This window comes from Nicotiana tabacum, chromosome 23, assembly GCF_000715075.1.
Source record: "Nicotiana tabacum cultivar K326 chromosome 23, ASM71507v2, whole genome shotgun sequence".
Taxonomy (NCBI): Eukaryota; Viridiplantae; Streptophyta; class Magnoliopsida; order Solanales; family Solanaceae; genus Nicotiana; species Nicotiana tabacum.
Window position 1 is genome coordinate 109686126 of NC_134102.1, and position 56344 is coordinate 109742469.

Genomic DNA, 56344 nt, shown 5'->3' on the forward strand with positions numbered 1-56344 from the left:
CTTATTTTGTAATATTTGAATTATTTAAACCCATGTTGCTAGCTTAATTTATTAAAGTTATAAATGAAATTGATTTGGAAATAAATATAAGTATACTAGGCCAAGCCTTAACACTTTGAGTTGTGGGTGAGTTATTTGAGAAACGGTAAACATTATATTCATTTTGTACCCATGTACGGTATTGTAAATACGTGCCTCGTAATTTGGTAACTTCCTTCCTTTTCTTGTAGAGCAGGCCGAACGCTTCGGCAGTGTACACATTATTCTGGATCACGACGAACGACCTCGGCAGGAAATCGTGCGTTATAACGCTATTAGTCTGAATATTCACGAGATAAACTTTTCAATAATGCTCGGCGTTTTATATGGTAATCCTTATTTATTTGGTAATGGCACTTGACATTTTCTGAGCTGTTAAGGTAGAATACAAGATTTAGAAATTCATGATTTAAAAGAGGTAATTGGGAGATTATGTAACTTATAGATTCATCCCACCATTGTCGTATGCTTCTTCTGTTCATGTTTTATTACATTATTTTATTGGACCTTTAGTAAGTGTCGATGTCGACCCCTCATCACTATTTATTCGGGGTTAGGCTAGATACTTAATGGGTACGCGCTGATTTACGTACTCATGCTACACTTCTGCACTAAATGTGCAGGAACTGACAGGTTCATTGGATGATCATCTTGGCGCATAGGCGCATCTATTGAGGAGACTTTACGTGAGCTGCAACCCAGGCTACGCATCGCAGTCCACCGAGTCTCCATCATACTAATTATTTATTCCTGTCTTATTTATATTCTGGACAGATGTTGTACTGTTGTTGTGCTTCTTAGAAAAATGCTTATGCACTTGTGACACCGGGTTTTGGGGGTTCCTTCAGGTTATTCATTATTGTGGATCGTGTAAATATTTTTATTTACTCTGTAAATTCTCTTTTTTACTATTCAATTAAGGAAAATTATGATTTTAAAATACAAAAATGAGTAATTAAATTGGTAAATCGACGTTGGCTTGCCTGACGGCGGCGTTAGGCGCCATCACGACCTATAGTGGATTTTGGGTCGTGACACTTGGGGTCAAGGTGGTCGAAGCTAAGTGTGATTCCCTCCTTTTGGTAAATCAAGTCAATGGGGCTTTCGAAGTAAAAGAGGAACGAATGTGAAGGTATTTAGACAAGTTACAGAAAACGCTGCATCAATTCAAGGAATGGACCCTACAGCATGTGCCCCAAGATCAGAACAGTGAGGCCGATACTATGGCTAACTTGGGGTCCTCGGTTGATGACGATGAGTTCAGCTCGGGGACAGTAGTACAACTCATGAAGTCGGTAGTAGAAGAAGGTCACGCCGAAGTAAACTCCCCGTGTTTAACTTGGGATTGGAGGAACAAGTACATAGATTACTTGAAGACTGGAAAATTGCCCACTGGCCATATGCTTGGGGCCGAGAGATATCGAATATTTCTTGAGAGAAGTTCACGAAGGCACTTGCGGGAACCATTCGGGAGCAGAATCTTTGGTTCGAAAATTAATCAGGGCCGGCTACTACTGGATTGACATGGAGAAAGATATTGGCTCCGAACCGAGGGTTCAATTGAGGGCAAAACTATTGTCCAACCCAAGTTCTAGCTAGGCCATAGCATTACAACAGGTTTGATTATTCGTTTTATCTTTTATTTATTTATCTAACATCTTCAATTACTTGTATTGAATCAATCCATATATCCTTAAAATCGCGTATAAATTTAATTGTTATCCATTTTAAGGGTAAATACCGTCCAAAAATAGTACTTCCTTTTTTAGAAGAAAGTATAACATTACTTAATATAGATGTTTGCACATTAACAATTTACTAAATGTAAAGTGTAAACATCTGTACAAAAGAAAACTAGAAACATGTTATAAAAGAAAAACTGTAAAGTAAATAAACCGAAAACAACTATAGAGAGAGATTGATATATTATTCAACTTCAAACTGATCTATATAATGAACTGAAATCTCTTCTATTTATAGAAAAAAGGAAGCAGCTGCGAGGCTTTTCTTGAGCTACTTCTAAGCTGTCTGCATGAGCTGCTCGCACAATATACTGTTCAACAACAAGAAACTAACACGAGTCAAATAATTCCAAATAAGAGCAAGTCCACTAAGGCATAGGATATCTAAGCTTCTTTTAAGTTTGGACAATTACGGAAGAGATACAACCAATTCAAATAAAAGTGGGCAGCGAAAAAATCACCATAACCTCAATTAAGGGTGAACATTTACAAAAAGGGACAACTACAACTTCAAATAAAGATACGTAGTTAGGAAAAAGATAACATGGCAATGGAAGAGATAATAATTTCAATTAAGGTACATATGAATCAATTAAACAGTAAGAGTGGATCATGAAGCAATTGATTATAATTAAGCAGGTAAAGGTGAAACTAGTAATTAAAGAACGTAATCATAACAAGTACAACTGCATATTCAGTGAATACAAGGACCTAGGAACCCTAAAAGGCCAACTTCAACAAATAAGTCTGAGCACGTACTCGTCACCTCGCGGGCACGGACTACAATCAACATAGAAGTCTCAAATCCTAAGGGGGTAGTTCCCCCACACAAGGTAAGGCAAGATACTTACCTCAAAGAAGACAAACCGATACTCTAAAATGAACTTCTCGGGTAAAATGACCTCCGGACGGCTCAAATCTAACCAAAATAACTTCAAAGCACAAATAAAACTCATAAGAAACTATTCCGGATCATAAAGACTTAATCTTTATCAAAATCTAAAAATCGACCCAAAAGTCGACCCCCAGGCCCGCACCTCGGAACCCGACAAATTTCATAAAACTTGAACACACATTCCAATATGAGTTCAACCATACTAAAATTATCAAATTTCGATACCATTTCGTCCCTCAAATCATGATTTTTCATTTTGAAAACTTTCTTCAAACACCATAATTTTCCTCAACTCAAAACACAAATTAAATGATAAAAATAAATATAAAATCATGGAATATATTAAATTCTAGGTGAAGAACACTTACCTAATCGATTTGCTTGAAAAACCCACAAAGAATCGCTCAAAACTGAGCTCTACAAGTCAAAATATGATGAAAAATGGCATAACCCTCGATTTAGAAAACTTATATTCTGCCCAGGTCTGAAAGCATCGCGAACGCGGAGAAAGGCTCGCGTTCGCGAAGAAGGAAAGTAAGGCTATCCAGAAAAACCCTTCGCGAACGCGAGGGAAGGAGTGCGAATGCGAAGAACAAGGGACGGAACCTACGCGAACGCGAGACGGCGAACGCGAACGTGGAGAAGAAGTATGAGGCTGCTAGAAAGAGCTTCGCGAACGCGGGTGGCTAATCACGAACGCGATGAAGGGGAAAGGCAAACCTTCGCGAACGCGAGAGGTTGAACGCGAATGTGAAGAAGGATCTCGAGGTGGTCAGCAGTAACACTTCGCGAATGCGAAAAGGTGCTTCGCGATCGCGAAGAAGGACATCACAAAACAGGAACAGCAATTCAAAAATAGGGGAAAAGGATCCGTAGCCCACCCGAAACACACCCGAGGCCCCCGGGACCCAGTCTAAACCTACCAACAAGTCCCATAACTTAACACGGACTCGATCGAGATCTCAAATCTCATCAAACAACGTCGAAACTACGAATCGCACCATGAATTGAACTTATGAACTTTCAAATCTTCCAACTTCTAAAACTCGTGCCGAAACCTATCAAATCAACCCGGAATGACGTCAAATTTTGCAGGCAAGTCCCAAATGACATAACGGAGCTGTTCCAACTCTTGGAATCATATTTTGACCCTGATATCACCAAAGTCAACTATTGGTCAAACCTCTCCACTTTCCAAACTTTCACTTTTTCAACTTTCGCTGAAATGCTTCAAATCACCCTATGGACCTCCAAATCCAAATCTGGATGCACGCCTAAGTCCAAAATTACCATACAAAGCTGTTGAAATCATCCAAAACCCATTCCGGAGCCGTTTACACAAAAGTCAAATTTCCGGTCAACTCTTACCACTTAAGCTTCCAAAACATGAATCCTTCTTCCGGTTTGACTCTGAATCATCCGATAACTGAATTCAACCACGCACGGAAGTCAATACACATAATACGAAGCTGCTCAGGACCTTATGCTGCTGAACGAGACTTAAATTCTCAAAATGACCGGCCGGATCGATACAAAATGTTATGTCGTATCATGTTGATCGTTTGCTCCTATCCTTCTCAAGGATTGCTACATTTGGAACCGATTAGTCTACCATGCTTCATGCGTGCATTAAACTTTTTCCTTCAAGGACTTTAATTTTAATAAGAGCATTTGCAGCTGAAATATAATATTTAATTTTGGATCAACAAATGCTTATGCATTTGACTTGATGATCATACTATTTGCTAGCTGCTTATTACATCCCCTAATGTTAGAAAAACTAACATATATTCCCAATCTTCTTTGGGGAACCTATCTTTGTGCGTTGTGGTAGATAGTAAAAATATTTAATTTTTGATCCGGAACTAATTATGAGGAGAGGATTTATCATATCTTGTTGGTTTGATGCATACAAGTGTTAATGTATGCAATATAGAAAATATTAGACCAATACAGAAAACATTATTCTCGTAAGCAATAGTTTACTCATTAATAATAGGTATTCAATGCTAAACCGGCTTGGATATAAACCAGCTTTATCAAGATGAACTGTCTTGATTACATAATCCAAAAATTATGCTCTTAATTGAGAAAAACAATTTCAAATGCCAAATTGCAGATTGACAATAAACATACATGTAACCATCTTATATATGCATCTATAAGTGGTTCACATGATAGGTGAATGTGCCCACATTCACCTTTTATATCTTCCAGAATTCAAGGGATTGTCCCAACTTTAGCTGGTATAATCAATTTATTATAAGAACAAGCAACCCAAGAGAATTTTTGAAGAATATTCTAGTTCTTCAATATATGCTTATCATAATTCTCAATTAGCTCATCACACTTAAATCGGCTGGCAATATCGGTTATACCGACTAATAACTTATTTGCACTTGAAAACTTCAAGTTGAGCATGGCATGTGCTATATTTTAGTAAGCTTCTGGTTTACTGTAGCTACTTTTGCCTCAGTAAAACTTCTAGTTTACTGTGACTGCTTTTGCATTAGTAAACTTCTGATTTACTGTGACACGTGATGTAGTACAAATTGAAGAATAAGGCGGGTAACTTCTCACATACATATTATTTTAACTCCTATGATTGTGGAAATATGAAGATGTTCAATCTTTCAATCATTTGTAGTCTCAGTATGATAATCATTTGTATTAGTAAACTTCGGATTTACTACAACATATGCTTTGACCACAATCATATAATATGAATGACATATTTGTATATAAGCTCTTCGAGAGCTTTCATTTATTATCAACAATTTAACATTATTCAGACACTACTAGTGTCATGTGTCTTTTAAAAAAATAGTTAGCTCTTAAGAACTTTTTGATATATTTTGTACTATTCAATATTGTTCATACACTTCTAGTATCATGAGAGAAAATATAATCAAATGAACAATATAAAGACAATTCTAAATTTATAAATGACCAAAATTAAGAATTTCAGCATTTTTACCGCCAACTTTGTGACAGATGTCTCCTTAAATCAAATATAAGCAAAAAGCTCAAATTACTTTACACAAATTTGGCCACTCCAAACGTAAGTGATATCTACATTACTATTGTCAAGAAGAAAAGCGCACCACTTCAAGGATATAATCTACCTTGCGATACTTGGAATAAACAAGATCTAACCACGAACATAAGAGTGTCGCCTTACATCAAAGGTGGACACTGAAATAGAAATTAAATTCGAAGTAAGTGCTCAAAATGTGTCACGACCCAAAATCCAACTAGTCGTGATGGAACCTAACCCAACCCGCTAGGTAAGCCAACTTTGAACTATCCAATTCCAATAACAATTATTAAAGCAATTTAGGTAAATAAAGATCTTAATCTTATACAATCCACAAGAACTGGTAGTACAAATCATGAGCTTCTAAGAATAGAGTATACAAAGAGGAAATGAAATAATTACATAGTCTATTTGAATAATACATAAACAAAGCTTTTATAAATCTAAGGCTACCATGAACAAGAGGCAGCTACAACAGGAACGCAGGTACATCTTCAAATCCCGCAACCATCGAGCACAGCAGCCAACATCTGCACGCAATGTGCAGAAGTGTAGTATCAGTACAACCGACCCCATGTACTAAGTAAGTAACAAACCTAGCCTTAGGTTGAAAGTAGTGACGAGCTTCTACCAAGGTTGGGTCCAAACCCACTAGTCAACAACAGTCCATAACAACATAAAGCAAATAATACCAGAAGTAACTCAGAGATAAAATGCTCAGCCAAATCATGATTTCAAAAATAATAGTTCTTCCTTTCAAGTACATCAGTGAAAACCCAAATCGTTTGCCGAAGTTGTCAAAAAAATTAATAAGTTTGAAAACAAAAAAATTTCCCAAAAATCCTTTCAATAATAAATGAGATGTTTCATTTTCCTTCCAGATAACCCGTGTAAAAACAAATGCATCACTATTCCCATCTATCAAAATGTGTGAGAAATCATGAAAGATGTGATGTTGTACAGCATGAGGAAAATACATCTATATGCATGTATGTCATGTGTGCATACTAATGCGATGCAACTCAGTGATAAAATCATAAGCAGCCCCTCGGGCTTACCTCATAATCACTCGTAAACAGCCCTTTGGGCATACGTCATAATCACTCGTAAACAGCCCCTCGGGCATACCTCACAATCACTCGTAAATAGCCCATCAAGCATACCTCACAACCACCCATGCCTCCCAGTCACTCAACACTCGAAACACGCACTCCGTAGGTACCTGCGCTCACTGGAGTTGTGTACAGACTCCGAATGGGGTCCTACAGCCCAAGCGCTATAATCTGCACGAAAAACTCACGTGCTGCACAGACAACTCACGTGCAATAATATCATATCGGAATCCGCACGGACAACTCACGTGCCATAATAAGCCATTAAGGCCTGCTGCAGGCGAGCAGCCCCGATCCATATAATAGTAATAATATATATATAAAGCCAACATGGTCTGTTGCGGCGTGCAGCTCGATCCCAAAAATATCCTCACAATCAGGCCCTCGGCCTCCCACAGTCATCAATCTCTCCAGTCTCTCTCTCATGGGCTCACAATGTCATGAGAATAGCCCAAAAATGATGATATGGTGTATCAATAAATAACAACAGAGACTGAAATATGATATGCAATGAAATGAATATGACTGATTTTGAATTTTCAATTAAAACAAATAATTCACAGTAATATGACCTTCGTGGGTCCCAATAATACTGGCACATAGCCTCAACATGATTTTTAATATGTTTTTCATCTCAATTTCTTTAACACATAAAACTGCATGGAAAATGCCAAGATTATTGAACTACAAAATTCCACAGAAACAATTATGTCACAATTTTTATAGTGCATGTCCACACGCCCGTCACCTAGCATGTGCGTCACCTCCCAACGATTTACATAATATATATATTCAGGGTTCATACCCTCAGCTCCAAGATTAGAAGAGTTACTTACCTCGAACAAGCCGAATCCAATGTCGAGCAAGCTAAACAATGCTCCAGAAATTCCATTCTGCCCGTAACAACTTCCGAACCGCTCGAATCTAGTCACAATTAATTTGATTCAGTCAACCCAAATTATAGGAATTTATTCCATATCAAAATACTAATTTTTCCACAAAATCCGAAATTACACTCAAAAATCGCCCGTGGGGCCCATATCTTGGAACCCGATAAAAGTTACAAAATATGAACGCCCATTCAACCACGAGTCCAACCATACAAATTTTACTCAAATCTGACATCAACTCGACCCTCAAATCTCCAAATTAAACCAAGAGGTTTTCACAATTTTTCAACTTAATTCACCAATTAAATATTAAAAACAACCATGGATTCGGGTAATTTAACTAATATTGAGTTAAGAATACTTACCCCGTTATTTTCTCTGAAAATCTCCCAAAAATTGCCTCTTCCCGAGCTCCAATCCGTCAAAAATGAAAAATGGGACGAAGTCCCATTTTCAGAACTTAAACTCTTTGCCTAGTCATTTGCTTTACGCGATCGCGAACATCCCCACACGATCGCAAAGAATAGTTTTCCACTGACCAGATTTTTTTAATCGCGATCGCGGAAATGACCTCGCGATCGTGAAGCACAAAGTAAACTGTCCATACATTTTACCCTACGCGAACGCGAAATCACTCACACGATCGCGGATCACTGCCTCTCAAGCCTACGCAAACACGTTCAGCCATATGCGATCGCGTAGAGCAATTGCCTCCCTTCATCTACTGATCAAATCCTTCTACGCGAACGCGACCTCATCCACGCGTTCGTGAAGCACAACTTAATACACTTACGCGATCGCGTTCCTTTCTCTGCGACCGCATAGAACAAAAATACCCCTGCTCCAAATAAGCTTACGCGATCGCATCCCAATCTTCGCGATCACAAAGAAAGTTTGGAACACCAGAAATCAGCAGCTACCAGCAGTGCAAAAATGAAGGAAAAATAATCCGAATACCATCTGAAACACGCCCAAGCCCCTCAGGACCTCAACCAAATATACCAACAAGTCTTAAAACATCATATAAACTTAGTCGAGTCTTCAAATCACATCCAACAACACTAAAAATATGAATCATACCCCAATTCAAGCCTAATGAACTTTGAAATTTCAAGTTTCCCCAAACAACGCCGAAACCTATCAAATCACATCCGATTGGCCTCAAATTTTGCACACAAGTCATAAATTACATAACATACCTATTAAAATGTTCAAAATTGAATTTCGACCCTGATATCAAAAAGTCAACTCCCCGGTCAAACTGTCCAAAAATTCAACTTTCGTCATTTCAAGCCTAATTCTACTATGGACCTCCAAATAATTTTTCGGACATGCTCCTAAGTCCAAAATCACCATACGGAGCTATTGGAATCATCAAAATTAAATTCCGAGGTCGTTTACACATAAGTGAATATCCGGTCAACTTTTTCAACTTAAGTTTTCAGTTATGAGACTGTCTCATTTCACTCCGAAATTCTTCCGGGCCCAAACCAAACCTAATAAGTTATAAATCAATTGTAAGGAATAAATTGAGCAGTAAATGGGGAAAACGGGGTTGTGATATGCATAACGACCGGGCGGGTCGTTACATTCTTCCCCACTCAAACATACGTTTGTCCTCGAATGTGCCAAGAGTTGTTCTTAACCTTCAAAACCTTCAAATCTCTATTCCATCTTACCACACACGTACCCGGGGGTGAACCCATGTCACCCTATTCCATATGAGCTTGACAACTCAATACAACTGAAATCATTGATTTAACTTTAGCCCATAAACCTTAGAATTTAATTTCCAACCTTAAGAATTTTGTTGAAGACACGAATCTTACATTTACACCCTGTATGTGTTTGAACAAGTTGTATCAAGCCATAACCATAACCATAACCACAGACATAATCACCTAACATATTACACAACTCGCATGCTCATAGCACCATTCCTGACCACAGTGACTACTCCAAAACTAACCAAATACTAGTATTAAACCCATATCGAACCAAACCTCATCCCAAAACCTTCTTACACTGTTGATAATAAAAGAAACATGCAAAATTTCATGACCACTTACCAGATCAACAAGTCACGGAGCTCTCTCGCCCCAACCAGAACCATAATCACTTTCTGAGCCGACTCTCAATATTATACTCCTGAATATACCGAAATCAAACCTGATACTACCCATTCTAGGTCCAATGACCTTATATTACTAAACACAATTGTTCCATAGACATGTCGCACCAATATAACATCAGAGCCACAACTCGTGCTATCCGTGCACTAATACGCAGCAATTCAAATGTACCTAGTCATGGAAAATGACTCAAATGAGAGAACTGCCCCGCCATATTAACAAGTACCGCCACAACAAAATGCTGAAAATTCATCATACATTGTGGAACCATCACCCGATTCTAACACAAGGTTCATACCTTAACATAACTCCGCTGCAATGCGTGACCCCATCCAAACGCTGGTCCATAATATATACCTCGAGCCACCCCACTCAAAATCAATAACCACAGAGAGACAAATGACAAAAAATACCACACAAAACTTGAAAGAACATAACCATTACGCAATCGATCATGCAATACCCAAATACTCATCACGCTCAAATTCCGCTATAAAGCTCAAATAGAACCGCACCATCTGTGCACATAACCAATGAATCACAACTCCTTGTAGCATAAAGGAGTAACTCACAGATCATTTCAGAACACGAATAAGTTCAACATCAACCGAATGACACATCCCTCAACAATAGCAGTATGGAGCCAACCATTCCGGCTCGGTGTAGAATACACATCTTAATTGGGCCTACCAATGGACCCCCAAATCAACTTGGGTTACCCAAAAATAGATAAAAAAAATCCCTCCGAAAATCCATAATGATTGAATCATAACACATTCTATCATCTGGTTAGCTCCGGCCACAACTTCACAGTCCAAAACCATAAAACAATCTGCTCCTGAGAACTCCCAATCTCCAAATCCATAAAACACACGAATCACCATATTGGATTCTATCTCCACTGCCCGAATGCCTAACACCTCTCTCATACACGATCATCCCACGAGAAATACTTTAAAAGTTCTTTCATGCCACTTGGAAAAATTTGAATATCAGCAGTCTATCAACCATGTGAGTACCGTAATACTAATTAAACATCCGTAAGTCAAAATACAATGTGCCTTCTGAAATATGCACCCTTCTCATACAACACCAAGTAGTAATCGTATTCATCTAGTCATTTGGAACTGCCCATGTTGTCTAAGAATTCATGACCATTCAGTCCAGACTTCGTTACCTTCCTTCAAGACTGAACTGCCACGTTGTACATGTAAATCTAACTCCCGCACAACACATAACATCTATCTTACCATCATGTAAAAAGCACAAGAATCTCATTATCAACTCTGGTCACCGGCAAATTACATATCCGGTTAGTTAGAAACCTTCCTCTTGCTTCCTTTCAGGAGGAAATCACAATACACAACACGTTTCCCACACTATTAGAAAATATCTGGTTCGAACCATGGTAGAAACCATCAAAACATCTTTAGAGTCTCACCACATCATAATTACCCATATAAATACCACAACCGAAACACTCACTTTAAGAATACCTTATTTGAGTCTAAGGCCGTTTCATTCACCTTCCTGATACCATAATATAAAATCCATAATGATATACATAAATGACACAAGTTTCGACACCATCCAACTTAAATCTCAAATTTTAGCCGCAAACAAATCCGCCAAAAATTCTCAATTGTTACATATAAATCTCGAATCCATTAGAACTTTCTCGAGAATCACCCCCTTTGTTCACATCCACATTACACCGCCCAAATGGGCCAAATGACATGTGCCCCATTAGCACAATAACTCTCAAAGAAGTAACTCTACTTTAATACCAACTATCAAATTCATACTCCGTGCGCACTACATCATTCACAAATAATAACTCACTCATCCCACGATTTTCATATATTCATAAGTGAAATACAACCCGTATCCAGGAATTTCCTTATTCGAGTCATCATCGATCTCAACTTTTGCAAGTCATAACTAACCTACCAGTATGTCTCAGCCCAAAACTAAACCTTTACATATAATCATGAAATTGAATTATCAATAGCAGGCTCCCCCACTTGGCTCAAAGCCATAGATTAAAATATTCCATAACTCACAATAACAATACTCTAATACTGCCATAATGCCACAGTCAGTTCAACGAAACTTCTTCTCAAACTTGTGCAATGCCAACAATAAAAATACCCCAAATCAGTCGTTAAGCTCGCAATCATTCTCTTGACACTCAAGTCAACTTCCTCAGCCAGATTCAAATTCAAATCTCCACACATACGCCGTGTTGGCAGAAAAGAAACCCTTCATTCACGTTACAAGGAACACACCTACGTAGATTACTCTCCAGGAGATAACCCACCTCCCTAGCCTCCAATTGGCATCTTGTTATATCTTTTCGCAGCCACAATTTCTACGCAATCACTAAATCTTTCTGAGTTCAAACTCATTAACTAGACATAAGAGTTTAATTTGTCCCAAAATTTAAACACGTGAAAGATCTTTCAAAACATTCACATTCGAGACTGTACGTCACATCAAAACAAAAATCAAGCACCCAATGGCCTTTCCTTTACATTTCACAGAAACACTTCTGGTCACATTCAAATCGTCTTAACACATCCCGTAGTTACATCGTACTCATCACAAGGCCATTCCACTACTCATCGAGCCACAAATTCCACTCATAGGGACATTACCGGACATACGAGTCCAAATGTACAAGTTCTCACAACAGAAACTACCGAGCCTAAGCTACGGTCTAACCCCGGCCTCAAGTCCTCCAGACTGACCAATCACCAAAACACAGAATACTCATCTCGAACTTCATTCATGGAATCACAAGCCGGCGATGCACAGCTGATACCGAGCGCTCATGTGCGCATACGAATACATGAAAGGAATTCAAAGAGTTATGTCCCAAGCCGAATCAATCTCGCACGATAAGGAAAGAAAGATGGGAAGTATATATCCTAAATGCCATGTAGCCTCTCGAAGATAAGTATGGACGTCATCATACCGATCCGCAAGACTCTACTAGACACTTGCTCATGACTTATAGAACCTATGAACCTAGAGCTCTGATACCACCTTGTCACGACCCAAAATCTAACTAGTCGTGATGGCACCTAACCCAACCTGCTAGGTAAGCCAATTTTCAACTATCCAATTCCAATAACAATTATTAAAGCAATTTAAGTAAATAAAGATCTTAATCTTATACAATCCCCAAGAACTGGTAGTACAAATCACGAGCTTCTAAGAATAGAGTATACAAAGCGAAATGAAATAATTACATAGTCTGTTTGAATAATACATAAACAGAGCTTTTATAAATCTAAGGCTACCATGAACAAGAGGCAGCTACAACGGGAACACAGGTACATCTTCAAATCCCGCAACCATCGAGCACATCAGCCAATATCTGCACGCAATGTGCAGAAGTGTAGTATCAGTACAACCGACCCCATGTACTGAGTAAATAACAAACCTAGCCTTAGGTTGAAAGTAGTGACGAGCTTCTACCAAGGTCGGGTCCAAACCCACTAGTCCACAACAGTCCATAACAACATAAAGCAAATAATACCAGAAGTAACTCAGAGATAAAATGCTCAGCCAAATCATGATTTCAAAACAAATAGTTTTTCCTTTCAAGTACATCAGTGAAAACCCAAATCGTTTGCCAAAGTTGTCGAAAAAATGAATAAGTTTGAAAACAATAATTTTTCCCAAAATTCCATTCAATAATAAATGAGATGTTTCATTTTCCTTCCAGATAACACGTGTAAAAACAAATGCATCACTATGCCCATCTGTCAAAATGTGTGAGAAATCATGAATGATGTGATGCTGTACAGCATGAGGAAAATACATCTTTATGCATGTATATCATGTGTGCATGCCAATGCGATGCAACTCAGTGATAAAATCATAAACAGCCCCTCGAGCTTACCTCACAATCACTCGTAAATAGCCCCTCGAACACACCTCACAATCACTTGTAAACAGCCCCTCGGGCATACCTCACAATCACTCGTAAACAGCTTCTCGGGCATACCTCACAATCACTCATGCCTCCCAGTTACTCAGCACTCGGCACTCGACACTCGGCACTCGCACTCAGTAGGTACTTGCGCTCACTGGAGGTGTGTACAGACTCTGGAGGGGCTCCTACAGCCCAAGCACTATAATCTGCATGGGTAACTAACGTGCTGCACGGACAACTCACGTGCAATAATATCATATCAGAATCCGCACGGACAACTCACGTGCCATAATAAGCCATTAAGGCCTACTGCAGGCGAGCAACCCGGATCCATATAATAGTAATAATATATATAAAGCCAACATGGCCTGTTGCGGCATGTAGCCCGATCCCAAATATATCCTCACAATCAGGCCCTCGGCCTCCCTCAGTCATAAATCTCTATAGTCTCTCTCTCATGGGCTCACAATGTCATGAGAATAGCCCAAAAATGATGATATGATGTATCAATAAATAACAACAGAGACTGAGATATGATATGCAATGAAATGAATATGACTGAGTATGAATTTTCAATTTAAACAAATAATTCACAGCAATATGACCTTCGTGGGTTTCAATAATACTGGCACATAGCCTCAACATGATTTTTAATATGCTTTTCATCTCAATTTCTTTAACACATAAAACTGTATGGAAAATGCCAAGATTATTTAACTACAAAATTCCACAGAAACAATTATGTCACAATTTTTATAGTGTACGCCCACACGCCCGTCACCTAGCATATGTGTCACCTCCCAACGATTTACATAATACATATATTCAGGGTTCATACCCTCAGTTCCAAGATTAGAAGAGTTACTTACCTCGAACAAGACGAATCCAATGTCGAGCAAGCTAAACAATGCTCCAAAAATTCCATTCTGCGCGTAACAACTTCCGAACGGCTCAAATCTAGTCACAATTAATTTGATTCAGTCAACCCAAATTATAGGAATTTATTCCATATCAAAATACTAATTTTTCCACAAAATCTTAAATTACACTCAAAAATCGCTCGTGGGGCCCACGTCTTGGAACCCGATAAAAGTTACAAAATATGAATGTTCATTCAACCACGAGTCCAACCATATAAATTTTACTCAAATCCGACATCAACTCGACCATCAAATCTCCAAATTAAACCAAGAGGGTTTTCATAATATTTTAACTTAATGCACCAATTAAATGTTAAAAACAACCATGGATTCGGGTAATTTAACTAATATTGAGTTAAGTACACTTACCCCATTGTTTCTTCTGAAAATCTCCCAAAAATCGCCTCTTCCCGAGCTCCAATCCGTAAAAAATGCAAAATGGGACGAAGTCCCATTTTCAGAACTTAAACTCTCTGCCCAGTCATTTTGCTTTACGCGATCGCGAACATCCCCACGCGATCGTGAAGAATAGTTTTCCATTGCCCACACATTTTACCCTACGCAAACGCGAAATCACTCACGCGATCGCGGATCGCTGCCTCTCAAACCTACGCGAACGCGTTCAACCCCATGCGATCGCGTATAGCAATTGCCTCCCTTCATCTCCGATCAAATCCTTCTACGCGAACGTGACCTCATCCACGCGTTCGCGAAGCATGGCTTAATACACTTACGCGATCGCATTCCTTTCTCTGCGACCACATAGAACAAAAATACCACTACCCCAAATAAGCTTATGCGATCCCGTCCCAATCTTCGCGATCACGAGGAAGGTTTGGAACACCAGAAATCAGCTGCTACCAACAGTGCAAAAATGAAGGAAAAATAATCCGAATACCATACAAAACACCCCCGAGCCCCTCGGGACCTCAACCAAATATACCAACAAGTCTTAAAACATCATACGAACTTAGTTGAGTCTTCAAATCACATCCAACAACACTAAAAACACGAATCATTCCCCAATTCAAGCCAAATGAACTTTGAAATTTCAAGTTTGCACAAACAACGCCGAAACCTATCAAATCAGGTCCGATTGACCTCAAAATTTGCACACAAGTCATAAATGACATCATAGACCTATTAAAATTTTTAGAATCGGATTTCAACCCCGATATCAGAAGTTCAACTCCCCGGTCAAACTTTCCAAAAATTCAACTTTCGCCATTTCAAGCCTAATTCTGCTACGGACCTCCAAATAATTTTCCAGACACGCTCCTAAGTCCAAAATCACCATACGGAGCTATTGGAATCATCAGAATTAAATTCCGAGGTCGTTTACACATAAGTGAATGTCCGGTCAACTTTTCCACTTAAGTTTTCAATTATGAGACTAAGTATCTTATTTCACTCCGAAATCCTTCCTGGCCCGAACCAACTAACCCAATAAGTCATAAATTAATTGTAAGGCATAAATTGAGCAGAAAATGGGGAAAACGGGGCTGTGATACGCAAAATGACCGGTTGGGTCGTTACAAAATGGCAGAGTCTCATGCTGATAACGTGTTATAAAATAAAAACTGTAAAGTAAATAAATTGAAGACAAGTATGGAGAGAGACTGATATATTATTCGACTTCAAACTGATCTAATGGTGAACTGAAATCTCCTCTATTTTAGAAAAAAGGAAGCGACTGCGAGGCTTTTCGGGAAGCATCGGCGGGGTTTTTCTTGAGTTGCTTCTAAGCTGTCTGCATGAGCTGCTCGCAACCTACCTGTTTAATAAGAAGCTGTTGCAAATTATTTCATTGAGTTGCTTGCAACCTACCTGCATCAGCTGCTTGGAGATAAACTTCAATGGAGTACTAAATAGATTCAAGAAGATTATCTACAACGGATTAATAAATGGATATCCACAATAATATTTTCATAACAAAGCAAAGAAAAATTTGTGGATGTAGGTTCCTTTGTGTTTTTCTTCTAAGAACAATATCTTTAGAAAAATGCTTGTGAGAAAATAAGTATGTTGGTTGTTTGAAAATACTTTCTAAGGAAACCGTTAGCTATAAAAATTTCGTCAATTGCCATACTGAAATCAACAGTTGAATTCACATTATCGATTAATCTATTAAGCCATTTTACTAATAGTAGAATATTCTTCTTCTGGGCTAGGGCATCATTCATTTTACTTGGATTTCAATGTCATAGCTCCAGTTATGCAAATTCCCTTAACACTACTAAATTCCATTGTAGAGCCAACCTAAAGATGTAAAAGGGATGCAATGTATTTTTTTACTATAACCATGGTGTCCAAACCAGCTTGCGCGCATCTTGACTAAATAATTGCTAGCTGCTTTGTTTTCGGATTGTCTTAATTGGGTCCTCCATTATACACTTAAAAACAAACTTGCATTGGAAACTCAAGATATTAGCATACATTCCATGTGACCAGGGGGCGCATTTGCCATACGACATACGGGTACACATGAACCCAGTAACTTTTTCCTAGACAATGTATGTGTTAAATATTTTACTAAATATCTATAAATATTTAATTGTGAACCCAGTTATTACTATAAATTTACTTAAAGTTACCATACGAACCCATAAACTTCAAATCTTGAATCTCCCTCTCCATGCGACATTACATAAGCCAGCTTCCAGCATCTAAACAACAACATACCCAGTATAATCTCACATAGTGCGGTCTGGAGAGGATAGTGTGTATGCAGACCTTACCCATACCTTTGTGGAGGTAGAGTGGCTGTTTTCAATAGACTCTCAGCTCAGTCAAGCATAAGTACCACAATAATAACAAGAAATAAGATGGGACAACACCGAAAAATTATGTAAAAGCAGCATACACAACAAGATAGTAAGATGATCGGAATATAAAAAGAATTAAAAAAAAACGACAGGTATTCAAATAAGCCTACTACCAACCAAATGCGAGAGTACGTACTAACACTACCGGTATGAATAATCTAGATTACCTAACCTAATATCCTAATCTTCGACCTTCAAACCTTCCTATCACGGGTCATGTCCTCGGTCAGTTGTAACTGCGTCATGTCATGCATAATCACCTCACCCCAACTCTTCTTCAGCCTACCTAGCTCTACCTCTCCTAAGGCCCTCCAATGTCAACCTCGCACACCTCCTTACCGGAGCGTCTGTGCTTCTCCTCCTCGCATGTCCAAACCATTTAAGCCATGCTTCCCGCATCTTGTCCTCAATAGGGGGCCACACCTACCTTGTCCCGAATAACTTCATTCAGAATCCTATCTAATATGGTGTGCCCGCACATCCATCTCAACATACTCATCTCTGCTACGTTCATCTTCTAAACATGAGAGCTCTTGACTGGCCAACACTCAGCCCCATACAACATAGCCGGTCTGACCACCGCTCTATAAAACATACCTTTAAGTTTTGGTAATACCTTTTTGTCACACAAAACATCGGAAGCAAGTCTTCATTTCATCCATCACACCCCAATACGATGTGTGACAACTTCATCAATCTCCACATCCCCTGTATAATAGATCCAAGGTACTTAAAACTCCCCCTCCTAGGGATGAATTTTGAATCCAGCCTCACCTCCCCATCCACTCCCTGAGTGGCACCACTAAACTTACACTCCAAGTATTCTATCTTGGTTCTGCTCAGCTTGAAACCTTTAGACTCCAGGGTCTGTCTCCACACCTCTAACCTCGAGTTAATACCGTCTCGCGTCTCGTCAATCAAAATAATGCCGTCTGCAAATAACATGCACCGCGACACCTCCCCTTGGAAGTGGCGACTTAGTATGTCCATCGCCAGGGCAAACAAGAAAGGGCTGAGTACCGACCCCTGATGCAACCCCATCATGACCAAAAAATTATCTGAAACCCCTCCCACTGTCCTCACGCAGGTTTTCGCTCCCTCATACATGTCTTTAATCACCCTAGTGTAGGCAACAGGTACCCCTCTAGCCTCCAAACATCTCCACAAAACATACCTCAGGACTTTATCGTAAGCCTTTTCTAAATCGATGAACACCATATGCAAGTCTCTCTTCATCTCCCTATATTGTTCCATCAATCTCCTAACAATGTGAATGGCTTCCGTAGTCGAACGTCCCGGCATAAACCCAAATTGGTTCTCGGAAACAGACACCCTTCTCGTCACCCTTAGCTCCACCACCCTCTTCCACACCTTCATAGTATGACTAAGCAGCTTAATACCCCGATAGTTGTTGCAATTTTGGATATCACCCTTATTCTTGTACACAGAAACCATCGTGCTCCATCTCCACTCTTCGAGCATCTTTTCTTCCTAAAAATGACATTAAATAACTTAGTAAGCCACTCCAAGCCCGCCCTGCCCACACTCTTCCAAAACTCCACCGGGATTTCACCTGGTCCAGTCGCTTTTCCCCTTCTCATCTTACGCCTAGCCCCCACAACCTCCTCAACTCTAATCCACCTGCAATACCCAAAGTCGCAACGACTCTCAGAGGATCCCAAATCACCCAGAACAATGTCTTTGTTCCCATCCTCGTTCAAGGGCGTATCTATGTTAGCAAATGTGGGGCACATGCACCCATCCTCTTGCCAAGTAAAAGCAGATTTTATATACAAATTTTCAATGGTTTAGCCATAGAGAGTAGATGGCACCCATGCTCAAATTTTGGCATTGGTGCCTCCGGTCGAGACCCTATGGACACACATTAATATAATACTACGTATTTAGTTGTACCTCGCAGATCTTTTTTTGTTTTAGTTCTATTTTTTTTCCTTCTTATCATTTTTTTCTTTTTTATCTCCTTCTCCAAGTTTTCATGGTAAACAACAATTTAAGGAGTCAGAAATTAAACTACTTATTACTTGCATTGAGATTTCTCTTATCTTGATCCACTATAAATTAGTTTTATTATAAATAATTTATGTGACAATAAGATCTAAGTCCATGATGAGACTTGATTTAAATATTTTTATCCAAAATTATTGCATAAACATATTTGAATTTCATGCAAATTATTTAAAAAAATTCAAAATTTATAGGATAAAATATACTTTTCTTTTTATGGATAAGCAAGTCACATATAAAGAACTTGTCATATGCTCTAATAAGAGCTTTTTGATAATTTCATTTTCTTTTAGCTATAAAATTTGCAAAGTTTCAATTTTTACAGTATTAAATTTTCATTAGTATTCTACTTTTCCTTTTTATTTTGAATTATATGCTAAAGCCTGAACATGTTTTAAGATAAACATTTTGCAATGATTGTTGGATTATAATTAATAATATTAATGAAAAACACAGATTTAGAATAGTAAGACTATAGCTTATCTCGTTGAATAATGTGCAAAATTATTAATATGTCATAAAACACTAAAAAAAATATACATCACTTAATATTATGACAAGTATCATGGTGAACCCATGGTCTTAAAATCCTGGATCTGCCTCTCTGTCCTCGTTTAAGAGACTATGGAAATAAGTCTGCCATCTCCGACGGATATGCGCCTCATCCAACAAAACTCTACGTTCTTTGTCCTTGATTCACTTCACTTGGTCCAAGTCACGGGCCTTTCTCTCTCTCATCTTGGCTAGCCTAAACAACCTCTTGTCTCCGCCTTTACCCTCAAGTTTTTCATATAAACGACTAAATGCTGCAGTCTTAGCCGCCGTAACCGTTAACTTTGCCTCCTTCCTAGCCAGCTTCCAACATCTTTTTTTTTTCAAAATCACCAAGAACCTTAAATGAATAAAAGCTAAAAGCAACCACGCGAATGAATCAAAGGACAGAGCAGAACGATCCACAAAGTGGCTTCTATTTAAAATGTAGACTTTAAAGCACAGAGTAATTGAACAAAACAGTGAAGAGACCTGCCACCCTTATCGCTTCTATAGCCACCCTTATCTCTCCTATAGCCACCCTTATTTCTCCTATAACCACCTTTATCGCTCCGCCCAGACAATATCCCAACATACATAACAACAGTGAAATGCCACCCTTATACCCACATAATATCAACAGTGAAATGTCACCCTTATATCCTCAAAATAATAACTTAAATAACACAACAATTTACACGGAATATTATCACGGCAACATAACAAAATCAATTCATATCACAATTTGCCCAATGGCCACAACCAATTTCAAAGATATAACAAAATCAATTAATTTCACAACAAATAGCCCAATGCGCCACACAATGTGTATAACACCTCAAAATAACGACAGAGATGAAAAATACGGAGTATAGGGAAACACCTTCATTAATCCAAATTATTGATAATTATATAACGCCTCGGTTTAAACTTATTTCATTAATTATTTGCAGATGAAAATTCCATAATATAATTTTTTCCAGAAAATATCAAATCACCAAACTCACGGAATTTATATAAATATTCAAGTAACAATCACATCAAATTGTCATATAAAAATAAATTCAACAAATAAGTATTGAGGCATGGCAAATAGATGATTTAATAAATGCCAATAATTATCCAATTTACTACTCAATAATGCCTAAAACTTTAAACCAATAAAATTTGCATATATAAGCCCGAGTACGTATTCGTCACCTCGCGTACACAGCTTTTTACATTTCAAAAATGGCACACAAGACTCGATGCCTAAGAGGTAATTCCCCCACTCAAGGTTAGGCAAGATACTTACTTTTTTTTTTGAAGTTAGGCCGATATTCCAAAATTGCCTTCTTGCTTGAATTGACCTCCGGACTGCCCAAATCTATCCAAATTAATTCAATTCAGTTAATACTAATTATAGGAATTAATTCCATATGAAAATACTAATTTTCCAACAAAATCCGAAACTTAACTCAAAAATTACCCGTGGGGCCCACGTCTCGGAATCCGACAAAACTCACAAAATCCGACAACCCATTCAATTACGAGTCTACCCATACCAATTTTATCAAATTCCGATAACAACTCGGCCTCCAAATCTTAAATTTTCGTTTTTGAAAGAATTTGCAAAAATCCCAATTTCTTCCATTTAAATCCGAATTAAATGATGAATATAACCATGGATTTATGAAATATAATCACTTTTGGATATAGGACACTTACCCAAGTTGAAGTCTTAAAAAAATCCACAAAATCGCCCAAGAACCGTGCTCCAAAAATCCAAAACGAAATGAAGGAAATTATCATTTTTGGTCCTTAAGCTTCTGCCCAAAAAATACTATTCTGGTCGCTAAACGTCCAATTCTGTCGCTAAAAGTGTCAAAACTGTTTACACCAGCAGTTTTGTTTTCACTAAAAAGGCCATAACTCCATCATACGAACTCGGAATTCGATGATTGTTGTTCCTATGAGTCACAAATAATAATACGAACCTATTCGTTCAATCGAAACTCAATTCGGAGCTCATTTGTTCAATGTGATGCCAATTTTGCTCGTTAAACAATTAACTCATGTTTCGCGCTAAAAACTCAACCGCGACTTGATGGAATTAGACCAAACTTTCCAGATCACTCCTACAATTTATTATCAAAATCCTCGAAGTCTTGAAATCAAATTTCAATCTCTAGAACTAAAAATGGACCGTTGGATCATTACATGCTTATGTTGAAAACATCAAACTCATCCCCGACAGTATGTAGTATATCAACCATAACTTCTTGTACTCAACTCCAACTGCCAAATAGTTTAAATTTCTAAAAACTAGATACAAAGGGCTACAACTTTCATGTTTCACTCATCGCCAAACTCCTTATAGATTGCGAGATATAAGCTCCCAAAGTCAGCCCTGCGCAACAGAAATTTCTTGCGATGCACACTACTGTAGCCAAAATCTGCAGTACCAGCTTCAGTCGATTGATCATAATATTTTGTATAAATATCCGAATGATGAATGGTTTATTATTCTGAAAACTAGAATCAAAGAGCTACAACTTTCATGTTTTGATAATATCCAGATTCCTTATATATTTCGAGATATAAACTTTCAAAGTCAGCTCTGCGCATCAGAAATTTCGCACATTGCTGTAAAAAAAATCAGAAGTTAAAATTTATCCGAAACCACTCTGAAACTCACCTGAGGCCCTCGAGACCTCAACCCAATACACCAACAAGTCCTAAAATTTTCTGCTCATTTGGTTTTATGTTGTCTAATGGCCTGGAATTCCCACAATGAGTTTTTTTTTGCTACACGAAAGAAAGCTATCTTAATGTAACTATAAAGGATGCAATTCAAACAACCTGCAACTGCTCTGTTTTCTGCAATTCAATCACAAGAAAGACAAAACCTTCATTGGAAGTTCAAGATATTTAGTCGAACACATTTTATGCAACTTTTTATCATAATCAGGTTATGAGCTTATATTTCTTCCCAATCAGCAAGAAACTAAGACAAATCAACGCTTAAATACCTATGAATCAAATGATGAAGGAGACAGAATAGCAAAGGGCCGTTTCTATTTGAGAAGTAGACTTTCAACCATATCATACAACAACAAAAAACCAAGTGTAACCACCAAGAACCTGAAATGAATAAAAAGCATAAAGCAACTATGCGAATGAATCAAACGACAGAGCAGAACGATCCGCAAAGTCGCTTATATTTAAAATTAAAATGTAGACTTTAAAGCACAGAGTAATTGAACAAAACAGTGAAGAGACTAAAGCGGAAGAAGAGAGATGACTCCCACATCATAAAAGAAAGAGTAAGCCCAAACTTCTTGTTGATATAAAAGGTTACTTAAGCAAAGTGCAAAACTCACGCAGCCATGCATTGAGCACAAAGCGAACTATTCTTTCGCCTTTTACTAAAGAATACCGTGTGCGCGCTGCATTTAGTGGCATACGCCTATTTTTGGAGGGGTTCTCGAATTGAGTATCCCTACAATTCCAGTTTAATCAACTATAACAATAACGATCTAGTAAAATCCTACAAGTGGGTTCCGGGGAGGGTAGTGTGAAACTACCTCGAGGGGTAGAGAGGCTGTTTTCGATAGACCTTCGATTACGCCCGGCACTATGAACCAGTAAATAGATGGAAAACAAAAATAACCCGGCACTATGAACCATTCAAGTTTTAATCATTGATCTTAATAGGGATATAAGTGGAATTAACTGGTAGACTTTGTGGGTTTTCTATGTTAAACTTTCTGAATGAACATGATAATTTATTATTGCAAAGTTGGGAGTAACTTTCACTTATTTATCTTCTGAAACGAGTACTCAACACCTGAAAGATGACATTCTATTTAGGGAGTTCTTCCCTTGACAATAATATGAGCTACTGATACGAATAAGTTTGAACAGAAAAATAAAAACCGAGTAAGTAACAGATTATCCATTGAAATGCACATTATATTCCCGAATCAGTCTGATAGTTGATTATATCACACTTTCTTCATCGTTAAGAGGTTTTGAGATTATGAAGTTTAGTGACTTTTGCAGTAATCATATGTTTTTTCATAATCTTAGGTTGTATGTATAAAACACCTTTAATCCAGCACAGTACCGGTAACTTGACTTCGTCATTGAAGATGAATCACAACAGGGTATCAAATGGGCGAGTTGGGCTGATTTTGGGCGGGTCAAAATAGAATAAGTAGAGGCATACATAGGATTTTTTCATAAGCGGGGCCACCATTTAAAACCGTGAACAAATAAGCAAATCTTTTAAAAAAGAACACAATTTGAATCGTATTAATAAAACACAACTCAAGTATATTACTACAACTTTTCTCGATAAGTTTTTATTGTTTGAAATGCATTCAAAACAAGCTCATTAGAAATAACACTAAATAATTTTTTCTACATAAGGCATCAAACATTCAATTAAAACTCATTATTCATTTGATTTCACAAATTATTTTTAATAAATTTTATCGTCGAGATTAAAGATGAACAGAAAGAAAAAAAAAAAAGCCGAACTACTTATGGAAGCAACATCATTCTTCTATATTCAAATAAAAATGTCAACGTTTTGTTAAGAATTAAGAACTAAAAGGTCAATAGTTCAAACCCATCTTGTGTTTCCTATTTGTAGATTAAGAAAAAAAAATTAAAATAAAAATTGATGTTGTGTAGCTTTGAACTCGCGACTTCATAAATAAAGTAGTGTCATTTACTTTATTTATTCTAGTTTTTGTTTCGACATTTCAATCACATATAAATATTTAGTAACATTTCCCGACGAAGCGGTGTCATCGCCTAAGGTAGATCCACCCATGCAGAAGAGGCAAAACTACCATATTAAGCCATGTGGCATAATCATAAGATGACAAGTGTAGATGTGTAGGACAAATTAAGCTCCAATAAAGTTGGAGTTTTAAAAATATTTTAAAATAAAAAATGGAAAAAAAACTATCAATTCAAATTGGGGAGTAGTTTCAAGTTGGAGTTTTAAAATAATTTTGAAATAAAAAAACGAAAATTAAAAAAATTAAATATTATCAATTCAAATTGGGGAGTAGTTTCTTCCTAATTCAAATTGTAATAATTAGTTACTCTTTTTGGATTTGAATTTAAACGTACTTAACTTTTTTTTCCTACGAAAACAATAATTGTTATATATTGAAAATTACAAAGTATATATTTAATTAAAAAATCTGCTCCTCACTCTCTTTGAGAGAGTGAAATGCACACTGCCACATAAGCCTTTAGTTTGGAAATAATTCGACTCTAAAATAGTTTAAGGAGATAATAGGACCCCGTAATGGAAAGGTGTGTAGTTGGAAATATGATCATAGTTCCGGGGGAGGGGGTGTACTTATGCATTTTTCCCTTTTTCTTTTGTTATGGTCATATATAACATATCAAATAAAAAAAGAAATTATTTTAAAGATATTTTAGCAAAGTTATTCATGCATCAATTTGGGCTAATAATCAACCCAATTTTAGATTGACTGAGATGGACAAATGGGCGGGTCAATGACCAGCCCAACCTTGGACGAGTTGAAGGGATCAAATGGGTTTGGGCTCAGATTGTCACCCCTAGTCACATGATTTGTTCATATTATAGAGAAAATTTGATTTGCTGAAAGTATGACATTTTACGAAAAAATGCTACATATGGGGAGCTGAGAAGAGAAAAGATAGTCAATTTTAAGATGGCTAGAGTTTTAATACTTTTCTTGTATTTGTTTAACAGTAGCAAAGTAGTCAGAAGCAATAAGAGTTAAAATAGCCTTTTCGTGTGCAATGTTAAGTAGTACTACTATAATAGTACAATTTTACAAAAGTTTTCTTTTAAAGTTAACTTCTACCTATAAACAAAAACCAGAATAATCTCCTCTAATTTCATTCGGCCCGTTTTCATATCTTGGTGTGTTATATTAAATTGAAGGGGAGAAAGGAAAGCAAGGAGTTTATATATTGTACATAAAATTATTAGTATATGGATAGGGCATCTTAATTATACATAAAATAAACAACATTCAGTAGCAATAGTTATTTCAGAGAAAATATTAGGGGAAAGCTCAAGTAATAAGATGTCCCTCATCGGCTGGCAAAAAGAAAAACAAGGAGTTGGAGGGGTATAGAACCATGGCAAGGAGCTACGCTGAAACATACTTACCTGGACGGGGTCAATGGGCAATCAATAAGACCCATGGCCTAGGTTGGTGACCTCTATTGCACTTTGGAGACCTCTATTGCACTTTGGAGGGGTGCTCGTCTAAGGTCGACCCAAGTGGTTGACTCTACGTCATAATTTGTGGTAGTGGGGGCCTGTGTTCGCGCGGCCCTTACCCAATTCTACACGTAAAATTTTCTTCTCAATGGGTTATATATTGTCTAATGGCCCAGAAGTCCCGTAATGAGGTTTTTTTCTACACGATTTTATTGATCAGTCTGTAAAGCATTCTCATACCATTCAGAAGCAATTCAAACACACTGAATATCAATGTAAAGCCATCTTATTATAACTATAAAAGGTGAAATTCAAACAACCTGCTGCTGCTCTGTTTTCTGCAATTTCAAACACTAGAAATACAAAACCTCATTATAGGTTCAAAAAATTTAGTCCAACACATTCTATGCAACATTTCATCATCAGGAGCATCTATTTCTTCCCAATCAGCAAGTAACTGAAACAATTCAACGCTTAAATACTATGCAAATTAATCAAACGACGAAGTAGACAGAATAGCAAAGCCGCTTCTATTTGAGATGTAGAATTTCAAACATAGCAAAGTTCAGTAAGGCAGAAAACAAGAAGCGTGCAGACTCCCACATCGAAACAAAAAGAGTAAACACAAACTTCTTGTCACATATAAAATGTTAGCACAAGTGGTGCCAAAAACTCACGCAGCCACGCAGTGAGCACAAAGCGAACTATTCTTTCGCCTTTTACTAAAGAATACCGTGTGTGCGCTGCATTTAGTGGCATACGCCTATTTTTGGAGGGGTTCTCTTTACTGAGTTTCCCCTACAAATTTAGTTTCAATCTTTCAGGGTTATATTCAAAAGTGACATGAAAAGTTAATTTAGGTTTTCATGGTATTTATTTTGTGTTAATTAAACAACTGTTATTACCAAGTAAAACTCTTAAAGGAAAAAAAGATAAAAGAAACTTGGACATAGAGCACAAGCACAGTCGAAAACCAAAACAGAGCATCCTCATCATCTAGACTAGCAATAAATCTTTTGAGGATAGAAATTCAATTCTCTAAGTCTGGCAGCTGAATGGTAATTTTGTGAATGAAAATGAAGATTTGTTACTGCAGTTGGAAGTAACTCATTTATCAAATTGAATTTTATTTTCCGGAAAAGAGATATGCAACAATTTGAAATAGAAAGGTTGTGTAGGGAGTTCTTTCCGTGACCAATCTGATGGTTAAGCTTGATCGTTATGTTCTAATAATTGTGAACAGAGATAAAGCCCTCCTAAGTAGTGATTACCTAGCTAAGATGTACATCATCTTCCCCTAATCCGTCTGTAAGTGTGTTTATGTGTTTATGGTTCGGTTTAGATAGATTTTTTCCCTTTAAAAAATCAAACCAATTCAAATACATTTCACCGATTATATTTTAGCGTAATACTACCAATCAAATTACTCTTTAAGAAAGTTATTATTTACCAAGATATCTTGATGATAATAGAATTAAAAAGTGACGAATAATTTAAGGATTCAATCAGAGATAAGTTATTTTTAACATGATACGTATTCTTGGATATAAACCAGCATTATCAAGATGAACTGTCTTGATTACATAATCAAAATATTATGCTCTTAATTGAGAAAAGCAATTTCAAATGCCAAATTGTAGATTGACTATAAACATACATGTAATCATCTTATATATGCATCTATAAGTGGTTCACATGATAGGTGAATGTGCCCACATTCACCTTTTATATCTTCCAGAATTCAAGGGACTGTCCTAACTTTAGCTGGTATAATCAATTTATTATGAGAACAAGCAACACAAGAGAATTTTTAAAGAATCTTCTAGTTCTTCAATATATGCTTATCATAATTCTCAATTAGCTCATCATACTTATATCGGATAGCAATATCGGTTATACTGACTAATAACTTATTTGCACATATGCTATCTTTCAGTAAACTTCTGGTTTAGTATGGCATAAACTTTTGCATCAGTAAACTTCTGATTTACTGTGGCTACTTTTGTATTAGTAAATTTCTAGTTTACTGTAGCTACTTTTGCCTCAGTAAAACTTCTAATTTACTATGACTGCTTTTGCATTAGTAAACTTCTGATTTACTGTGACACGTAATGTAGTACAAATTGAAGAATAAAGTGGGTAACTTCTCACATACATATTATTTTACCCCCTATGATTGTGGAAATATGAAGATGTTCAATCTTCCAATCATTTGTAGTCTCAGTATGATAGTCATTTGTATTAGTAAACTTCGGGTTTACTACACCATATGTTTTGACCACAATCATATAATATGAATGACATATTTGTATATAAACTCTTCGAGAGCCTTCGTTTATTATCCACAATTTAATATTATTCAGACACTACTCGTGTCATATGTCTTCTAAACAAATAGCTAGCTTTTCAGGACTTTTTGATATATTTTGTACTATCCAATATTGTTCAAACACTTCTGGTATCATGAGGGAAAATCATAATCAAATGAACAATATAAAGATAATTCTAAATATATAAATGACAAAAATTAAGAATTTCAGCATTTTTACCGCCAACTTTGTGGCAGATGTCTCCTTCATGGAGAAATGCTATTATCATCTGAACGGGGAAATCAATAGCAACTAACCATAATATACTAATATGGTTATAGTAGAAAGCATTCTATAAGAATCCTTTTGCCTTAGATGATACTTAATAAAATTATCCAAGATGTTTTACGTACAATAGGTACGTGTGGCAATGATCATTATGCCACAAAAATAAGATTTATATCATCTGTTATTCTACCTCTTCAGGAGGTGAGTTGTGGTATTTCTTCATTCACTCCAGGGAATAAAAATGTGCTTCAAAAATAACTTTGAATAGCTCATTATTTTGTGTAAGCACAAGAAACCACCGCTCATAATATTTTCCTGCTTCAGGAAGAAATTTCAATTGTTTTACTACTTCAGAAGCAAATTTAAAATATAAAATATTAAATATATATTCTCTCAATCATATTACCTCTTCTAGAGTTGAGTTGTAATACATTCATATAAAGAGTGTGTTCATATTTACAAACATGGAACATAATTTTTTGAACGTGCATTAATCATATAAAATTGTGATGGCTTCAAAACTTTTTTAATATATTTGCTACTTCAGGAGCAAATCGAGGTATGCTTGTAATATGCAGAATTTTTTTTCTCTCTTAGTTATCTTTATTGTAATCATAGCAAGCCTAAATTATCACTTCTGGTAGTTATAGGCATATACCACTTCTAGTAGTTATAGGCATATACCACTTCTAGTGGTTAACAAAATTTAGTTACAATGAGATATACGAAACATAGTCATTTTTGGTGGTTGTATATTTCTTGCAACCTCTGCTGGAGTTTAAGTGGATCTAATAATGTTATCCACATTGTAATCCTTTTTAAAGATAATTAGGACGAAAACAAATATATACGTAGCACATAACCAAGCAAGTGATGATAAAGATATTAAATCAAATATAAGCAAAAAGCTCAAATTAATTTACACAAGTTTGGCCACTCCAAACGTAAGTGATATCTACATTACTACTGTCAAGAAGAAAAGCTCACCACTTCAAGGATATAATATGCCTTACGATACTTGGAATGAACAAGATCTAACCACGAACATAAGAGTGTCACCTTACATCGGAGGTGGACATTGAAATAGAAATTAAATTCGAAGTAAGTGCTCAAAAGGCAGAGTCTCATGCTGATAACGTGTTATAAAATAAAAACCGTAAAGTAAATAAGCCGAAGGCAAGTATAGAGAGAGACTAATATATTATTCGACTTCAAACTGATCTAATAGTGAACTGAAATCTACTCTATTTTTAGAAGAAAAGAAGCAGCTGCGAGGCTTTTCAGGAAGCATATGCGGGGCTTTTTTTGAGCTGCTTATAAGTTGTCTGCATGAGTTGCTCGCAACCAGCATGTTTAATAAGAAGTTACTGCAAATTATTTCATTTAGTTTCTTGCAACCTGCCTGCATTAGCTGCTTGGAAATAAACTTCAATGGAGTACTAAGAAAGATTATCTACAGCGGATTAATACATGAATATCCACAATAATATTTTCATAACAAAACAACAAAAATTATGTGGATGTAGGAATCATCTTTCCTTTGTGTTTTTCTTCTGAGAACAATATCTTTAGAAAAATGCTTGTGAGAAAATAAGTATGTTGGTTGTTTGAAAATACTTTCGAAGGAAACCAGTAGCTATAAAAATTTCGTCAATTGCCATACTGAAATCAACAGTTGAATTCACATTATCGATTAATCTATTGAGCCATTTTACTAATAGTAGAATATTCTTCTTCTGGGCTGGGGCATCATTCATTTTACTTGGATTTCAAGGTCATAGCTCCAGTTATACAAGTTCCCTTAACACTACTCAATTCCATTGTTGAGCCAACCTAAAGATGGTAAAAGGGATGCAATGTATTTTTTTCTATAACCATGGTGTCCAAACTAGTTTGAGCATCTTGACTAAATAATTGTCAGCTGCTTTGTTTTCGGATTATCTCAATTGGGTCCTCCATTATACACTTAAAAACAAACCTGCATTGGAAACTCAAGATATTAGCATAAATTTGTTACACCCTGTGCGTCCCAAGGTGACGTAATGAATATGATACAGAATATTCTTCTTCTTGGCTGGGGCACCATTCATTTTACTTGGATTTTAAGGTCATAACTCCAGTTATACAAGTTCCCTTAACACTACTCAATTCCATTGTTGAGCCAACCTAAAGATGGTAAAAGGGATGCAATGTATTTTTTTCTATAACCATGGTATCCAAACCAGTTTGAGCATCTTGACTAAATAATTTCTAGCTGATTTGTTTTCGAATTGTCTTAATTGGGTCCTCCATTATACGCTTAAAAACAAACCTGCATTGGAAACTCAAGATATTAGCATACATTTGTTACACCATGTGCGTCCCAAGGCGACGTAATAAATATGAAACTTGTTTATCATAATTTAAATGAGTTTAAAGTCATAATATATCTATATATGATGTTTAGATAGAAAATATAAAGTTTGGGAAAAATCGAATTAAAGTTGCGGAAAAACCAACTAAGGATTTGCCTTGTAATGGAGCTTTTTGAGCAATAAATTTCGTGTGATATATGAGATCTTTTTGGGACATATTATATACCAAATTGAAGATCTACGAGTCTATTTTAAAGCTCATTAAATCGTTCATCGATACGATATAGGAGTAGAGAGATATCTGTATTTTTGCGAGACTGTGCAAGCAGCTCGGTTGGGACCGACTTGAGATGGCCACCGGCCCTACGTCTTTTAAAAGATGTTTCAGCCTCATTTTGGGTCATTTCTCACCTAAATTTCATCCAAAAGCTCTCCAAAACCCTCCCTAACATATTCCAAGATACCAAGATCGAAACTCAAGGGAAATCAACTCAAATCAACATCAAAGATCTTAAAGACTACAAGAGAATGCTTCTATGATATTGTGGTGTGATTGAGGGCTATTGTGAGCTAAGTTGAGATACAGTTTCGAGTTGTAGCTGCTGTCTAAGGTTAATCTTGTGTTGGTTGTGTTTTTTGAGTGAAAAACCATAAGATAGCACTTGAAAGAATATGGGATATGGTTGTCTTTTTGGTTGGACTGTTTTGTGGCTAAATATATGGTTTGTGGTGGCTGGAAATTGTGAGAAATAATTTGATAATGTTGTGGCTGCTGTTGTTAAGTTTTTTCTAGGAGTTAATTAAGTTGATTGAAGAAGAAAAGATGAAAAACAAGTAATTGGCGATAAACATTAAGGTGCTAGATGTATGGGGCTGTTTTGGAAGACATTTTGTGGATGTTTTGAACTAGAAATAATATAGTACATATAAGTATGATGTTATAAAGGTTGTAAATTAATTTAAGGAATAAGAGTTGGATTCAATTTATATCTTGTTATGAGTAAAAACGAGCTTGCCGCTCAATATGATTATTAAGATAATCAGAGAAACTCATATTGGATTATATTGTTGTTCTTGTTATTGTTGGTTATAGTTGTTGTTGGGTTGTTGATGACCCTTAGTGGTCTTTGCGATGTATTAAAAATAGGGGAGTTTCTGCCCGATTTTTCTTAAGCCATACGGCTAGCCAAATACGATGGTACGACATTATATGTTAACGGCAATATCATTTCACTTGTTGTAGATGCAAGAAGTTGTGTTAAGCTTGGTTGAGTAATAAGTAAGAGATAATACATGTATGTTAAGGCTATCCTTTCTTTCCTTTTGGCATGATCCATATGATACAACGAAAAGAGCAAGCACGCCACTTTCACGAATGATTCTATTCCTAGAAGTACTACAGTTACCTATGTTCTTGATTCCCCATATGTCCTACTATCATATCGTATGTTCATGGGTCTCATGACATTCCAAGAGATCTTATTAACTTATTTCATTATGCACTGCATTCATTTATACATGTATATTGACCCATGACCAGATGGCGTTATATACGCGTATAGTATATGTATATGGGGTATGGGAAAAGGTTATGGCGTTATATACGCACCACCACCTGATCAGCTAGTATACATTTATGATTTCGCCCACAGAGGCTGAGATGATATGATAGGATGCCCTCAGGGGTTTGATGATGTTTTATACACATATACCTATGCATGATATGACATTTATACACATACGCATGACATTATAAATATTTTCATGATTCACAGAGTTATTCAGACTTAGAGGTTGAGTTCTTTACTCTATGTTTCTTTCATGCCTTTTATATATTGATTTTTATACCTTATATACTCGGTACATTATTCGTCCTGACGCCTCTATTGCCTGGGGGCCTGTGTTTCATGCCCACAGGTGCCGCCGGTAGACAGGCTGACGTTCCCCCTCCTTAGGATCCTAGCTCAGTGAGAGTTGGTGTGCTCCATTCAATCCAGAGCTGCTATTATGTTTTCGTACGATACTTTTGTATACATATAAGGGTATGACGGGGTCCAATCCCATCCTTTATATAGTTTTACACTCTATTAGAGGTCTGTAGACAGTCATCTATAGTTGGATAGTATGTGGCCTTGTCGGCTCGCCCTACTGTATTTCGCATGTATATGTATATATGTCTTTCGAGTATGTCTCCTCACGTAAGTTATTCACATGATTCAGCAGTTTAGGGGCAGATGTTATGCATGACCTACACTTATTTCATGTTTATATCTTAGACGTATGCTTAAGGGTGTTCGGTAGGTAGAACTCGGGCACTCATCAAAGTCCATTAGTTTGGGTCGTGACAATAGTGGTATTAGAGCAGTTCCATCCTAGGGTTGTCTGTAGACTGTGTCTAGTAGAGTCTTGTTTATGAGTGTGTTGTGCACCACACTTATAAATAGGAGGCTGCGAGACATATAGGATGTTACCCTCCCTTCTTATCTTAGATCGTGCGATATAAGAATTCATTTTCCTAAAGTTATGTTATGTTTTCAGCGATGCCCAAGAAGGCTACAACTGCCCAGAAGGGCAAGTCCGTGGATGATGAGACTACAAGCCAAGCGCCACCAGTTACCAGGGCTCGGGGAGAGTCACATACTGAGAATCCATCTCAGACTTCACATACCCTACCTTCTCCGGAAGAGATCCGAGGGGCACCAGCTCCAGTGCCAACCCCAGTACCCCCAGTTCCTCAGCCAGAGGCACAGGGTCCAGAGATGAGAGATGTTATTCAGCTATTAACTCGACTAGTGGCCGCACATGCTCGACGCCAGGAGGTAGGTATCGGTCATGCAGATAGGGCCATCAATGCGAGGGTTCACGATATCATTAATTTGGACCCTCCCATATTCACTGGAGCAGATCCAAATGAGGACCTTCAGGTATTTATTGATAGGTTGCAGAGAACTTTGAGGGTAATGAAGGCCACTACAACTGAGTCAGTTGAGCTAGCTTAATTGGTACGAGTCTTGGGAGTTGTCCAAAGGTGAGAATGCCCCTCCAGCAGTATGACAAGAGCTTACAGAGGCTTTTATTCATCATTATTTGCCACCAGAGCTTAGACATGCCAGAGTTGATAGGTTCTTGACCCTTCGGCAGGGTAATATGAGTGTTCGGGAGTACAACCTTCAGTTAGATTCTTTTGCTAGGTATACTCCCACTATTGTAGCTAAGATGGAGAATCGGGTTCACCGGTTCGTGATGGGGTTGGAGGTGCACTTGCTTAATGACTGTATGTCGGTCTCACTTCAGCCAGGCATAGATATTTCTCGTATTCAGGCATACGCTCAAGGTGTAGAGGAGCGTAAGTAGCAGAGGGCCGATTGTGAGAATGATAGGGGCCAGATTAGGAGAGCGAGATCTTCAGGTCCTTCTAGTGAGTTTCGAGGTGGTCAGTGATAGTAGTACCCGAGGTATCCAGCCCAACCATCGGCTAATGCACCCCCTCAGTTTACCGGTAGGAGATTGGATAGTTCTACATATTCAGGGCCTAGTCAGAGTTTCAGGGCCTCTAGTTCTCAGTATAGGGGTGAGTTAAGTCAGATGAGGCCACCCTTGCCACAATGTGCTCAGTGTGGTAAGCAGCATGCCAGGTAGTCCCTTGTAGGTTTGAGTGTTTTTTATACTTGTGGTTATCCAGGCCACGTTATGAGAGATTGTCCGACGAGAGGTGGTGCTGGTATAGCTCAGATAGCGAGATATGTAGCTAGTTCGTCATCATCAGTACGCCCCCCTGGGTAAGGTTCACAGGCACCATCTAGTCGTGGTAGAGGCAGAAGTGGAGCATCTAGCTCAAATGGTCCTCAGAACTATATTTATGCATCAACAGGTCGACAGGATTAGGAGTCATAACCTAATATTGTTACAGGTATATTATCAGTCTCCTCATATGATATATATGCATTGATTGATCCAGGTTCCACCTTATCGTACGTCACTCTGTTGGTTGCTAGTAAGTTTGGGATAGAACCTGAGTTGATTGAACCTTTTGAGGTGTCTACACCTGTAGGGGATCTAGTGATAGCTAGACGGGTATATAAAGACTGTATAATAGTAGTTCATAGTCATTCTATAGTAGCAGACCTGATTGAGTTAGATATGGTGAAATTTGATATTATAATAAGGTATGGATTGGTTGGCTTCTTGTTAGGCTAATGTTGATTGTAGATCAAAGACGGTTCGGTTCCAGTTTCTAGGGAGCCAATTCTGAAGTGGAAAGGTAATATTGCATCGCCAAGAGGTAGATTTATTTTCTATCTCAAGGCAAGGAAGATGATCAGAAAGGGCTATATTTATCACTTAGTTCGGGTACAGGATGTGAAAGCAAAGTCACCGATCCTTCAGTCTATCCCGGTGGTTAATGAGTTTCCCGATGAGCTTCCAGGCCTTCCGCCAGAGTGGGAGATTGAGTTTTCTATTGACACATTACCAGATACCCAGCCGATATCTATTCCTCCATATAGAATGGCACCTGCAGAGATGAGAGAGTTGAAAGAACAACTGAGGGATTTGCTTGAATAAGGCTTTATCAGACCTAGTACATCACCGTGGGGAGCACATGTATTATTTGTAAGAAAGAAAGATGGTTCCTTGTGGATGTATATTGATTACAGGCAGTTGAATAAGGCGACGATCAAGAATAAGTACTCGCTCTCGAGAATTGATGATTTATTTGATCTGTTACAGGGTGCCAGATGTTTCTCGAAGATAGACTTGAGGTCTGGGTACCATCAGGTAAGGGTTAAAGAGAAAGATATTCTGAAGATAGCATTCAGGAGCAGATACGGGCACTTTGAGTTTTGAGTTATGTCATTCGGGTTGACCAATGCCCCAGCAATATTCATGGACTTGATGAACCGTGTGTTCAGACCCTTTCTAGATCAGTTCATGATTGTATTTATAGATGATATTTTGGTTTACTCCCATTCAGAGGCGGAGCATGCAGATTATTTTACTGTACTCAGAGTTCTACAAGAAAGGAAGTTGTATGCAAAATTCTCTAAATGTGAATTCTGGTTGAATTATGTAGCCTTCCTTGGTCATATTATTTCAGGTGAGGGTATCCGGGTTGATACACAGAAGATTGAGGCAGTGAAGACTTGGCCTATACCCATGACACCGACGGAGGTTCGTAGCTTCCTGGGTTTGGCAGGTTATTACAAGAGATTTGTAGAGGGTTTTTCTTCTATTTCAACACCATTGACAAAGTTGACTCAGAAGGAAACTAAGTTTCAGTGGACTGATACTTGTGAGCGGAGTTTCCAGGCATTGAAGGACAGATTGACTTCAGCACCGGTTCTAACACTTACATAAGGAACCGATGGTTATGCTATCTATTGTGATGCTTCGGGCATTTGATTGGGTTGTGTATTGATGCAGCATGGTAAGGTTGCCGCTTACGCTTCTAGACAACTAAGAAACCATGAGAAGAATTACCCGACCCACGATTTAGAGTTAGCCGCGGTGATTCATGCACTAAAGATGTGGAGGCACTATTTGTATGGCATTCATGTTGATATTTATACAGACCATAAAAGCCTTCAGTATATATTCAAGGAAAAGGAATTGAATTTACGTCATAGGCGATGGTTGGAGCTACTGAAAGACTATGATGTTGATATTTTATGCCATCCAGGGAAGGCGAATGTAGTAGCCGACGCCCTCAGCCATAGATCTATGGGTAGCCTATCATATTTACAACCAGAGAAGAGTGAGTTGACTCGTGAGATTCATCAGCTAGCTAATCTTGGAGTTCGATTACTAGATTCATGTGGTACCGGAGTTACTATTCAGGACACGACAACATCCTCTCTAGTAACTAAAGTGAAGGAATGCCAGTATGAAGATCCTGTGCTAGCTCACTTGTCACGACCCAAAATCCCACCACAGGAGTCGTGATGGCACCTAGTCTCTAAGACTAGGTAAGCCGATTTCCATTGCATTTTTTTTGAAGCCATTTTTTTTGAATTAAATAAATAATCAAAACTAACAGCGAAAATAATTACAATATACAACCTCCCAAGACTGGTAGTACTGAGTCACGAACTCTAATTGAAGACATAGAATGATCACGAGGACCGAATATACAATACTGTTTGATTACAAATTAATAGTACAATAAAATGAAAAGACTCCAAGGGACTGCAACAACCAAGCAGCTCTACCTTGAATCCTTACGATACCGCTTTAACTCTGCTCAAGTCCGTTATCTTCAATACCTGGCTCTGCACAAAAATGTGCAGAAGTGTAGAGTGAGCACATCACAGCGGCGCCCAATAAGTATCAAGACTAACCTCAATGGAGTAGAGACGAGGTACAGTCAAGACACTCACTAGTCTAATAACCTGTGCAATATAATATACAAAATAATAGAAAACAAATAATCATAAAGGCAGGATAAAACAACCAGTGATATGCACAATAGAAAACAAGAATACCATTAATATCACTCAACAATTAATAAACACAATTACACCCAATTAAATCAAGCCCTTCAAATGAATGTCTTTCACATAGTTCTTCCAGATAACTCTTTTTCAAATATAATTTTCTCAAATAATTATTTTTCAAATATAATACTTTCAATAAATCTTTTCAAATACAATTTCCTCAAATAAATATCTTTCAAAATACAATTCTTTTATATAATACTTTCTAAGTAAAAATGCTTCCAAATAAATATTTTGAATATAATTCTTTCAATTAAAAAATTACCATGTGACACCTCATTTCAAAATCATCAAAATATGGGTCTCAGCCCATTTTCATATTTCAAAGGCACTTCGTGCCCATAATTAAATCATCATATCTGCCCGGCACCTCGTGTCCTCATTTCATATCACAACTGCACGGACAATTCACGTGCCAAATATCATTATCATTTCATCACAGCACCTCGTGCCGACATTTTATATCACAACTGCATGGACAATTCACGTGCCAATATCCCCATTTCATATCACAATTCACGGCACTTCGTGCCCATATTTTATTTTTTAAACTGCCTAGCAATAGCCACAGGCTCCCAATTTCAACATAAATCAGATTATTATCAATTTACTAACAAAAAGACAAGTTGCACAAGGTATAAAAATAAACACAAGAAAATCACAACATCACATGAAAATTGTCAACACCACAATCCCACATCATCACATATCGTCCCTGACAATAGCCACCCTTATCGCTCCTATTGCAACCCTTATCGCTCCTATAGCCACCCTTATCGCTCCGCCCAGACAATACCAATAGCCACCCTTATTGCTCTTATTGCCATCCTAATCGCTCCTATAGCCACCCTTATCGCTCCGTCCAGACAATACCAATAGCTACCTTTATCGCTCCTATTGCCACCCTTATCTCTCCTATAACTACCCTTATCGCTCAGCCCAGACAATATTCTAACAAACACAACAGTGAAATGCCACCCTTATAACCACATAATATCAACGGTGAAATGCCACCCTTATCTCTCCAAAATAACAACTCACACAACACAATAATTTATACGGGAAATTATCACAGCAACATAATAAAATTAATTCATATCACAATTTGCCCAATGGCCACAACCAAATTCCAAAGATATGACAAAATCAATTGATTTCACAACAAATAGCCCAAGGCTCCACACAATGTATATAACACCCAAAAATAATCAATGGAGATAGAAATTACTCAACATAAAGCAAAGTCTTCATAAAATTCAAATTTTCAATAATTATATAAACACCTCTTCTTAAGCTCATTTAATTAATTATTTGCAGAGGAAAATTCATATTGGAATTAATTTTCAAGAAATATTAAACCAACAATACTCACGAAATTTCATAAATATTTCAAGTAACAATCACATCAAATTATCATATAAAAACAAATTCAACAATAAGGATTTAGGCATGGCAAACAGATGATTTAATAATTTTCCACAATTTCCCAATTTACTACACAAAAATGCCTAAGACTTTAATTCAATGAATTTTTTTGCACGTATAATCCCGAGTACGTACTCGTCACCTTGCGTACACAGTTTTCGACATTTCACAAATGGCACATAAGACTCAATGCCTAAGGGGTAATTCCCCCACTCGAGGTTAAGCAAGACACTTACCTTTTTGAAGTTAGACCGATATTCCAAAATAGCCTTCTTGCTTGAATTGACCTCCGGACAGCTCAAATCTATCCAAAGTAATTGTATAACTTCAGTAAAATTTATCGGAAACAATTCAGGTTAATAATGCGTCGACATAAAATCTTATTCCAAAAAGTCAACAAAAGTCAACGCGGGGCCACCCCTCAGAACCCGACAAAATTGTCATGAAATCCGAACACCCATTCCGATACGAGTTCAACCATACCAATTTTATCTAATTCCAATAACAACTCGACCTCCAAATCTTAATTATTCATTTTCAAATCCCTAAGTTCAAACCCCCGATTTACACCTCAAAAACATGTAATCTAATCGGATTATTCGATGATAATTCAATATTATGGAGTAGAAATGATCACAAGGTACTTACCTCAAGTTTTCCCGTGAAAACCTTGCCCAAAAATCGCCCAACCCGAGCTTGAAATGCCCAAAAATGGCAAAAGCTCGGAACCCCTCTATTTTTGTATTGCCCAGGGGTTTTCGCATCCGCGGTGATTTCTTCGCACCTGCGGTAATGTTTTCGCACCCACGGCCTTTGGGACCCCGTCCGAACATACCAACAAGTTCCATAACATAACACGGACCTACTCGAGGCCTTAAATCATATCAAACAACATCAAAACGACGAATCGCACCTCAAATCAAAATCTATGAACTTTGAACTTTCAAATTCTATATCTTGTGCCGAAACATATCAAATCAATCCGGAATGACTTCAAATTTTGCACACAAGTCATAAATGACATAACGAAGCTATTCAAATTTTCAGAATAATATTTCGACCCCGATATCAAAAAGTCAACCCCCGGTCAAACTTCCCAAAAATTTAACTTTCGGCATTTCAAGCTTAATTCCACTACAGACCTCCAAATAATTTTTCCGACACGCGCCTAAGTCCAAAATCACCATACGGAGCTATTGACATCATCAAAATTTCATTCCGGAGTCATTTTCTCAAAAGTCAACTCTTTCCATTTAAGCTTCAAATTAAGGATTGTTCGTTTAATTAAATTCCAAATCTTTAGTAAATCAAACTCGACCACACCCGCAGGTCATAATACATATTGCGAAACTGCCCGAGACCTTAAGTCATTGAACGGGGTGTAAATTCTTAAAACGAAAAGTCGGGTCGTTACATTCTCCACCTCTTAAACAAACGTTCGTCCTCGAATGTGCTAAGAATCTTTCTGAGGACTTTAAATTACTGAGTATATTCTTGCACACATACTTGTGGGTGATTCTACATTCCCACAATTAAACACGGGTCCGACAACACCATCTCAATTGATATTATTTCTTTTCTCCATTCTTATAAGCTTTAGAGCAAAAATTCCTAACTCTCCATTCATTTCCAAAATACCTGATTTTCACTTCGGCGCACGGTATTAGTCTCAACTGGCTATAGCAACTCATGCCTATGCACACATCAACTTTTCTGAGGTATTTCATTCTTCCCCGCTTAGGATCATTTGCCCTCAAACACACAACATAACTTATCTCTTCTTTCGCATATCTCAATCCCCCAAATTTTTCTAACTCCCAAATTTTATTTATTATTATTATTTTTTATTTTTTTTCAAAAAATTTCGGCAGAGTCTCCCCTGTAATTGGACCTATCCACCTGCCAGAGTAACACCCAAACAACTCCTAACAACATATCCACAACCCAACAAAATACCACAGGGTATATATCAATAACATTAATCTCGGCATCACAAGCACTACATTACCATAATGATATCAGGACATGAAGCACATCATATGTATGCTCATCACCACATCTCTGGTCTTAAAAGTTGTTCATAATTAATTCCAGCATCATCAATTAATCTCATATTAACCACCACCTCATTTTGAATTTTCACAACACGCTGATAACGGAATGTGAGACATGAAAACCTCATGATTACTTACTCGGATTAATGAGTCACATTTAACGCCACCTGGGCACTCACCTCATAGGCTAAAACTCAATATTTACAGCACGAAAATGGCTGAATATGAACAGAAAATATACAAGCATTATCAAATAAGCCTAACCGGTATGACTCCCTATTAATATTATTGTACAAATTAAATTTCACAAGGGAGAATTTTAAACTCATAAACATTTCACCACAAGGACCTCGTCCTTATATAACTTCCATCGTGGCTTGCAGCCCGGTTTAAATATTTCACATCATGTAAAAATGCGAGGATCTCGTCCTCAAATCCGAATCACAATTATGTTGCACATTATGCCAACTGAAATTTTTAATTTCCTTTATTTCTTCCATTCAATACATTTCATAAACAATTTTCACAACATATAATGAACCCTCATACCAGTAGGGCATATAATTCATAAAAATTGGAATCAATTATTTCAAAACACATTAAACCCACTGTAATGAATAATAAAAATTATTTTTGGACTTATAGCCCTCAATGGTGTACAGAAATAAAATAACAGACACGGATCCACATCTTTAAATTTCCCAACAGGGATAAACATATAAGTGGATCACAAATTTACGAAGCTCACCATAAGTGGAGCATAATAGGAGGACTCGCCTCATTATCAAAACCAAATCAAATTAAGGAAAATATCCTTTTATAATAAAAATAAGGATAGTACCTGCAACGACACCATCTGGTGTATTGGCTCCAGCCAAATCATAGTGATTATATCAGTGGGTCGGGTCTCTACCTCTTAGCCGCCCACTACGCGCCTGTCCTTCACCTCTACCTGACTGTGCACGTGGAGTATCAACTAGAATAAAGCTTGTAGCTGGAGTGTTCTAATGAAATCCACCCCTCCCAAGTCTGGGACAATCTCTCATGATATGCCTAGTATCACCACACTCATAACAACCCCTCTGAGGTCGCGGCTGCTCGTACTGAGTCTGTGCCGGATAACTGGAATAACCACTGTAAGAATCTCGTGTCGGTGGTGCACTATAAATTGGAGCACCCCGAGTAATCTGATGTGCGGACTGAGCTGACCGACTGCTCGAGCCTCCGCTATAATGGGTTCTAGCTGAAGAGTAAAACCCACTAAACCCTCCAGATCTTCGAGATCTTTTGGCCTTCTTAAACTCCCTTTCCTCGCCTAAAACACCCTCAATCTTCCTAGCAATCTCCACTACTAGTTGAAATGGAGTATCAGTTTGCAATTCTCGAGCCATGCATATTTTAATATCATAATCGAGCCCCTCAATGAATCTGCGGACCCGCTCTCTGATTGTAGGAACCAATATCGGTGCATGACGGGCTAACTCACTAAACCTGATAGCATATTCTGACATTGTCATAGTGCACTGACGCAACCGTTCAAACTCTGTGTGCCACGCATCTCTGAGAGTCTTGGGAACAAACTCTTTCAAGAACATTTCCGAAAATTGAGCCCAAGTAGGCGGTGTTGCATCAGATGGTCTACCTTCTTCATAGATTTTCCACCACCGATACACTGTGCCTGACAGTTGAAATGTAGTAAAGTCAACTCCACTTACCTCCACAATACCCATGGTGCGGAGAATACGGTGATAATTTTCTAGAAATTCTTGGGCATCCTCTGTAGATGTGCCACTGAAAGTAGGTGGACTATACCTCTTAAACCTTTCAAGTCTCTTTTGTTCTTCTTCTAATGCCTCGGGCCTGACCTCAGCCCGTACCGGAATAACAGGTTGTACCGGTATTGCACCCGGAACCTGACCAACGTGAACCTGCTGCTCTGGAATTATGGCAGAAGTCTGATCTACTCCCCCAATCTGCGAAATATTTGTTGCAACAGAGATCAATCCCGCCTGAGTTAATGTACCAAACATACTCAGGAACTGTGCTAAGGTCTCCTGAAGTCCGGGGGTAACAATAGGTGCTTCTGGTACCTGTCCCCCAACTGGAGCTACTAGTGGTTCCTCAACTACTGTTCTGACAGGTGCTCTAGTCGCAGCACGTGCCCTTCCTCGACCTCTACCTCGGTCCCGGCCTCTTGCAGCCTTAACAGTATGTGCGGATGCATGTTCAACTGACCCGGTAGTACGTGTCCTCACCATCTGTGAGAGAATAGAGATAAAAAGGCACAAATTCCAAATTCAACAAATTCCGCACGACAGGAATGAAAGAAATGGAAATTTCCTAACAGTTCTGTAGCCTCTCAAAGATAAGTACAGACGTCTACGTACCGATCCGCAAGACTCTACTAGACTCGTTCGTGACTCATAGAACCTATGAACCTAGAGCTCTGATACCAACTTGTCACGACCCAAAATCCCACCACAGGAGTCGTGATGGCACCTAGTCTCTAAGACTAGGTAAGTCGATTTTCATTGCATTTTATTGAGTCTGGTAGTACTGAGTCACGAACTCTAATTGAAGACATAGAATGATCGCGAGGACCGAATATACAATACTGTTTGATTACAAATTAACAGTACAATGAAATGAAAAGACTCCAAGGGACTGCGACAACCAAGCAACTCTACCTTGAATCCTTACGATCCCGCTTTAACTCTGCTCAAGTCCGTTATCTTCAATACCTGGCTCTGCACAAAAATGTGCAGAAGTGTAGAGTAAGCACACATCACAGCGGCGCCCAATAAGTATCAAGACTAACCTCAATGGAGTAGAGACGAGGTACAGTCAAGACACTCACTAGTCTAATAACCTGTGCAATATAATATACAAAATAATAGAAAACAAATAATCATAAAGGCAGGATAAAACAACAAGTAATATGCACAACAGAAAACAAGAATACCATTAATATCACTCAATAATTAATAAACAAAATTACACCCAATTAAATCAAGCCCTTCAAATGAATGTCGTTCACATAGTTCTTCCTGATAACTCTCTTTCAAATATAATTTTCTCAAATAATTATTTTTCAAATATAATTCATTCAATAAATCTTTTCAAATACAATTTCCTCAAATAAATATCTTTCAAAATACAATTCTTTTATATAATACTTTCTAAGTAAAAATCCTTCCAAATAAATATTTTGAATATAATTCTTTCAATTAAAAAGTCACCATGTGACACCTCATTTCAAAATCATCAAAATACGGGTCTCAGCCCATTTTCATATTTCAACGGCACCTCGTGCCCATAATTAAATCATCATATCTGCCCGACACCTCGTGTCCTCATTTCATATCACAACTGCACGGACAATTCACGTGCCAAATATCATTATCATTTCATCACCGTACATCGTGCCGACATTTTATATCACAACTGCACGGACAATTCACGTGCCAATATCCCCATTTTATATTACAATTCACGGTACCTCGTGCCCACATTTCATTTTATAAACCGCTTGGCAATAGCCACAGGCTCCCAATTTCAACATAAATCAGATTATTATCAATTTACTAACAACAAGACAAGTTGCACAATGTATAAAAATAAACACAAGAAAATCACAACATCACATGAAAATTGTCAACACCACAATCCCACATCATCACATATCGTCCCTGACAATAGCCACCCTTATCGCTCCTATTGCCACCCTTATCGCTCCTATAGCCACCTTTATCGCTCTGCCCAGACAATACCAATAGCCATCCTTATCGCTCCTATTGCCACCCTTCTCGCTCCTATAGCCACCCTTATCGCTCCGCCCAGATAATATTCCAACAAACACAACAGTGAAATGCCACCCTTTTAACCACATAATATCAACGGTGAAATGCCACCCTTATCTCCCCAAAATAACAACTCACACAACACAACAATTTACACGGAAAATTATCACAGCAACATGATAAAATTTATTCATATCACAATTTGCCCAATGGCCACAACCAAATTCCAAAGATATGACAAAATCAATTGATTTCACAACAAATAGCCCAAGGCTCCACACAATGTATATAACACCCAAAAATAATCAATGGAGATAGAAATTACTCAACATAAAGCAAAGTCTTCATAAAATTCAAATTTTCAATAATTATATAAACACCTCTTCTTAAGCTCATTTAATTAATTATTTGCAAAGGAAAATTCATATTGGAATTAATTTCCAAGAAATATTAAACCAACAATACTCACGAAATTTCATAAATATTTCAAGTAAAAATCACATCAAATTATCATATAAAAACAAATTCAACAATAAGGATTTAGGCATGGAAAATAAATGATTTAATAATTTTCCTCAATTTCCCAATTTACTACACAAAAATTCCTAAGACTTTAATTCAATGATTTTTTTTGCAAGTATAATCCCGAGTACGTACTCGTCACCTCGCGTACACGGCTTTTTACATTTCACAAATGGCATATAAGACTCAATGTATAAGGGGTAATTCCCCCAGTCGAGGTTAAGCAAGATACTTACCTTTTTGAAGTTAGGCCGATATTCCAAAATAGCCTTCTTGCTTGAATTGACCTCCGGACAACTCAAATCTATCCAAATTAATTGTATAACTTCATTAAAATTCATCGGAAACAATTTCGAATAATAATGCGTCGACATAAAACTTTATTCCAAAAGGTCAACAAAATTCAACGGGGGGCCCGCCCCTTGGAACCCGACAAAATTTTCATGAAATCCGAACACTCATTCTGATACGAGTTCAACCATACCAATTTTATCGAATTCCAATAAAAACTCGACCTCCAAATCTTAATTTTTCGTTTTCAAATCCCTAAGTTCAAACCCCCGATTTACACCTCAAAACATGTAATCTAATTGGATTATTCTATGATAATTCAATATTATGGAGTAGAAATGATCACAAGGGACTTACCTCAAGTTTTCCCGTGAAAACCTTGCCAAAATATCGTCCAACCCGAGCTTGAAATGCCCAAAAATGGCAAAAGCTCGGAACCCCTCTGTTTTTGTATTGCCCAGGGGTTTTCGCATCCGCGGTGATTTCTTCGCACCTGCAGTAAATTTTGCGCACCCGCGGCGAATATTTTGCACCTGCGGCCTTTGCATCCACGGCCAATTTTTTGCACCCGCGGCAAATTTTTCGCACCCTCGGCCTTCGCATCCGCGGCCAATTTTTCGCACCCGCGGCCTTCGGGACCCCGTCCACCAACAAGTTGCATAACATAACACAGACCTACTTGAGGCCTCAAATCATATCAAACAACATTAAAATGATGAATCGTACCTCAAATCAAAATCTATGAACTTTGAACTTTCAAATTCTATATCTTGTGCCGAAACATATCAAATCAATCCGGAATGACTTTAAATTTTGCACACAAGTCATAAATGACATAACGAAGCTATTCAAATTTTTAGAATAATATTTTGACCCCGATATCATAAAGTCAACCCCCCGGTCAAACTTCCTTAAAACTCAACTTTCGGCATTTCAAGCTTAATTCCACTACAGACCTCCAAATAATTTTCCCGACACGCTCCCTAAGTCCAAAAGCACCATACGGAGCTATTGACATCATCAAAATTTCATTCCGGAGTCATTTTCTCATAAGTCAACTCTCCGGTCAACTCTTTCCATTTAAGCTTCAAATTAAGGATTGTTCGTTTAATTAAATTCCAAATCTTTAGTAAATCAAACTCAACCATACCCGCAGGTCATAATACATATTGCGAAGCTGCCCGAGACCTTAAGTCATTAAACGGGGCGTAAATTCTTAAAACGACAAGTCGGGTTGTTACATCACTACAGAGATACAACCCCTCAAAAGGAGAAGACCCCATTTGAGATTACAGGAGATGGAGTCCTCAAATATCGAGGTCAACTATGTGTTCCTAATGTGGCAGGGTTGCGCCAGCAGGTTATGAGAGAAGCTCACTATTCTCGTTATTCTATTCATCCAGGAGCGACGAAGATGTATCATGATATCGGGGGAATATACTGGTGGGACGGAATGAAGAAGGATATAGCAGAGCTTGTTGCTTAATGCTCTAATTTTCAGGAGGTTAAGATTGAGCATCAGAAACCCGGTAGATTATTGCAGGCTATAGAGATTCTGACTTGGAAATGGGAAGTGATTAATATGGATTTCATCATATTCTTACCTCGTACCAAGTGTAAGTTCGATTCTATACGGGTTATTGTAGATAGACTTACAAAATTAGCTCATTTTCTGTATGTCAGGACTAGGTATTTAGCAGAAAAATATGCAAGGTTTTACATTAAGGAAATAGTACGACTTCATGGTGTCCCTATATCTATTATCTCAGATAGAGGTACTCAGTTTACAACTAATTTCTGGAGGTCCTTCCAAAAAGGATTGGGGACTCAAGTAAGTCTTAGTACAACATTTCATCCCCAGACAGACGGTCAGGTAGAGCGTACTATTCAGACTAGAGGATATGCTACGGGCTTGTGTGATGAACTTCAAGGGTAGCTGGGATGATCATCTTCCACTTATTGAGTTTGCATATAATAATAGTTATCATTCCAGCATTCAGATGGCTCCATACTAAGCTCTTTACGGATGAAAGTGTAGGTCTCCTATCAAATGGTTAGAGATTGGGGAAACTAAGTTAGTAGGACCAGAGTTGGTACAGCAGGCAATTAAGAAGATTAAGCTTATGAGTGAAAGGCTATTAGCAGCTCAGAGTCGTCAGGAGTCCTATGCAGATATTTGACGATGAGACTTGGAGTTTCAGGTAGACGACTGGGTATTCTTAATGGTATCACCGATGAAAGGCATTATGAGATTAGGTAAGAAAGGAAAGCTTAGCCCTCGGTACATTGGACATTATAAGATTAGACGCAGAGTAGGCCAAGTATCATATGAGTTAGACTTGCCTTCCAACTTGGAGTTTGTACATCTAGTCTTTCATGTGTCTATGCTACTTAAGTGTATTGGAGATCAATCTAAAGTCATTCCAGTTGATGATGTTCAGGTTACAGAGCAGCTATCATATGAGGAAGCTCCCATTGCTATACTAGATAGACAAGTTCGGAGATTGAGAACTAAGGATGTAGCTTCGGTTAAAGTACTTTGGAGAAATAATAATGTGGAGGAGATGATTTGGGAAGCTGGAGAAGAAATGAAGACTAGGTATCCTCACTTGTTTCCGCTTCCGGAGGAGGATCAGACCGAGACATCACAGCCTTTAGGTACGTATATGATACTTGACTTTTATGTTAGTTATTATTATTGGTCGTGTGAGGCTATTGGTGTTATTGATGATTGTGGCCCTGTGTGGCTTTATATTGTTAGGTTTGATGTGTGACAGGTTGGTAGTAGTACCGTTACAGAGGAGACTCTGCCAAAATTTCTATAGATTTCTGGGAGTTTAATATTCGAGGACGAATGTTTCTAGTGGGGAAGATTGTTACACCATGTGTGTCCCAAGGTGATGTAATGAATATGAGACTTGTTAATCATGATTTAAATGATTTTAAAGTCATAATATGTCTATATATGATGTTTGGATAGGAAATATAAATTTTGGGAAAAATCGGATTAAACCGTTCATCGATACGACATCGAAGTAGAGAGATACCTGCATTGTTGCGAGACTATGCAAGCAACTCGGTTGGGACCCACTTGATGGCCACCGACCCTACGTCTTTTAAAAGATGTTTCAGCCTCATTTTGGTCTATTTCTCACCCAAATTTCGTCCAAAATCTGTCCAAAACCCTACCTAACATATTCCAAGATCCCAAGAACCAAACTCAAGGAAAATCAACTCAAATCATCATCAAAGGACTTAAAGACTACAAGAGAATGCTTATATGATGTTGTGGTGTGATTAAGGGCTATTGTGAGCTATGTTGAGATGGGGTTTCGAGTTATAGCTGTTGTCCAAGGTATGTATAACATCTTCTTGATTTTACCTAAGGTTAATCTTGTGTTGGTTGTGTTGTTTGAGTGAAAAACCATAAGATAGCACTTGAAAGAACATGGGATAATGTTGTGGCTGCTGTTGTTAAGTTTTTTCTAGGTGTTAATTAAGTTGATTGAAGAAGAAAAGATGAAAAACAAGTGATTGATGACAAAAAATAAGGTGCTAGATGTATGGGGCTATTTTGGAAGGCATTTTGTGGATGTTTTGAATTAGAAATAATATAGTACATATGAGTATGATGTTCTGAAGGTTGTAAACTAATTTATGGAATAAGAGTTGGATTCAATTTATATCTTCTTATGAATAAAAACGAGATTGCCGCTCAATATGATTGTTAAGATAATCAGAGAAACTCATATTGGATAATATTGTTGTTGTTGCTATTGTTGGTTATAGTTGTTGTTGTTAGGTTGTTGATGACCTTTATTAGTCTTTGGGATGTATTAAAAATAGGGGAGTTGCTGCCCGATTTTCCTTAAGCCATACGACTAGCCAAATACGATGGTACGACATTATATGTTAACGACAATATCATTTCAGTTGTTGTAGAATGCAAGAAGTTGTGTTGAGCTTGGTTGAGTAATAAGTAAGAGATAATACAGGTATGTTAAGGCTATCCCTTCTTTCCTTTTGATATGATCCATATGATACAACGAAACGAGCAAGCACGCCACTTTCACGAATGATTCTATTCATAGAAGTACTAGGGTTGCCTATGTTCTTGATTCCCCATATGTCCTACTATCATATCGTCTGTTCATGGGTCTCATGACATTCCGAGAGATCTTATTGACTTATTTCATTATGCACCGCATTCATTTATAAATGCATATTGACCCATGTCCAGATGGTGTTATATACGCACCACCGCCTGATCAGCTGGTATACGTTTATGATTTCGCCCACAGAGGCTGAGATGATATGATGGGATGCCCTCAGGGGCTTGATGATATTATGTACACATATACCTATGCATGATATGACATTTATACGCATACGCATGACATTATAAATATTTTCATGATTCACGGAGCTATTCAGACTTACAGGTTGAGTTCTTTACTCAATGTTTCTTTCATGCCTTTTATATATTGATTTTTATGCCTTACATACTCGGTACATTATTCGTACCTGCAGGTGTAGGTAGGCAGGCTGACGGTCCCCCTCCTTAGGATCCTAGCTCAGTGAGAGTTGATGTGTTCCATTTGATCCGGAGCTGCTATTGGATTTTGGTACGATACGTTTGTATTTATATAAGGGTAGTTTTACACTCTATTAGAGGACTGTAGACAGTCATCTATAATTGGATAGTATGTGGCCTTGTCGGCTCGCCCTACTGTATTCCACATGTATATGTATATATGTCTTTCGAGTATGTATCCTCACGTATGTTATTCACATGATTCAGTTGTTTAGGGGCAGATGTTATGCATCACCTACACTTATTTCATGTTTATATCTTAAACATATGCTTAAGGGTGTTCGGTAGGTAGAACTCGAGCACTCGTCAAAGTCCATCAGTTTGGGTTGTGACAACATTCCATGCGACCAGGGGCGCATTTGCCATACGACATATGGGTACACATGAACCCAGTACTTTTGCCTAGATAGTGTGTATGTGTTAAAAATTTCACTAAGTATCTATAGATATTTAATTGTGAACCGAGTTATTATTATAAATTTACTTAAAGTTATCATAGGAACTCATAAAATTCAAATCTTGAATCTCTCTCTGCATGCGACATTACATATGCCAGCTTCCAGCATCTAAACAACAACATACCCATTATAATCCCATATAATGGGGTCTGGGGAGGATAGTGTGTACGCAGACTTTACCCTTACCTTTGTGGAGGTAGAGAAGGTGTTTCCAATAGACTCTCGGCTTAGGCAAGCATAGGTACCACAATAATAACAAGAAACAATACGGGACAACACCAAAAAACCATGTAAAAGCAGCATACACAACAAGATAGTAAGATGATCGAAATGTAAAAAAAACTGACATGTATTCATATAAGACTACTACCAACCAAATGCGAGAGTACGTACTAACACTACCGGTCTGAATAATCTAGACTACCTAACCTACTATCCTAATCTTCGACCTACACACCTTCCTATCATAGGTTATGTCCTTGGTCAGCTGTAGCTGCGCCATATCATGCCTAATCATCTCACCCCAACTCTTCTTCGGCCTACCTCTACCTCTCCTAAGCCCTCCAATGTCAACCTCTCAGACCTCTTTACCGGAGCATCTATGCTTATCCTCTTCGCATGTCCAAACCATCTAAGTCGTGCTTCTTGCATCTTTTCCTTAATAGGGGCCACACCCACCTTGTCCCAAATAACTTCATTCCGAATCTTATCTAATCTGGTATGCCCGCACATCCATCTCAACATCCTCATCTCTGCTACCTTTCTCTTTTGGACGTGAGAGCTATTGACTGGCCAACACTCAACCCCATACAACATAGCCGGTCTGACCACTGCTCTATAAAACATGCCTTTAAGTTTTGGTAGTACTTTTTTGTCACACAAAACACCGAAAGCAAGTCTTCATTTCATCCATCCCGCCCAATACGATATATGACATCTTCATCAATCTCCCCATTCCCTGTAAAATAGACCCAAGGTACTTAAAACTCCCCCTCCTAGGGATGACTTCTGAATCCAGCCTCACCTCCTCTTCCACTCCCTGAGTAGCACTGCTAAACTTACACTCCAAGTATTCTATCTTGATTTTGCTCAACATGAAACCTTTAGACTCCAGGGTCTGTCTCCACACTTCTAACCTCGCATTAATATCGTCTCGCATCTCGCCAATCAAAATAATGTCGTCTGCAAATAACATGAACCACGACACCTCCCCTTGGATATAGCGAGTCAGTACGTCCATTGGTAGGGCAAACAAAAAAGGGCTGAGTACCGACCTCTGATGCAACCCCATCATGATCGGAAAATGGTCTGAGACCCCTCCCACTGTCCTCACACAGATCTTCGCTCTCTCATATATGTCTTTAATCACCCTAATGTAGGCCACATGTACCCCTCTAGCCTCCAAACATCTCCACAGAACCTCCCTCGGGACTTTAGCGTAAGCTTTTTCTAAATCGATGAAGACCATATGCAAGTCACTCTTCCTCTCCCTATTTTGTTCCATCAGTGTCCTAACAAGGTGAATGGCTTCCGTAGTCAAACGTCCTGGCATAAACCCAAACTGGTTCTCGAAAATAGACACTCTTCTCCTCACCCTTAGCTCCACCATCCTCTCCCATACCTTCATAGTATGACTAACCAGCTTAATACCCCGATAGTTATTGCAATTTTGGATAGCATCCTTATTCTTGTACACATGAATCATCGTGCTCCATCTCCACTTTTCGGGCATCTTTTTCGTCCTAAAAATGACATTAAATAACCTAGTAACCCACTCCAAGCCCGCCCTGCCCACACTCTTCCTAAACTCCACCGGGATCTCATTTGGTCCGGTAGTGCTACCCCTGCTCATCTTACGCCTAGCCCCCCCAACCTCCTCAACTCTAATCCGCCTGCAATACCCAAAGTCGTAACGACTCTCGGAGGATCCCAAATCACCCAGAACAATGTCTTTGTTCCCATGCTCGTTCAGGGGCGTATCTATGTTAGCAAATGTGTGGCACATGCACCCATCCTCTTGCCAAGTAAAAGCAGATTTTATGTAGAAATTTTCAATGGTTTAGCCATAGAGAGTAGATGGCACCCATGCTCAAATTTTGGCATTGGTGCCTCCGGTCGAGACCCTATGGACACATATTAATATAATACTACGTATTTAGTTTGTACCTCGTAGCTCTTTTTTGTTTTAGTTCTATTTTTTTCCTTCTTATCATTTTTCCTTTTTTATCTCCTTCTCCAAGTTTCATGGTAAACAACAACTTAAGGAGTCGGAAATTAAACTACTTATTACTTCCATTGAGATTTGTCTTATCTTGAACCACTATAAATTGGTTTTATTATAAATAATTTATGCGACAATAAGATCTAAGTCTATGATGAGACTTGTTTAAATATTTTTATCCCAAATTATTGCTTAAACATATTTGAATTTCAATCAAATTATTAAAATTCTTTTTCAAAATTTATAGGATTAAATATACTTTTCTTTTTTTGGATAAGCAAGTCACATATAAAGAACTTGTCATATGCTCTAAGAGCTTTTTGATATTTTCATTTTCTTTTAGTTATAAAATTTGCAAAGTTTCAATTTTTACGGTATTAAATTTTCATTAGTATTCTACTTTTCCTTTTTATTTTGAATTATATGCTAAAGCCTGAACATGTTTTAAGATAAATATTATGCAATGATTGTCGAATTATAATTGATAATATTAATGACAAACACAGATTTAGAATAGTAAGATTATAGATTATCTCGTTGAATAATGTGAAAAATTATTAATATGTCATAAAACACTAAAACAAATATACATCACTTAATATTATGACAAGTATCGTGGTGCACCCATGGTCTTTAAATCGTGGAACCGCCTCTCTGTCCTCGTTCAAGAGACTATGGAAGTAAGTTTGCCATCTCCGACGATATGCGCCTCATCCAACAAAACTCTACCTTCTTCGTCATTGATGCACTTCACTTCGTCCAAGTCACGGGTCTCTCTCTCTCACCTTGGCTAGCCTAAACAACCTCTTATCCCCCCCTTTACCCTCAAGTTCTTCGTATAAACGACTAAATGCTGCAGTCTTAGCTGCCGTAACCGCTAACATCGCCTCCTTCCTAGCCAGCTTCCAGCATCTATTTTTTCAAAATTACCAAGAACCTTAAATGAATAAAAGCTAAAAGCAACTACGCTAATGAATCAAAGGACAGAGCAAAACGATCCACAAAGACGCTTCTATTTAAAATGAAGACTCTAAACCACAGACAAGAGTGGGTTGCTCTAGCGGTGAGCATCCTTCACTTCCAAACAATAGGTGTGAGTTCCAGTCACCCCAAGAACAAGGTGGGGAGTTCTTGGAGGGAGGGAGCCGAGGGTCTATCGGAAATAACCTCGCTACCCTGCGTACTCACTACCCTCCCCATACCCCACTAGTGAGATTATACTGATTGTTGTTGTTGTACTCTAAACCACAGAAGAGAGCTGACTCCCACATCATAAAAGAAAGAGTAAGCCCAAACTTCTTGTTAGATATAAAAGGTTACTTAAGCACAATGCAAAACTCATGCAGCTAACGCAGTGAGCACAAAGCAACTTTTCTTTCACCTTTTACTAAAGAATACCGTGTGCGCGCTGCATTCAGTGGCATACGCCAATTTTTGGAGGGGTTCTCAAGTTGAATGCCCCCTACAATTCCAGTTCTAATCTTTGATTTTTACTAGGGATATAAGTGGAATTAACTGGTAGACTTTGTGGGTTTTTCTATGTTAATCTTTCTGAATGAAAATGATAATTTGTTACTGCAGTTGGGAGTAACTTTCCTTTATTTATCTTTTGGAAACATATACACAACATCCGAAGCTATAAATTCTTCCCATTTGATAATAATATGAGCCTACTGATATTTATAAGTTTGAATAGAACAATAAAAACCGAGTAAGATTTTCCAGCGGAATGCCCTGCTCATCTTACGTCTAGCCCCCCCAACCTCCTCAACTCTAATCCACCTGCAATACCCAAAGTCGCAACGGCTCTCGGAGGATCCCAAATCACCCAGAACAATGTCTTTGTTCCCATCCTCTTTCAGGGGCGTATCTATGTTAGCAAATGTGGGGCACATGCACCCATCCTCTTGCCAAGTAAAAGCAGATTTTATGTACAAATTTTCAATGGTTTAGCCATAGAGAGCGGATGGCACCCATGCTCAAATTTTGGCATTGGTGCCTCCGGTCGAGACCCTATGGACACACATTAATATAATACTACGTATTTAGTTTGTACCTCGTAGATCTTTTTTTGTTTTAGTTTTATTTTTTTCCTTCTTATCATTTTTTCCTTTTTTGTCTCCTTCTCCAAGTCTTCAGGGTAAACAATAATTTAAGGAGTCAGAAATTAAACTACTTATTACTTGCATTGAGATTTGTCTTATCTTGATCCACTATAAATTAATTTTATTATAAATAATTTATGTGACAATAAGATCTAAGTCCATGATGAGACTTGTTTTAAATATTTTTATCCAAAATTATTGCATAAACATATTTGAATTTCAATCAAATTATTTAAAAAAAATTCAAAATTTATAGGATAAAATATACTTTTCTTTTTTTGGATAAGCAAGTCACATATAAAGAACTTGTCATATGCTTTAAGAGCTTTTTGATAATTTCATTTTCTTTTAGCTATAAAATTTGCAAAGTTTCAATTTTTACAGTATTAAATTTTCATTAGTATTCCACTTTTTCTTTTTATTTTGAATTATATGCTAAAGCCTGAACATGTGTTTAAGATAAATAATTTGCAATGATTGTCGGATTATAATTGATAATATTAATGACAAACACATATTTAGAATAGTAAGATTGTAGCTTATCTCGTTGAATAATGTGCAAAATTATTAATATGTCATAAAACACTAAAAAAAATATATATCACTTAATATTATGACAAGTATCGTGTTGCACCCATGGTCTTAAAATCCCGGATCCGCCTCTTTGTCCTCGTTCAAGAGACTATGGAAGTAAGTCTGCCATCTCCGACGGATATGCGCCTCATCCAACAAAACTCTACCTTCTTCGTCCTTGATGCACTTCACTTGGTCCAAGTCACGGGCCTTTCTCTCTCTCGCCTTGGCTAGCCTAAACAAACTCTTATCCCCGCCTTTACCCTCAAGTTCATCGTATAAATGACTAAATGCTGCAGTCTTAGCCGCTATAACCGCTAACTTCGCCTCCTTCCTAGCCAACTTTCAGTGGAACCATAAATGAATAAAAGCTAAAAGCAACTACGCGAATGAATCAAAGGACAGAGCAGAACATTCCACAAAGTGGCTTCTATTTAAAATGTAGACTTTAAAGCACAGAGTAATTGAACAAAACAGTGAAGAGACTAAAACGGAAGAAGAGAACTGACTCCCACATCATAAAAGAAAGAGTAAGCCCAAACTTC

At 37.7% G+C, this 56344-nt stretch overlaps 3 non-coding genes and 1 pseudogene across 3 annotated transcripts; all 4 read left to right on the forward strand.

Annotated features, from left to right (window-relative positions):
- The first annotated feature begins 23455 nt into the window (after positions 1-23455).
- Positions 23456-23572, forward strand: LOC142177697 (U5 spliceosomal RNA). Its single transcript, XR_012706264.1, has one exon. It is a non-coding gene; the product is annotated as a U5 spliceosomal RNA (small nuclear RNA).
- Positions 23573-26252: 2680 nt separating this feature from the next.
- On the forward strand, positions 26253-26433 carry LOC142177911 (U1 spliceosomal RNA; annotated as a pseudogene).
- Positions 26434-26993: 560 nt separating this feature from the next.
- LOC142177686 (U5 spliceosomal RNA) lies at positions 26994-27109 on the forward strand. Its single transcript, XR_012706254.1, has one exon. It is a non-coding gene; the product is annotated as a U5 spliceosomal RNA (small nuclear RNA).
- A 27356-nt stretch (positions 27110-54465) lies between these two features.
- On the forward strand, positions 54466-54581 carry LOC142177704 (U5 spliceosomal RNA). The gene has a single exon (XR_012706269.1). It is a non-coding gene; the product is annotated as a U5 spliceosomal RNA (small nuclear RNA).
- The last annotated feature ends 1763 nt before the right edge of the window (positions 54582-56344 follow it).